The sequence below is a fragment of the Nicotiana tabacum genome, chromosome 18, assembly GCF_000715075.1.
Source record: "Nicotiana tabacum cultivar K326 chromosome 18, ASM71507v2, whole genome shotgun sequence".
Classification (NCBI taxonomy): Eukaryota; Viridiplantae; Streptophyta; class Magnoliopsida; order Solanales; family Solanaceae; genus Nicotiana; species Nicotiana tabacum.
Window position 1 is genome coordinate 66,755,993 of NC_134097.1, and position 72,089 is coordinate 66,828,081.

Genomic DNA, 72,089 nt, shown 5'->3' on the forward strand with positions numbered 1-72,089 from the left:
AAAAGAAAAAGAAAAAATTATTTAAACTTGAGATTAGAAAGTTCTTAAAGTTATGATAAGAACACTTAAAATATGAATATGATCACAAAATTGAAGTCTTGCTAGATAAAGAAAAATAAAAATTTCATACCAAATTAAATATTTAAACATATTAAATAAATATCTCATGTAGGTAATTTTATTAATAAAAATTAAAAGCTAAATTTGAATCTTGAAACTAAAAGAGAAAGCAAATTTAATTGCACGTAATATAAAAATAATTATAAGAAAATTCAATAGATTTGAAACATTATAAAGGAACTTATGTATTAATTTTTAGACTAATTCAAATTATTATTTTAAAATAAGACGTGATATTATTTTGAGTTTGAGTCAAATATTTGTGTAAAAGCTAATTAAAATTTCTTAGTAGGGAAGAGAATGTATAAAGAGGAAAATAGAGATAGTACAATGATACTTATATTGTAAGTTTGTTAAAAAATATATAAATTAAATTATTAAATAATGGTAAAAAAATATTATTGATAGATTTGAATGATGAAAGAGTTCTGAGTAAGAGGATGATAGTATAAATACATTAAATTTTAAGAATAAAAATTTACATTTATTGATGATTATTAATAGGGTAATAAGTAAGACATTAAGTTAATTTATAAGCTAATAAATATTTACATTACAGTATAACAATATTAAGTAATAAATATTGCAATAACTATAAGCAAAGAACAAAAAAAGAGAAAAATTATGTCTAAAAATGTAAAAGGATAAGACTTATTTGAATTTGAGATGAAAAATAAAGTGGTAGTAAGAATTTTCCCAAAATACTATTATTTAATATGCTCAAACAAGATATATCACAATGTTATATGTTGAGTATTCTTTAATATTGACCGTAAAATAAAATACAAGTACCGACATTAAGGGGTTAGGTTATTACAGTATAAAAAAAAAAAAGAAAACAAGTTATCCACTATGAGATTTGAGAAATGGTTTCATGTCCTGCTTCTTAATTAATATCTAATAATTATTTATAATTTTCATATAGAAGGTTTAATTTTAAGATTATTTGCACATAATTCAAATAATCCAAATCATAACTAGTAAAATAATAATTGAAAGAATGGACGAATGAAATTTGTTTCTTTTAGAACATCTGAACGAAAACCAGTTAAATTTTGTACAAAATCATTCCTGATATAACTGAGGGCTAAGTAAGACCCTGTTAGTTTATTAAAATCCAGGGATGTAAATCTGACCTCCTCCGTAAACAATCAATATTGACTACGATCATCTATATACAAATATAAAAGTGGGCAATAGGAAAAATATGTCTCTTAAGCCAAGAAACATATTTATCTTTTTTCTTCTTCTTTTGGGGTTTTCATCATTTTTTCCATTTACTTTATATTAAAAATTCTATCTTCATAACTCACACCTCTTTATCTTCATAACCTACATTTTTAATAATCTCAATAACTCTCATGTTTTACATATTCATAACCTCTAAATATTTAATTTGTAAGTTTATGACAATTTATTATATATTCCTCCGTATATACCTATATAAGGACTTCTATGTTATGAACAAATATGATTGTTACTAACTTTATATTCTACTTATAATGGTTTGAGCTATCTCTATGTCAAAGGCTATAGAGTGGAAAAGAAAAATTATACCAAGGTATGGTTTAAATTCTACTCTTTATTTTTTTATTTAAGGCAAATACACAAAGATATTCTATATACTTCAAATATTCGTTGTTTAGTTACAACAAATTGTCATCTCCCTTATTGTATCCCTCTGATCATTCCCCTTCGATTTGTGCAGCATTCCATCGTTTATAACCACATGAAAAGGGAATCCTCTTACACGAAAAATTGATCTTTCGCACAGATTTGGAGTTGGTTTTCCACGCAGGGAGGACTTTTTGATAGTGACTTTTCGACTATTAAACAATTGCGAATTACTCAAATACATAATAGTTTTGTAAACGATGTGACTTTTCAGCAGGAGAAGATATATGTTATTAAAAATATTTTAATGCAAGAAAAGGAGGAATTAGATAAATTATCATTCTAATTGAAAAGAAGTGCCACGTCCTTGGTCAATGGCCTTCCAACTTCTCCTCTTACACCATCTTCTTAGTTTTCTCCATCTCTCACTTTCCCTATTTTACTCATCAACAATCATGATCAAGTAATTCAAGCTCCTCACTGACAAAATATTATATATATAGATTCATCATTTTTAAAAACATATTTTTCTATATGTTCTTTTACTCATCAACACTCATGACCAGGTAATTCAAGCTCCTCACTGACAAAATTCAACTATGTATATAAGTAAATTCACACTCCTCTATTTTATTTTATTTTGTGCAGAAGATGTAGCATTTCCTAAAGAACAAACGGAAGACTGTGAATTCACACTCCTCTATTCCATACAGGTGTGAATCTAAAGAAGACTGTTTAAGAGGAAGTATCAAATGATGAGGCGAAAATTGAAGTAAAACCTATTTCACAATTCTCATTAATGGTCTTTGATCTTGTCAGCTTTAGGTGTATGTTGTATAAGTTGAAGTAGTGATTTTTCTTTTCAAATAAGACATAGAGATTTTGATATCTGTTTTTTTTTTGGTTGTACATATTTTATACTTTACAATTGTAATAACTTTTAGTCGTGATTTTCTCCTATGTCGAAGTGAGATTCTAATGTGCTTTTCTTTTCCAGTTATATATATATATATATATATATATATAGATTCATCATTTTTAAAAACATATTTTTCTATATGTTCTTTTACTCATCAACACTCATGACCATGTAATTCAAGCTCCTCACCGACAAAATTCAACTATGTATATAAGTAAATTCACACTCCTCTATTTTATTTTATTTTGTACAGAAGATGTAGCATTTCCTAAAGAACAAACGGAAGACTGTGAATTCACACTCCTCTATTCCATACAGGTGTGAATCTAAAGAAGACTGTTTAAGAGGAAGTATCAAATGATGAGGCGAAAATCGAAGTAAAGCTTATTTCACAATTCTCATTAATGGTCTTTGATCTTGTCATCTTTAGGTATATGTTGTATAAGTTGAAGTAGTGATTTTTTTTTCAAACAAGACATATAGATTTTGATATCTGTTTTTCTTGGTTGTATATATTTATACTTTACAATTGTAATAACTTTTAGTCGTGATTTTCTCCTATGTCGAAGTGAGATTTTAATGTGCTTTTCTTTTCCTGTTATATATATATATATTTAATCATCAACACTCATGACCATGCAATTCAAGCTCCTCACTGACAAAATTCAACTATGTATATAAGTAAATTCACACTCCTCTATTTTATTTTATTTTGTGCAGAAGATGTAGCATTTCCTAAAGAACAAACGGAAGACTGTGAATTCACACTCCTCTATTCCATACAGGTGTGAATCTAAAGAAGACTGTTTAAGAGGAAGTGTCAAATGATGAGGCGAAAATCGAAGTAAAGCCTATTTCACAATTCTCATTAATGGTCTTTGATCTTGTCATCTTTAGATGTATGTTGTATAAGTTGAAGTAGTGATTTTTTTTTTTCAAACAAGACTTATAGATTTTGAAATCTGTTTTTTTTTTGGTTGTATATATTTATACTTTACAATTGTAATAACTTTGAATCGTGATTTTCTCATATGTCGAAGTGAGATTCTAATGTGCTTTTCTTTTCCTGCTATATATATATATATATATATATATATATATATATATATATATATATATATATATTCATCATTTTTGAAAACATATTTTTCTATATGTTCTTTTACTCATCAACACTCATGACCATGTAATTCAAGCTCCTCACTGACAAAATTCAACTATGTATATAAGTAAATTCACACTACTCTAATTTATTTTATTTTGTGCAGAAGATGTAGCATTTACTAAAGAACAAACGGAAAACTGTGAATTCATACTCCTCTATTCCATACAGGTGTGAATCTAAAGAAGACTGTTTAAGAGGAAGTGTCAAATGATGAGGCGAAAATCGAAGTAAAGCCTATTTCACAATTCTCATTAATGGTCTTTGATCTTGTCATCTTTAGGAGTTTGTTGTATAAGTTGAAGTAGTGATTTTTTTTTTCAAACAAGACATATAGATTTTGATATCTGTTTTTTTTTTGTTGTATATATTTATACTTTACAATTGTAATAACTTTGAGTCGTGATTTTCTCCTATGTCGAAGTGAGATTCTAATGTGCTTTTCTTTTCTTGTTATATATATATATATATATATATAGATTAATCATTTTTAAAAACATATTTTTCTATATGTTCTTTTACTCATCAACACTCATGACCATGTAATTCAAGCTCCTCACTAACAAAATTCAACTATGTATATAAGTAAATTCACACTACTCTATTTTATTTTATTTTGTGTAGAAGATGTAGCATTTCCTAAAGAACAAACGGAAAATTGTGAATTCACACTCCTCTATTCCATACAGGTGTGAATCTTAAGAAGACTGTTTAAGAGAAAGTGTCAAATGATGAGGCGAAAATTGAAGTAAAACCTATTTCACAATTCTCATTAATGGTCTTTGATCTTGTCATCTTTAGGTGTATGTTGTACAAGTTGAAGTAGTGATTTTTTTTTCAAACAAGATATATAGATTTTGATATCTGTTTTTTTTTTGTTGTATATATTTATACTTTACAATTGTAATAATTTTTAGTCGTGATTTTCTCCTATGTCGAAGTGAGATTCTAATGTGCTTTTCTTTTCTTGTTATATATATATGTAGTTTCATCATTTTTAAATACATATTTTTCTATATGTTCTTTTACACATCAACACTCATGACCATGTAATTCAAGCTCCTCACTGACAAAATTCAACTATGTATATAAGTAAATTCACACTCCTCTATTTTATTTTATTTAGTGCAGAAGATGTAGCATTTCCTAAAGAACAAACGGAAGACTGTGAATTCACACTCCTCTATTCCATACAGGTGTGAATCTAAAGAAGACTGTTTAAGAGGAAGTGTCAAATGATGAGGCGAAAATCGAAGTAAAGCCTATTTCACAATTCTCATTAATGGTCTTTGATCTTGTCATCTTTAGGTGTATGTTGTATAAGTTGAAGTAGTGATTTTTCTTTTCAAATAAGACATAGAGATTTTGATATCTGTTTTTTTTTTGTTGTATATATTTATACTTTACAATTGTAATAACTTTGCGTCGTGATTTTCTCCTATGTCGAAGTGAGATTCTAATGTGCTTTTCTTTTCCTGCTATATATATATATATATATATAGATTCATCATTTTTGAAAACATATTTTTCTATATGTTCTTTTACTCATCAACACTCATGACCATGTAATTCAAGCTCCTCACTGACAAAATTCAACTATGTATATAAGTAAATTCACACTACTCTATTTTATTTTATTTTGTGCAGAAGATGTAGCATTTCCTAAAGCACAAACGGAAAACTATGAATTCACACTCCTCTATTCCATACAGGTGTGAATCTAAAGAAGACTGTTTAAGAGGAAGTGTCAAATGATGAGGCGAAAATCGAAGTAAAGCCTATTTCACAATTCTCATTAATGGTCTTTGATCTTGTCATCTTTAGGTGTTTGTTGTAAGTTGAAGTAGTGATTTTTTTTTTCAAACAAGACATATAGATTTTGATATCTGTTTTTTTTTGGTTGTATATATATATATATATATTCATCATTTTTAATAACATATTTTTTTATATGTTCTTTTACTCATCAACACTCATGACCATGTAATTCAAGCTCCTCACTGAAAAAATTCAACTATGTATATAAGTAAATTCACACTACTCTATTTTATTTTATTTTGTGTAGAAGATGTAGCATTTCCTAAAGAACAAACGGAAAACTGTGAATTCACACTCCTCTATTCCATACAGGTGTGAATCTAAAGATGACTGTTTAAGAGGAAGTGTCAAATGATGAGGCGGAAATCGAAGTAAAGCCTATTTCACAATTCTCATTAATGGTCTTTGATCTTGTCATCTTTAGGTGTATGTTGTATAAGTTCAAGTAGTGATTTTTTTTTTTCAAACAAGACATATAGATTTTGTTATCTGTTTTTTTTGGTTGTATATATTTATACTTTACAATTGTAATAACTTTTAGTCGTGATTTTCTCCTATGTCGAAGTGAGATTCTAATGTGCTTTTCTTTTCTTGTTATATATATATGTAGTTTCATCATTTTTAAATACAGATAGATAGATAGATAGATAGATAGATTCATCATTTTTAAAAACATATTTTTCTATATGTTCTTTTACTCATCAACACTCATGACCATGTAATTCAAGCTCCTCACTGACAAAATTCAACTATGTATATAAGTAAATTCACACTCCTCTATTTTATTTTATTTTGTGCAGAAGATGTAGCATTTCCTAAAGAACAAACGGAAGACTGTGAATTCACACTCCTCTATTCCATACAGGTGTGAATCTAAAGAAGACTGTTTAAGAGGAAGTGTCAAATGATGAGGCGAAAATCGAAGTAAAGCCTATTTCACAATTCTTATTAATGGTCTTTGATCTTGTCATCTTTAGGTGTATGTTGTATAAGTTGAAGTAGTGATTTTTTTTTCAAACAAGACATATAGATTTTGATATCTATTTTTTTTTTGGTTGTATATATTTATACTTTACAATTGTAATAACTTTGAGTCCTGATTTTCTTCTATGTCGAAGTGAGATTCTAATGTGCTTTTCTTTTCCTGCTATATATATATATATATATATATATATATATATATATATATATATATAGATTCATCATTTTTAAAAACATATTTTTCTATATGTTCTTTTACTCATCAACACTCATGACCATGTAATTCAAGCTCCTCACTGACATAATTCAACTATGTATATAAGTAAATTCACACTACTCTATTTTATTTTATTTTGTGCAGAAGATGTAGCATTTCCTAAAGAACAAACAGAAATATGTGAATTCACACTCCTCTATTCCATACAGGTGTGAATCTAAAGAAGACTGTTTAAGAGGAAGTGTCAAATGATGAGGCGAAAATCGAAGTAAAACCTATTTCACAATTCTCATTAATGGTCTTTGATCTTGTCATCTTTAGGTGTTTGTTGTATAAGTTGAAGTAGTGATTTTTTTTTCAAACAAGACATATAGATTTTGATATCTGTTTTTTTTTTTTGGTTTTATATATTTATACTTTACAATTGTAATAACTTTGAGTCGTGATTTTCTCCTATGTCGAAGTGAGATTCTAATGTGCTTTTCTTTTCCTGCTTGTATGTATGTATATATATATATATATATATATATATATATATATATATATATATATATATATATATAGATTCATCATTTTTAAAAACATATTTTTCTATATGTTCTTTTACTCATCAACACTCATGACCATGTAATTCAAGCTCCACACTGACAAAATTCAACTATGTATATAAGTAAATTCACACTCCTCTATTTTATTTTATTTTGTGCAGAAGATGTAGCATTTCCTAAAGAACAAACGGAAGACTGTGAATTCACACTCCTCTATTCCATACAGTGTGAATCTAAAAAAGACTGTTTAAGAGGAAGTGTCAAATGATGAGGCGAAAATCGAAGTAAAGCCTATTTCACAATTCTCATTAATGGTCTTTGATCTTGTCATCTTTAGGTGTATGTTGTATAAGTTAAAGTAGTGATTTTTTTTTTCAAACAAGACATAGAGATTTTGATATCTGTTTTTTGTTGTATATATTTATACTTTACAATTATAATAACTTTGAGTCGTGATTTTCTCCTATGTCGAAGTGAGATTCTAATGTGCTTTTCTTTTCAAGTTATACATAGATTCATCATTTTTAAAAACACATGTTTCTATATGTTCTTAATTCTTTTTGCCTCTATTTCTTTTCTTCAATGAACTCTTTTGAATTGTTTTTTGTTGTCTAAAGTTGTTTTTTTTCTTACACTAATAACTCCTTAAATTTTCTTCAAATAGATTTCGTAAATTTATAACTTGTTTACTCTAATGTTCTTTTTCAAAATTCTCAGTTTCTTTCCATGTTTTCGTAATACTCAAAGATTTATTTATTTTTGGTGTTCAAAAGAAAAAGAAAGAAACCAAAGCAAATAAGGATGAGATCAAAAGAAGAATGGCCCCACAAAGAAAATGTGGGGCGTTGTGAGTTGTGACCTTTCTTAAGGAACAAAGGTAATTCTACCACCATCATTGTGAAGCTTTACTTGTATTATGAGGGTTGTGCCAAAAAATTCAAACGTTTAATTCACTAGGCATTAATCTATGGCATTGACAATTTGTAGATAGGTGTAAGTTAACATATAATATAATATAATTAAATAAGAAAATCACATGTTATAATAGATTTTACCGATCAAATTTTTAACATTGTGAATGGGTAGGCTTTCAGTAGTTTAAAAATCACTAGACAACAAGTTAATAACTTTATGAATAAAATATTTTTGATTTTCGGATTATACTATAGATGATTGAAAACTTATTGAAGTTCATAATCAACTGTCAAACAATACTTATTATTCTAGTATTAAGATTTACACATAATTAGTTTTGTTTCTTATCTTATTAAGTGTTATTGAAAGTTTTTTTATTAAAAAAATTGAATGTTCTTGTGAATGCTTGGTGAATTTTATTTTTAAAGTGTGTCATTATCTCTAATTAATGTTGCAGTTACTAAATTAAATGTATCCCATAAAAGTATGCTTTAACTACCAAAATAATGCAATAAATTAATGAAATAAAAGTTTTAACATTTATGTTGCAAAGTAAGAGGATGAGGTCTTCCTAATGATCTTTTGTCAAAATATATGTCTTTTTTCTCATAGAAATTTTCAACTTCTCAATATACAAATGATAATAATTTAATTTATTTTATTTGGGTAGTTAGTAGTTTTAAGAATCTATGCAACTTTTATTTTAATTTTTTTATTTATTAGTCTTGGATTTTCTTAATTAGATAAAACTTAATTAATCTTCATTGGTAATATATAATTAATTGTACATTACATAGATTATTTGCTACAAATAAACAAAATTTATGAATTAAACCAAATGTATTTTATTTATTGGTGATTTTCTTTCTCATAAAAGGGGATAATATCTACATTTGTTATTAACTTGATAATTTTTTAAATTTTATTGATGTTTCTTAAACCCCGCACAAAGCGCGGGTAAATTTACTAGTTATTATATTAAAGTAAAATATTCAAAGTTAAGTCCAAGATGTTATATTTCTCAGTCATGGTATATCATCTTATATAAGATGAATTGCCCATCCTTTTTCTCAGTCATCTTATATAAGATGATTTGCCCATCCTTTTTGTTTAAGATTGGTTAATTCTTGATTACGCCTTTAACATTATAGTTCGTGCCAACTTGTTCAAATGGTCTGCAACTAAAGAGAACTACACTAGGTCTTGATGTACAGAATAGTTATATCAATTCAAAGAGAAGTGACTACTTGATTTCACACCAAGAACATATTATGGTCGTACTTGTGATTTTATTGCCTCAAAAGTTGAGAATAGAGAAATTTAAATTTTTAATCCAAAACGTTTACGTAATACATAGATGGAATAGTGAGACACCGACCATTAGACATCTTTACATACCTCATGTAAGACACTCTCTATATATATATATATGTGCGTGCGCCGTGTGTGTATGGATGCGCCCGCCCGCAATTTATCAACGTAAAGATGTTTTGATGAAGCTGTTGATTTAGGTGGTGTGTACATTTCTTTGAAAGAAGTAGAAATAACCCCAAAGGACGGACCACACAAATAACCTTGCATGCATTGATAGAATAAAGTTCGTTGAATCAATCATAGCTTCAAGTTGCACTTTTGCATTAGTTAATTAATACTCCACTACATTTGGTATATGTATGATGATGTGCTCATATTATTCTAAGTTTAGCATAACTCATATAATAGCAGTACCATGGATTCCAGCTTGTCATTGCTTCCTCTGATATCAGGCTTGTAGAAGATTTTTTTCCCTCAAAGAATCTCTTTGTTTCGTCATTATATGATTATTTTTTTATAATAAGAACTTTGTCGTAATAATTATATTGAAGACCTTATACACCACCGACGCTCTAATAATAACAATTTTTAGATCAATTTATCATAAGCTTTTCCATGAGTTATATGCATTGCTGTTAATAAATCTAACATCAATTAGTTATCTTTTAATTTAATGAGATGTCTTGAAGCGTTTATACAATAAATAATAGAGAGAAAACTCGCATGTGTAATTTCGTATGCTAGCACAAGTATTTCGAATATAAGAGGTAAAAATGTAGTAGTTCTCCTCAAAATTCAATGTAATGTTGCTACCAATTAAGATTTAGAACCTTTCAATATCGTAGTAATAAATGTTGTTTGAATGACACTACTTTGCGATATAGTATTACTTTGTCAATGCTGTTCATTAAATAAATCAATAGCTACTGCCTCCAAAGATAAACCTAGACACAAAAATGGGATGGATTGTATTTTACCCGATTTTCGCGTTTTAAAGAACCTTGTTCTTTAACCTAAGAATTCTAGATACAAACAGAAAGTGAAGTACGGAAATTAAATAACACAACAATTATTACATGAAAGATCTCCTTACTCAAGGTAGTAAAAACCACGACCTACTCTTGTAGAATTTGCCTAAAAACTACACTAATATCAAAGAGCAAATTTAGGTTACAACTCAATAACCAAAGGCATTAATTCTAGTACCTTACCATTATAATCAATCCAATCGTGCTACCATTTATCAAACTATAATCTCTAGCCTAGAAAGTTAAACAAGCTCTTCAGATTTATTTACTTATGATTATACTTCTCAATAGCAATATAGTTATAATTAAAGAATAATTGACTCAAACCTAAATAGTTAAAGAACATGAGCAGTTTCATCTTCAGGAACAGTTCTTTAGTTGAGCAACTTGAATCTCTCAAAACACCTTCTTGCTATGATTGCTATTCTCCAAGAGTAATTTTAGTGTTTGTATAAAATTACGGTAGCCTTCAATAGCAGTGATATGATGCCTTATATACAGTGAGATTGGCCGATTTTTTTTTTTCAATTTAACCAACACCTAAAATAATTCGATTATCCTTTAAGAAAAATAAATCCTAAAGGGATTTTATTTTATTTTATTGAAAGTTATTTCACATGTTTTCCTTTCCATGCAAGCATTTTAATACTTGATGACTCCTTGTTGACCACAAATTCCTCTAATTATTGCCATATTCTTCCAGCCCATAAAATAAATTCTTCAAGGAATTTGACTTTCAACAAAAAAATATTTTTTTAGCTTAAACCAACTTGCATTAGGAATAGCTTCCAGCTTCTAACTAACGGACTTAAAAATACCTGATTCTTTTATAGTTGTTTGTTAATCATCAAAATCAATATAAGCTCAGTGCAACAAATTCTTTTTTTTTAATGATGATAAACCCATGTCTAATATTCCGCATAAGAACCAATTTTATAGTCAGCATTTGTTCTTCAGGACGTCTATTTTGCATAAGCGTAGGGATTTACTCTCCATTCATTGCAACCCTATAGGTGGTTAGGCATAAGAACCAAGTTGGTTCATCACTTTTCATGCAAATAGGCAACTTGCGATCACTATTAACATATTTCAGTACATAGAGACTATTTGTTGATTAGTATATATGCACATCCTTATCTTCTCTCTTTTGGCTTTAACGAAAAACAAAATGAAATGTGAGAATTAGCAATATCAAACACATGGAAACTTGGGTGACCCTAACATGCACATAAATCACGAGCTCAAATATTTAATCTAAGGATATTATTCATTGTAAGAACTCATCGAACCAAAAGGGAACTTTCATTAATTTCTGTACTATTTAAGCTACAAAAGGCCTAAAGTGACAGAAAATTAGAAAACTCTACTAACATTGTCAAAAAGATTAAAAAAAAGAATAATAACCATATTGGTCTTGGAAGGGACTAAGTTTTGACTAGACCTGGGGGGTGACTAGGAACCAGGTCTTTTTAATAGGGGAGGGGACATGTGATACAAGCTGCAGTAATTCCTCAAGATGGGTAGTAGCAGCCCCCTGATCTTTCATTATCTTCTCTCAGTTGCATATTTTCCTCTTTCAAAGAGGCAATGTCCTCATTCAGCCACTTATTCTTCTCCTTGGCTTCCTACAAATTATTGATTAACTGGGAACAAATTGTTTCTTTTAGTACTTGGTTTTTTTGTCAAGAAGGTCACACTCCAGCAATGTAGCTGTAAAGACTTGGCCGATTGTTTTGTGTATCTGATTCCTGTTCTCCTATTTTATGCTCCTCATATGTGTTTTTATTATTATGTGACATGCGGAGATGATTAGTTTGGTTTCGGGGAAGTTTTGAATTGAATTGGAATATTTAGTTTCTAGCTTGGAAACTTAAATTAGAAGTATTGACTAACTTTGAATTTTGTATATTTGAATTAGGATTGGGTTTTTGATGGTTCTGTTAAGCCCGGATGGTGATTTTATACTTAGGCGTATGTCCGAATTCGGATTCATAGGTTCCTGGGTTAATTTAGTTCTAATTGGCAAAAGTTGGATTGAAGGTTTGGAAGTTCATACGTTTGACCCATAGTTGGCCTTATGATTATTTGTACCGACCCAACCGGTCATTTTGAGCATTTACACTTTGTTCGATGGTTTGAGGGCATGAGTAGCTCCGTATGATGTATTATGAATTATGTGAATCGTCGGTTTTATTTTCCAGGTTACTTAGAATTGATTTGGAAGAATGATTTTCAACTAGGAAGCTTTAAATTGGAAGAGTTAACCAAGTTTGACTTTTTAGTATTTGACCTCGGATTGGAGTTATGATGGTTTTGTTTGCTCCGTTAGCTCCGTTGGGTGATTTTGGACTTAGGAGCATGTCCGGATTGTGATTTGGAGGCCCGTAGTTAAATTTGGCTTGAAATAGCGAAAGTTGGATTTTTGGAAAGCTTGACCGGGAGTGAACTTTTTGATATTGATTTGGGTTGTGGTTCAGGGAATTAAAATAACTTTGTAATATCATTTGGCACTTGTGTGCAAAATTTGGGTTCATTCCGGATTGGTTTACTATGTTTCGGCACGAGTTATGGAAGTTGAAAAGTTCAATGTTCATCAAGATTGAATTGAGGTGTGATTCGTCGTTTCGACATTGTTATGTGTGATTTGAGGCCATCCGCATTATATTACGGGACTTGTTGGTACATTCGGACGAGGTTCCGAGTAGCTCGGGTGTTTTTGAGTGAGTTTGGGCATTTCAGCACTCTGATGATGTTCTAGAGCTTTTGGGAGTGCAGGGCACATTTTGGAGTGCAGATGTGCGGCCCCAAACTCTCGAAGCGCGGAGGCAGTGGTAATTGTGCGGAGCGCAGTTGAAAATGTGCGGATCGCAGTTGAAATTGTGTGGTCCGCAGAATTCTTCTCGCAGCCGCAGAAAGGGGATTATGCATATTCGATGGTCTGACTTCGGAAGCTTATATCTTTTGATCTATAAGGAATTTGGAGATGATCTAAAAATGAAAGTCGTAGCCCTTTAAATCTTTTTAGAAAATTAAATAATTATTTATTTGGACATTTGTACCGAAAGTTATGGCCAATTTACTAAAGCCTGGTAGTGCAGTCGATATGGCAGTGGGACCGCACAATTTGGACTTGCTGCCGTGGGACCTGGGATGTGTGGCCGCACATAAGAATGTGCGGTCAGCACAATGGGAGGTCATATTTGGTACTACATAAATGAAGGTTAGAGTATTATTTCATATTTGGAATTTTGGGAGCTCGGTTTATGGCGATTTTTCTTGGGTTTTTCAAAAAATTCATCAGGATAAGTGATTTTAACTCTTTGGTTAATATACATAAATATATCATTGTTTTCATCATTTAATTAGTATTTTGAGATGAAAATTGGGGATTTTTGCCTAAAGTTTTATAATGTGAATTTTTGAGTTTTGAACATCGATTCAGAGTCGGATTTGAGTGAAACTAGTATGATTGGATTCATCACTGAATGGGTTATCAAATATTGTAAGTTTTATCGGGTTCTGAGGCGCGGGCCCGGGTTAGAATTTTTGGTCAATTTTTGGACTTTTGATTAACAATTCGACATTGACAGTAAGTTTGTTAGAACATCAAAACATAAGGCAAATACATTGAAACCCCCTCAATTTCCCCCTTTTTGATGATAACAAATTTAGACATTGATAACATGTATTTAGAGCAGAAAATAACAAGATGAAGTAATAGGAACTTCACAAGTTCCCCCTGACTTTATGCTTCCCCCTTAATCAGATTCCTGTTTCAATTATCCTTCCCCCTTTTGGCATCATTAAAAATACACAAGCAAGCAAGCAGCATAAAGAAGTCTAGCCTAGATAACTCATGTCACATATGTGCACACAACATGATAGAGAAGAGAAATAGAGAATACAAGCATTGAGATAACAAAAGAGGATAGTTTTTTTTATATAAAACATATGCCTTTGCTTAAAAAGCAAAGGCAGAATTGGACTGTTGAAAACGGGAGCAGTACTGATACATCCAAACCACATCAAAACAAAAGAAACAAAAACTTATGCCAAGTCACTAAAAAAATAGACAATCAAGAAACTGGTCACTGAAAGGGTTACTTAAGGGGCACTAGGAGTAGAGGGCTTGGAAGCTGCAGCAAGAGTTTGGAGAACTAGGTCTATTCGAGCATTGTCGGACTTTTGCTCATTGAGCAATTTCGCTTTCAGGTTATCCACTTGTGCCATGAGATTAACATTTTCTTTTGTCAGACAAACCACTTCCTCATTTGACTCCAGGGCCCCTTGGGCCTGCTGACCTTCCAGGATAGCATTCCTAGCCTTCAACCTTCAAATCTCCTCAGTTGCACTATTTTGAGCATTAATGAGTTGTGAGATTGTTGATGTACTTCCTAACCCCCCCCCCCCCCCAATTTTTCTCGATGCACTCACATTCTTCCAAAGTTGTTTGAGAGAAGGTCTGCTTCTTGGTTCCTACCTTGCTTTACCCTAGTGGCACCTTGAAAAACTTAAACACTTGCGTAAACAAAAACCCATATGGGAGACCATGATTGCCATCCTTGAAGGTTGCTACTTTTTGCATGTGTTTGATCATAATAGCAGGCAAGTTGATAGGGTTAAATCCATCCAGTTGCTCCATTAGAAACATGTCAGACTTAGAGGTCATGGACCTCCTCTCAGCACGAGGCAACAAAACTTTGTTCACCAACTCGAAGAGTAACTAATAAACAGGGAGTAATGTCTTCTTGTGAATCTGGTCCCCCTTTTGGTTCACATTATCCTTTTACCACAACATTCTGGAAGTTAGACCCGCACGCATCTTTCACACTAGATACACCAACTGTAGGGACTTTAAGAATATCCCCAAGCAGACTCATATCAAACACAATGTCCACCTCATTCACCAAGGCACAAATGTGGTCGGTATCAACAGGAAAAAGGCTTGCATAAAAGCTTTGAACCTCATCCTCATACGCTTTAGGTGCATCTATTTGGAATAAATGCCCCCACCATTAAAACTCAACCATTGCAAGGACTTGTCTCAAACCATCCATATCTGAAATTGTTGGGTCAAAAGTGCGACCCAATAGAACTTTTTGGTGCCTTAATAATTGTGAAGCAGAACTGCTTTCACTTCTCATCTTAACAAGTTCCTTAACATGTTCCAGCTTTCTCTTGCCAGACTTCACACCACTTGATTTTGCTTTTCTCTTAGACTTGACCAACACATCCTCATCAGAAACTGAGGGCTCACTCACAACATCTTTTAATTTTGAACTGGGGGTTGTAACATTCTCTACTAAAGCAGATTGCTTCTTCTTCTAGTACCTTCTCACTAAGGAACTAGGATCATCTGTTGTTTCCTCCTCAACATCTACCACTGGGACAACCTTATCACACACTATTACATTGTCTTTCACCAGTCTCATATTTTTCTTCTTACTGCTCTTTCTGCTCTTTTGAAGGGCAGAGTCATAAGCTACCTTTGCTTGCAACCTAGTAGTAGGCCGATTAGTAGAAGAATCAGGAGTGGAAACTACCTTTCGCTTGACTATGAATGCATCAAGAGGAATGTTGTCTTGATCCTCCTTATCACTAGACCTCATCTCAGGGACTAGAATGTCCAAAGGCTCAACAGTAAATGGAGGGGGAGATGCAGGAGTAGAATAGGCCTGAGAGTGAGTTCCTTGACCTGTTTCCTCCGAAGAGGGGTTAGGTTCCTCACGAGAGGGCCCAGTAGTTTCTGCTGCTGCATAGCCTTCAACAACCACCATGGCTCCTTCTCTTCCCAGACCCTATGTCTCATTCCACTAAGACATGGAAGCACCAGAAACTATCTCATATAAGATGTCATCAGCAGATACCACAAAGATGGTCGTGATATTTTCTTCCTCAATAGGCTTCATGACCACCACAGAATATGAAGCAACAATGGTGGAAACCTCTGTGACCTCAGGACTTTTACCATGTTCTCCACTTTTCCCTTGATCAACGAGAAACTTAGAAGATAGAGAAGAAGGATCAACAATTTAAAGGATTTCTGAGATAGTCGTCTTAGAACTGGAGGGAGACGAGAAATTTGGGTTCGGGGTGATTTCAGTGATAAGGATAGGAATGGTTATAGAAGACTCATTGGGGACGGAGGATTCAATGGGTTTTTAGTGTTAGAGACGACTGAGGTAGAAATTTCGGAGGTTGTGTCAATCATTGAAGATATAGAGAGAAAGTTCTTTGGAGAAGTTCTAATGGAGGACTATGGTCTTATGAAGAAAAGAGAGGGTTTTTAATGAAAGAGGATAATTATGAAGAGAGAGATAGGAACTGGTTCTGAAATGGTGGTTGTGCTTGGAGAGTTGCAACGTTTTAGAGAGAGATGGAACGATTTAAAGTGAAAAGATGTGACAAAAGGGTCTGAAAAGGTGGATGACATGGCAGTTGATATTTGTACCTTTTTAAGACGTGTATTAAAGAATGCACAGAACTACTAACCTTTGGTACAAGAACCAGGTTCTTGATCTGTCATTGAAACTTTCAATCCCCTTTTATCACCTATACAATGCATCTACAACTTCTATAATCATCATACGTGTTTACCTATAACAGTATTGAAGTGAGTTAGACTTGGCCAGAAAACACTTTAACTAATTTTACCTGAAGGTGATTTCATAGCCAACTGATGGGGAATCAGGTTCTTAATTAGGCTTCAATAGCCCCAGATTCACCCTATTTCTTTCAAAATGTTCCCTACTCAATGCTTTGGTGAAGATATCTGCAATTTGGTCTTCTGTGCTGCAGAACTTCATACAGATCAACCTTTTCTCCACATTGTCCCTCAGAAAATGATGACTCACATCAATGTGCTTGGTTCTTTTGTGTTGAACTGGATTCTTAGCCATGTTGAGTGCACTGGTGTTATCACATAGAAGAGGCACACAATCAGTAAATACCCCAAAATCCTCCAGATGTTACTTTATCCATAGGAGTTGAGGATAGCAAGAGGCTGCAACTATATATTCTGCTTCAGCTGTTGAAAGAGCCACCGAGTTTTGCTTCCTTGTGCCCCAAGAGATGAGACATGATCCTAGAAAGTGAGCCATTCCAGAAGTGCTTTTCCTGTCCACAAGATAATCTGCATAGTCAGCATCAGCATACCCAATAAGATTACAACTATCACTTGAGGGGTAATACAGGACCAGGTCATGTGTTCCCTTAAGGTATCTCAAAATTCTTTTGGTAGCCTTCAAATGAGATTCCTTGGGATTTGATTAAAACCTTACACATATCCCCACACTAAAGAGAATATCGGGTCTGCTGGTAGTGAGATAGAGAAGAGACCCAATAATGCCTCTATACATTATTTGATTCGCAAGAGTTCCAGTTTCATCCATGTCCAGTCGAGTAGCCGTTGCAATGGGAGTGTCTATCACTTTTAATGCTTCCATATCAACTCTCTTCAAGAGCTCCTTGATGTATTTCTGCTGACAAATGAATGTACCCTTTGTGGACTGCTTCACTTAAAGACCTAAGAAGAAATTCAGCTCCCTCATCATGCTCATTTCAAACTCATTTCTTATGAGTTTTGCAAATTTTTCAAACAGAGAATCAGTTGTTGCCCCAAAAATGATATCATCAACATAGACCTGAACAATGAGCAGGTTCCTTCCCCGTTTCTTCAGGAACAAGGTGTTGTCAATTTTCCCTCTCATAAAACCATTTTCTAAGAGGAACTTTGACAACCTTTCATATCACGCTCGAGGAGCCTGCTTCAACCCATACAATGCTTTGTCCAGTTTGAACACATATTCAGGGTGTTCATGACATTCAAACCCTGGAGGTTGCTTTACATAGACTTTTTCCTTAAGAAGTCCATTTAGAAATGCATTTTGACATCTATTTGGAATAGAGTGAATTCCATATGAGATACAAAAGCGATTAGGATTCTAATAGCTTCCATGCGAGCAACCGGAGCAAATGTCTCATCATAATCAATCCCATTCTCCTGATTATAACCTTGAACCACTAGCCTAGCCTTGTTCTTTGTAGTGTTTCCATGTTCATCAAGCTTATTCCTGAATACCCACCTGGTTTCTATAATGGTTTAATCTAAGAGTCTGGGTACCAGGTGCCATACATTGTTCCTTTCAAACTGATGCAGCTCATCTTGCATGGTTGTGATCCAATCTGCATCTTTCAAGGCTTCCTTGATATTTTTGGGTTCTATTTGGGAAAGAAAGGCTGAGAAGGCAAGTGAATTTCTAGCTTTTGATCTGGTTTGCACTCCAGAATCTATAGGGGTAATTATATTGTCAAGAGGATGGGAGCTTTTGTATTTCCAGTTGGGAATTTGACGTTCATTTAGAGAGGAACTGTGTATATCTGACTGGTTCCCTTGTGTTCTTCTCTCATGTACTTGTAGAGTACCCTACACTGCATCAACCACTCTTTCTTCAGCTTTAGTTGTTGTAATTGAGGCACCTGGTTCCCTTGAGGAAGAGGCAGCATTGTCTCCACTTGGCTCCTTCACTTGGCTCATCATATCTGCCTTTCCATTTGTCATGTCAATGACTTCACCATGAACCAATAAGGGCTCTCCATCTTGATCATCCTTGGCACTTTTCTTACATGAGGGATATGACTCATCGGAAGATAACGTGAACACTTTTCTCAACACACTGAGTCAGCTTGTTGTATACCTTGTAAGCTTTGCTTTGAGAAAAATAACCCAGAAAGATTCCTTCATCACTCTTGGCATCAAATTTACCAAGTTGATCCTTTCCATTGTTGAGAACATAGCATTTGCACCCAAATGTTCTTATGTGAGTCATCTTGGGTTTCCTTCCATTCAGCAACTCATAGGGGGTTTTGTTCAGGAGAGATCTGATCATGCACCTGTTCACCAATTAGCAGGCAGTGTTGATAGCTTCAGCCCAGAAGTTCTTTGCAATCCCACCGTCGATCACCATTATTCTTGCCATTTCTTCAAGAGTTTTATTCTTCCTTTACACAACTCCATTTTGCTAGGGAGTTCTTGGAGCTGAGAAAATGTGAGTAATGCCATTTTCATTGTAGAACTCATCAAATTTGGCATTGTCAAATTCTGTTCCATGATCTGATCTAATACATGCGACTCTAGACTCCATCCTCACCTGTATTTTCTTCACAAAAGCCACAAATACCTCAAAGGTTTCATCTTTTGTTCTAAGAAACAAAGTCCATATGAATCTGGAGTAGTCATCCACTATCACAAAAATGTATCTTTTTCTTCCCCTGCTTTGCACCCTCATAGGCCGACATAAATCCATATGCAAAAGATCGAGTGGCTTTGAGGTGCTGACATCCTTTTTAGACTTAAAAGAGGACTTCACATGCTTTCCTCTAGCACAGGCATCACACACTTTCTATACTTTGAACTTTGACATGGGCAAACCACGGACCAGGTCCTTCTGAATTTGTTTATTCAGAAGAGAGAAACTTGCGTGCCCTAATCTTCTATGCCAGAGTTCAGCATCATCATCAACAACTTTCAGACAACTCAGATCACCACTTTGTATAGACTCGAAATCAGCAACATAGATGTTCTTATATCTCTTGACTTCAAGTACCACTTCACCAGTTACCAGATTAGTAACTGTACATATCTTGGACAAAAACTCCACCTTGTTTTCTTTATCACAGATCTGAGAGACACTTAAGAGACTGTACTTGAGACCATTGACATAGTACACATTCTCAATAGAGTGAGTGAGTGATTTCCCAACTTTTTCAAATCCAAGAATGTACCCCTTCTTCCCATTGCCAAAGGATAAACTCCCTCCTTGTAGGACTTTTAGTGAAAGGAAGTCCATGGTGTTCCCGATCATGTGCTTTGAACATCCACTATCCATTAACCATTGCTGACTGCTTCCTTTCACTGTTCCCTACACAAGGAAATCAAGAGATAGTTTTAGGAACCCAAACTAGTTTGGGTCCCTTGTAATAGGTAAGAGGATGAATAAGAGCTCTATTAGTCTATGTAGGTAATATGCGTTTTTTTGGGTGGCACCTGGTCCCTTTTTAGTAGTTACATTTTCAGCAAACGCTTCATTTTTTTTTAATAGACTGGACCCTAGCTTGGCAATTTTCCTTGAAATGCCCATTGTTACCACAGTGGGTACACAGCCAGTTATTTGGTACAGTAACATACTTGTTATGGGGGTTGTAAGGGGTTTTCTCCCTTTGGAACCCTATTCCCTGCCTGTTTCCACCATTATTAACATACATGGCAGTGATAGCTTCTGAGGACCAGGTCCACTTTAGGGACTTTTCAAGATCATTTTTTACTCTTTCCAGTTCAGTTTGGAGATGTTTGTTTTATCAGTTTCAACATACAGGCTAGTTCTCACAGCCTTCAACTCATTTTCAAGCCTAATGTGTGCCTCACTGGCTACATCTTTTCCCTTTCCAGAATTTCCAAGTTTAGACTCAGTCTCTAGTCCCTCTATTGTTTCCCTCAGGTCTGCTATCACTACCAAGAGATCATCTTCCTCAATCTCAGTCAATCTCTTCACTAAGGCCTCTTTTTCTTTACTGAAGTTCTCAATAGTTTCCTTATGGTAAACAACTACCACCACTAATTCATCTCTTCCATGTTCTATGTTAGCAATTTTTTCAGTTAAAATAGATTTTTCTTTCTCCAACTCATAAATGGTTTCCTTCATATCAACTACACACACCACCAGATCATCTCTAGTTTGTTCAGCTTCTCCTAGCTCTAAGGTCAAGGCATCCTTATCCTCCACAAGACTATGATAGGCATCAATCAGTACACTAGCTAAATACATGAGTTTCTAAAGAGAGTAGGATTATAGATTTCTCTTAATATCCCTAAAATTTACCCCATTGTTTTCATCGCCTTCATCATTATCTGATTGGGCGATCAAAGCAAATATTGAATTATATTCATTTTTCTCACTTTCAACTGCCATCATGGAGTTGTCACCTGCATCAGTTTCATCTTCAGATTCACTAGAGGAGTCTCTCCATGCTGCAAGAGCTTGTTTCACCATATTGTCAGTAGATCTCTTCCTTTTAAAGTGCTTGTCTAGAATCGGGTTCCTCTTGGCTGCTTTCTCAGGGTTGTATTTGGAATGTTCTTGCTTCAGGAGAGGACAATATTTGATGAAGTGCCTTGGCTTTCCACATTTGTGGCAGAGATCATAGTTCTTTAGTTTGCTGGAGTTGCCACTTTTCAGTATTCCTCCATTTCTTCTGACCATCTTCTGAAACCTTTTGGTTATGTAAGCCATGTCACTGCCCTCCTCACTCGAGTCATTGTTTTCAGCTTTGAGTACCAGGTTCTTTTCTTTCTTTGATTCTCTTCTTTCACTATCTATCTTCCTCTTCATCTTATAGGTCTTCAGATTTCCAACCAGCTCATCTATGGTTAGCTCCTGCAGGTCCTTTACTTTAGTAATAGCATTCACCTTGCTTTCCCAAGAACTGGGCAGGATACTGAGAATTTTCCTCACTAGCTTGTTCCTAGGAATGATTTTACCAAGTGAGTGTAACTCATTTAGGATAGAGGTGAATCTTGTGTGCATATCTTGAATAGATTCATTGTCCTTCATCCTAAAGAGTTCATACTCGGTGGTGAGCATATCAATCTTAGATTGCTTTACTTGAGTGGTTCCCTCATGTGTTGTTTGTAGAGCTTCCCATATCTCCTTGGCGATTTCACAAGCAGAGATTCTATTGTATTCATCAGGTCCTATTCCACACACCAAAATTTTCTTGGCACGAAAATTTTTCTCCACAACTTTCATGTCTGTGTCAGTCTATTCTTTTCTGGGTTTTGGCATTGTCAATGGTGTAGACATGTGATTTTTTACCTTACCCAAGATTTTTATATTTTAGCATGTAAATATTTAATGTAGGCCTGATATAGCTATTTCAACTATTTTTGACTTCTTTACTTTATTTTCGTCATAAAAATGAAAGATTACAAAAAAATATTTTAGCTTACATATCTTTCATAAATTTAAATAAAAATATACAAAAATAGTACCTTATTTTTTATCTTTACATAATCTTGAAAATACAAAAAATATGTTGCATTCGCATCTAGGATTTAATTTTTGAATTTTTAAATCAGTTAGTAATTTATCTGCTTTACAAAATTGAAAAAAATCACAAAAAAATGTATTTTGCATTTTTATTGTTTAATTTTGAATTTTTGTAATTTTATTTTAATTTGGTATTTAATTAGGTGTGGTAATTATTATTCAGAGATAATTAAGTTAATTTGGTAGAATGATTTAGTTTAAGGGTTGTTCAATAAGGGTAATGTTTACCTAACTTTAGGAAGCTTCTACAATGGTAGGTTCTAGGAAATGCACTACTAAATTAAATAAAAGCACTAAGCTAGTGTAGATAATTGAAAAATGGGAATGGGTAATGGAAATGACACTAACTTAATGCCAATTTAAGGGCTGAAAATCATGGTCAGAGGGGGAGAACATTCAAAGAGGGTAGAAGGCTAGGAAATTTGGAGAGGAAAAAAAAGAAGGGGGCGAAGAGAGCGGTATACACTCGATATATACTCTGTATACACTGGATATACAGGGGCAGAGAGCTAATAAAACTTGGAAGGGATTCTAAGAGAGATATAGGAAGAGAGATACACAGAAATAGATACAGAAAAAAAAATCAAAAACGATTGCAGAATTTCAGAAAAATACACTATTTCATTGAGTCATTTGGTATTTTCTGAAGTTTTCTTCTAGTATGGAAGCAATTCCTGGTTAACTGATAATAAAAAGGGTTTAAGTCGAGTCTGGTTTGGGGTTTGCTGATTCACTAAGACTGAAATTAGGGTCTGACTATCGTATCACATCCCTTGGTTTCAAAATTAGTCTGTTGGTTCATTTTCTGGTGTTGAATACTACTGCTGCTGTTGGTTACTATTGATACCTCATTTTTCTGCTTCCTTCTTTCATTTCCAGGTGCACACTTGAACTCAATTGATGTAGCTTTGATATGAACATGAAATGAAAGTACTCAGACATTTGTTTACTGGATGATGCATGTTTGGACGACTATACATCTGTAGTTTAGTATATATTAATGATATGTAACTGTGTAGTGTAGTCTAATTGGATTTATATTCACATGAAACTCGGACTGCATAATTTGTACCTAATTGGACTGTTTGGGACTGTTAATTTGTGGTTATCCAGTTGTAGCCTTAGTATAGCTTAGAACTTACTTTAGTTTAACGGTTTTGTTTTAAAAAAAAATCAGAAATAGTTTGGATGTTGCAATTGATTTTGAGATCAGCGTATGATATCCACATTAATTTTAATTTCAAGATGAAGAGACGTCTCAAACAACTTTGTATTGCAGTAGCTAAGATCAGTAGATTAGTTACTCATATCAACATCTGCGTTTCATTAAGTAGTTTAGTTTAGCTGTATGATGATTAGATGTGAATAAAGTGTGAAGTTAGGCTATTAACCTGATCGTGTTAGTGTAAGTAAAATCTCGTAATTAAGTTGCTTAGCCTGCTCATCTGAGGTTTATATTCATGACTATTTTTGTTAAAATTCAATTCACGTTTCCCAGTTTGTTTTGCCTTTAGTAATATCCAAAAGTTCACTAGTAGGTAAATAGATAAGAAAAATCTGAATTTTAGAATATAAATCCAATCCAGTCGGTTTAGACGTCTAGCTGTTTTGAATTTTATTGAGATGAGCATATGAGTATGTCAAGTGTTGATTTGAATAAATGTGAAATAGCTCCATCATTTGCAAGTTAATAAGCCTGAATGTCAAGGTTGGGCCTGAATGAAGTCTGTCCGAAGCCCAACTTGAGTTTTGACTGTGTCTTATTCTTACTGGGCTGAGCTTGAAGCCCAAGGGAATTACTAAAATTTTGAATAAAAGTCAAGGACGTAAGTGTATTAGTTATTGAACAATACTAATTAATTAGGGCTTTTTCTTTAATTATTAGAGACAAACTAAGTAGAAAATTGTAGTTTGCTTTAGGTTGGCCTTTAAATAATAAATGAGGCGAGCCCTGCTAAACAAAATGCATAAATTGCGGGGTCCTCTTAAATGTCTATAATAAAATACTTAGAATTTAAGATGGGCCGTTTAGCGAATTTCACAGCCCTCCCAAAAGATAATAACGCATTAGTCACTTTAGGTGCACTTTTAATAATTTACCTTCTTAAACTCGGGTGTGCATTTCATGTGACCCAAATCAAATCCCAAAAACGTTGAATAAAATGTGTTCAGGATTGCGGGTGCATTTCATGTGACGCGATCCAAAGACGCGTTTTAAATGACGTTCAACTTTCTCTAAAAATAATTGAATAAAAGCGGTTGAAAGCTAAAATTGGCACATAGGTTCAACATGTATTAAAATCAGATAAATAAGCTGAATATGATAGTTGAGCGACTGTGCTAGAACCACGGAATCCGGGAATGCCTAACACCTTCTCCCGGGTTAACAGAATTCCTTACTCGGATTTCTGGTCCGCGGACTGTTAAACAGAGTCATATTTTCCTCGATTCGGGATTCAATCGGTGACTTGGGACACCATAAATCTCCCAAGTGGTGACTCTGAATTTCTTAAAATAAATCCCATTTCGATTGTCCTTTAATTAGAAAAACTCCCTTTACATATACCCTTTTCCGGGGTGTAGGTGAAAACGGAGGTGTGACAAATGGAAGGTCTCCAACTACCTTTGTTGGGATGTAAGGACCATCACATATGATATCCCACAACTCAGAATCTTCAGCCACGATAAAATCATGTATTCTTCTCTTCCACCATCCATAGTATTGCCCATTGAACCCGGATGGTTTGTACGTAGATTGACTTTCTTCAAAATTTGGTGGAGCAGCCATACGGATCCTTCCTAGGTGTTAGCCTGATAGGAGGAACCCGCTCTGATACCAATTGTTAGTTTATATGAGTCCACCAAACTATAGAGTACCAGGTCTTCTATGAGTTTCTATTGAGAATACTAATAAAACAGTAAGTAAATAAGACAGGGAGTTTTACGTGGAAAAATTCCTGCTCAAAGGGATAAAAACCCACGACCTACACTAGTAGGATTTTAACTTTACTATGAACAACTTTTAGATTACAGCCTATGCAATCTAGGAATTAAACTTTTAATCCCTCACTAACTCGTAATATACCTATTACAAGCCACTTTGCAATACACCAATTACAAAGACTTCAACTCATGACTAACTCTAGTCATGACACAAACTCATAGGGTTTATTGTTTTACAAAGGGGTTCCTAAGTAACGCTTCTAGCTAAGCAATTTAGGAATTACATTAAGAACAATAACAAAGTTACAACTCAACTAAGGACAACAAAATACTAGATTTAGGAACTAGTTTGTAGTAGCGTTTAACTTTGTTTTTCAGGCTCTTGAGAATTAAGTTCATTGTTTGCAGAAAGCTTGAATGCTTGGAGTTGGTTCTCAAGTCTTCAAGTGATGTTTTGTTATAATGCTCTTGTTAATACACCTTTGATGACATCACTTGAATGATGTAAGCACTTGGTTGGTCAAAGGACAAGTGACTACAAAACTGCTACATTGTGTGCACTGTTTCTGGGGCAGTCACTTTCCAGCTATGCACAATTCACTTACGTACTGCTACCAGGGAAACATAAGGGATCACGTCCTTTGTCTTGTTTCTTTATTTTCTACACTTGCAGCAGGTCACATTAGCTGGAGTCCTGGCTGGAATCCGTTAATTAACAATGTGTACCAAGTGTGTCAGGTTCCCTATCTGGTTCTTGACAGTAAGTTTGTTAGATCATCAAAACATAAGGCAAAGACATTGAAAACTCATCACGATCCTTCCACGCATTCATAATGCATTCAACTTGCAAGTATAATCTATTTTTTGAAAAGTTCAACCAAGCAAATGCGTGAACTTATCACAGATTTCAAAATGAAACATACGTCTCTGCTTGAGTGTTTTAGGTTTACAACGGCTATATCTGGATCATTTAAATAGGTGAAAAATAAGAATGCTTCTAGTCCATCAATTATTCTAAAAAATTCCAGTTTAGTTCTCCTAATTAACAAAGTTAACGTGAATACACTTCTTATGCCAAGTGTAGGTTATATATTGATACTTCTACTCTACTTAGCTTAACACATGGATAGTCACGAGATTCAACGGTTAAAGATCACTAAGTTTGTGTTCGTGATCAGTGAGATCAAAGCATACATTTCTATCAGTTGAGAGTTAATTTTGTCTAGTCAATTCATTAACAAACTGAGCTTAGCCAAACATCACAAAGATCATGTATACGGTAGAAATCGGGGCTAACCAATTTCATTCTTTGACGAGGTAGGAATGTCACGTCAAAGAGCTAGGACGTCGAGTCCGGACCAAGGTCGACATCAGTTACGGCTAGAAAAAAAACAGACTTCGAGTGGTATTGGTATAGCTTGATAACGGAAAAGGCGAGCTATCCGCGATTGGTCAAGGATCATGGTGTGAATCTCGGAACAGATCAATCTGCAGTGGTTAATCAGATGTTAATATAGTTTCCTACTATAATTAGAAGTGTACCTTATTTAGGACTCCTCTATTATATAAAGAGGGATCTCATTCATTTGTAAGGATGATTATTATTCGTTAACAAGAATATATACACTCATTACTTTCATGCTATTTCACTTATTATTCATCAGAGTTACTTTATCATTTACTATTCTTACTATCCCACCTCGAGACTACCCCAAGTCGAGGTCGAGACTTAGCTAGCATAGTGGTTTGATTTATTTTATTCTCTAACTTATTCATTTATTTTCTTGCTTATCAATTGGTATTGGATGAAATCACATATCCTTAAAACTATAATATAAGTTTAATTGTTATCCGAATTTGAGGGTAAACAGTTTAGCGCCCACTATGGGGCTAAGTATAATAGTGATTGTTCGGTTTTGATTCTGATAACACACATTATTTTACGCTTGTTCTTGTCAAGTATCTTTGCTCTCACGTTAAAATATGTCAAATCACAAAACGCACCCACATATGTTGAAGATGGTCTCGGGTTTCATGGGGAAAATGACAATGTAATTCCTTCAGGAGCCGAGGTGCTGCAGACAAATCTTGGGGGAGCACCGGTTTCCAATCCATTTGATGTTAGTTCGCACGTTACTTTAAATGCGGACATAGGCGCGGACCCTGAAGGGCGTGTATGCAAAGAAGGCCAATTTGGTGGCCAAAGTACACAAGGCAAATGAGACGAAGGAGTTAGTCTATAGGTGATATTCGAGATGCTACATGCTCAACAGGCTGCTATTGCTCAGTTACAAAATCAACATAGAACTCCGAGTTGGGTCGAGCCAGAAATCACTCGTCGTACTGAGCCAGTGCTAGAAAGGTCGAATGGTAATGAATCGAGGACTGATCCTGCCATAATGAAAATGCTCGAGGAGATCACCAAAAGAATTGAGTCACGAGAGAAGAAAATCGAAGCTAATGATAAAAAGTGGAAACATACAACTCCCGAGTTGATCCGATACCGGGGGCACTACCAATCTTGAAAGGGATGGACTCGAAATTTTTTTTACAAAAGTCTTTCCCTTCGAGTGTGGCTCTGAAACCCATTCCAAAGAAGTTTTGTATGCAGAACATACCTAAATACAATGGGACAGCTGATCCCAATGAGCATGTCACCTCCTACACATGCGCCATTAAGGGTAACAATTTGGAAGATGATGAGATCGAATATGTTTTATTGAAGAAGTTCGGGAAAACCCTATCGAAGGGAGCAATGATTTGGTACCACAATCTACCACCAAATTCCATCGACTCATTTGCCATGTTGGCAGACTCTTTCGTAAAGGCACATGCCGGAGCCATAAAGGTTGCAATAATGAAATCAAACCTTTTCAAAGTAAGACAGAGGGATAATGAAAAGTTGATGGAGTTTGTATCCTGATTTCAAATGGAACACATGGAGTTGGCACCGGTCACAGATGATTGGGCCATTCAATCTTTCACTCAAGGATTGAATGAACAAAGTTCGATAGCATCGCATCAACTGAAGAAAAATCTGATCGAATATCGGGCTGTAACTTGGGCAGATGTACAAAATCGGTACCAATTGAAGATCAGGTTCGAGGATGACCAATTAGGAGCTCCTTCCAGTTTAGTGCACCCGAATAGATCAGCTGCCAAAAATCAGAGGGACATCGATAGAGAGCCAAGATCGAACAAAGACCGATATCAATCGTACACCTCAGATCACAGGAACAGTGGTCCAGGACGCAATCACGCTCGAAACGGTCGGAGAAGTGATCGAGGATAGAATTCTTGGGGAATCATGAGCAAAAATGGTTTTGACAAGTACGTCGACCCTACAGAGGCACCTCAATTATCGGAGTATAATTTTAGTTTTGATGCGACAGGTATTGTACTAGCAATTGGAAGAATCAAAGACACCAGATGGCCTAGGCCCATACAAACCAATCCTTCCCAAACAAAACCCAATCTAATATATAAATATCATGGCACGCATTGTCACAGAACTGAGGATTATAGGAAATTGAGAGAGGGGGTAGCATGTTTATTCAATGAGGGCCACCTTCGAGAATTCCTAAGTGATCGAGCCAAGAATCATTTCAGGGAAAGGGACGCCAACAAGAAAATTGAACAGGAAGAGCCACAGTGTGTAATTTATATAATCGTCGAAGGGGTCGATATTCCACACTAAGGCATCAATTACTAGGGAGAAACGGACCCAAGACTATGTGCTAGAAGGCACCGTATCATTCAACGACGAGGAGGCAGAAGGAATTTCTTAGGCTCACAACGACACTCTTGTAATCTCTATCTTATTAAATAAAGTTCAAGTTAAGTGTGTTTTAGTAGATCCAGGTAGCTCAGCAAATATCATCCGATTGAGGGTCGTGGAGAAACTCGGCCTACAAGATCAGATCGTGCCCGCAGCTCGGGTCTTGAACAGTTTCAATATGGCTAGTAAAATAACTAAATGAGAGATTATCCTACCAGTGAACGTGGCTAGAACTATCTAAGATACCAAGTTTCACATGATCGAGGGCGACATGAGGTACAACGCCCTACTCAAGAAGCCTTGGATCCATAACATGAGGGTAGCCCCTTTGACTCTGCACCAAATGATGAAATTCCTGATGTCGTACGGGGTAAAAATAATCTACGGAGAGCAGCATGCTGCAAAAGAAATGTTCGCGGTCGATGAGGTAATACCGATTTCGGTGCTATGAACATTAGAATGATTGGGCATCAAGGGTAAACATGAAGCCGAATAGCAATCACCGCCGCCAACCTCGACCGAATCAGAGAAGCAGGAAATGAGAGAGGAAGAGGAAGATTTTTTGACCCCTCAAACCTTTGTTGTTCTCGAAGATTCCTATTACATCTTGCATTTTTGTATGTTAAGGTTTCGTTTTCAGCTAACTGATGTGGACTCGGGGATGAGATTATCTTAAGTTTAACGTATTTACGCTATTTATAACAAGAGATAAATAAGTGTCATGAAGGATTAAGGATACACGAATTAAAGAAAACGAGTTTCGTTGAAGGTGACTGATTTGGGATAAAATACGGGTCGAGCGATAATACCTGATAATTATGGACTAGTACAATGCAAGGTACCATATGTCCATGGTAGTACGATGTATAAAGTATATTAAAAATAAATAGAATTTTAAGTAATTTGAGATAATTCTTAATTGTACGGGTAATTGGTTAATTACCGGGTAACGGGATATTACCTAGTTAATTAATAAAATAAGTGGATAAGATTAACCCCTTATTCCCTTCCAAAAAACGTGGCACAAGGCCACCAGTCAAGAAGATGACTCATAGCAATTTATGAGTAGGTGTCTACCTAAGGATTAAAAGAAATTTTAACCAAGATAAGACTTTATTACAAGTCTTATCTCATTTTGGATCAGAACACCCCATGAACCATTATTGATATATCAATCTTAGATCCAAAGAAACATTAGAAGCAGAAGAAAATTGTCGTTCCAAAAGAACTTCATAGAATTAAAAGCTAATTTCGTCAAAAATTTCAAAAAGCATAAGCTTAATCCGATTTTTGGGGTTCTAAGTTCAATCCATGAAGGTTTCCAAAGGAATATTATACGGAGTTTTCCCTACTCCAGGTATGTTAAGGTCATCCCTTCTTTCTTTTGGCATGGTCCAAGTTATGCAGAAGAAACGAGCAAATGCATAGTTTTCATAAATTACTATATTCATAGAAATACTAGGGATGTCTGTATTCTTGGTTCCCCATGAGAATTATTATTATCTTCTGTTCATGGGTATCAGAATAATACGCAGTTGAAAAAGGTTATCCGGAAGGAATATTGAGATTATTACGTATTTTTCATGATTTCACCCATTTATACATGTGCATTGACCCATGACCAGATGGCATTATATACGTGTATATATATAAATATATATATGGGATATGGGAAAAGGATATGGTATGTACGCACCACCACCTAATCAGTTGGTAGATGTTGATGATGTTGCCCACAGTGGCCAAGATGATATGATGGGATGCCCTCAGTGGCTTGATGATATTATGTGCACCCATACCTATACACGGCATGACATTTATACGCATGTGCATGACATTATAAATGTTTCAGAATTTACAAAGTTATTCAGATTTAAAGATGTGTTTCTTTATTCCATGTTTCATCTATGTCTTTTACGTACTAATTTTCATGCCTTACATACTCAGTACATTTTTCGTATTGACGCCCTATTTCACGGGGCATGCGTTTCATGCCCGCAGGTACAGGTAGGCAAGCTGACAATCCCCCTTCTTAGGATCCCTGATCAGCGAGAGTTGGCGTGCTCCACTTGATCCGGAGTTGCCTTTAATTTGGTATGATATGTTTGTATATATATATGGGTATGATGTGGCTCAGTCTCGTCTTTGTACAGTTATATTTCTATTAGAGGTCTGTAGACAGTATGTCTAGTTGGGTGGTATGTGGACTTGTCGGCTTTCAGTTTTGGATGTATAGTTGTTAATAGCAGCCTTGCCGTCTTGCCCACTGTATTTTGCATGTATACGTACATATACCTTGTTAGCAGGTTTCCTTCATGTATGTTATTTTCGTAATTCAGCAGATGTTATTCAGGTTCATATCTTAGATGCATGCTTAGGGGTGTTTGACAGGTAGGACTCAGGCACCCATCGCGGCCCGTCGGTTTGGGTCGTGACAAAAGTGGTATCAGAGTAGTTCTATCCTAGGGTTGTCTACAGACCATGTTTGGTAGAGTCTTGTTTATGGGTGTGTTGTGCACCACACTTATAGATAGGAGGCTACAGGACATATAGATCGTGTGATACAAGAATTCATGTTCCTAACAATATGTTATATTTTTAGCGATGCCTCCAAAGAGTATGCCACCCAGAAGGGAAAGTCCGTCACTGGTGAGACTACTTGTCGAGCGCCACGAGTTACCATAGCTCGGGGAGAGTCTCATGGTAAGGTTCCATCTCAGACTTCACATAACCAACCCTTTCTAGAAGAGCTTTGAGGGGCACCAGCCCCAGTGCCTGCCCTTGTACATTCAGCACCTCAGCCAGATACACCGGGTCAAGAGATGAGAGATTCTATTAAGCTATTAACCCGATTAGTAGCCACGCAGGCTCGGCATTAGGAAATAGGTATTGGTCATGCAGATAGGTCCGTCAGTGCGAGGGTTTGTGACTTTATTAATTTATACCCTCAGATATTCACTAGGGCAGATCTGAACGAGGTCCGTCAGGTATTTATTTATAGAGTGCAGAGGACGTTACGAGTAATGAAGGCCACTGCGACTGAGTCAATTGAGCTAGCTTCCTATAGACTCCGAGATGTTGCAGTTAATTGGTATGAGTCTTGGGAATTGTCCAAAGGTGAGGATGCCCCTCCAGTAGTGTGGCATGAGTTTATAGAGGCTTTTCTTCGTCATTATCTGCCACCAGAGATTAGACGAGCCAGAGTTGATAGGTTCTTGACCCTTCGACAGGGCAACATGAGTGTTCAAGAGTACAGTCTTCATTTTAATTCATTGGCCAGGTATGCTCTCACTATTGTATCTAAGATGGAGGATCGGGTTCACCAGTTCATGATGGGATTAGATCTTCACTTGCTTAACGATTGTATGTCGGTCTCACTTCAGCCAGACATGGATATTTCTCATATTCAGGCATACGCTCAGGGTGTAGAGGAGCATAAACAGAAATAGAGGGCCGATCATGAGCATGATAGGGCCCAGAATAAGAGAGCGAGGTCTTCGGGTCCTTTTGGTGAGTTACGAGGTGGTTAGAGGCAACAGTACCCGAGGTATCTAGCCCAGCCATCGGCTAGCACGCCCCCTCAGTTTGGTGGTAAGAGATTTGATCGTTCCTCAAATTCAGGGTTTGGTTAGAATTTTAGGGCCTCAGGTTCTCAGTATATGGGTGAGTCAAATCAGATGAGGACGCCCTTGCCACGATGTGATCAATATGGTAAGCAGCATACCGGGCAGTATGGGATTTGGTATTTGTTATACTTGTGGTTATCCGGGCCACGTTATGAGGGATTGTCAGATGAGAGGTGATGCAAGCATAGCTCAGCCAGCGGGATCTGTAGCTGCTTCGTCATCATCACTACCTCTCTCCCCCCCGGGCAAGGTCCAAAAGCACCAATGAGTCATGGTAGAGGCAGAGGCGGAGCATCTAGCTCGAGCAGTCCTTAGAACCGCATTTATGCATTGGCAGGATGACAGGATCAGGAGTCATCACCTGATGTTGTTATAGGTATATTATCAGCCTCCTCATATGATATATATGCACTGATTTACCCAGGTTCCACCTTATCATACGTTACTTCGTTGGTTGCTAGTAAGTTTGAAATAAAACCTGAACTGGTTTAATCTTTTGAGGTGTCTACACCTGTTGGGGACTCGGTGATAGCTAAGCAAGTATATAGGGGTTGGATAATAGTAGTTCATGGTTGATCTACTGTAGCAGACTTAATCGAGTTAGATATGGTAGAATTTGATATTATAATGGGTATGGATTGGTTGGCTTCTTGTCATGCCAATGTTGATTGTAGATCAAAATAGTCCGATTTCAATTTCCAGGGGAGCCTATTTTTTAGTGGAAAGGTAATACGACATCGTTGAGAGGAAGATTCATTTCCTATATCAAGGCAAGGAAGATGATCAGAAAGGGCTATATTTATCACTTAGTTCGGGTTCAGGATGTGGAAGTAGAGTCACTAACCATTCAGTCCATCCCTGTGGTTAATGAGTTTCCCGATGTTTTTCCCGATGAGCTTTCAGGTCTCCTGCCAGAGCGAGTAATTGAGTTTGCTATTTACCTACTACCAGATACTTACCCAATATTTATTCCTCCTTATAAAATGGCTTTTGCAGAGCTGAAAGAGTTGAAAGAACAACTAAAGGACTTGCTTGAAAAGGGCTTTATCAGACCTAGCACATCACCATGGGGAGCACCTGTGTTATTTTTTAGAAAGAAAGATGGTTCCTTACGAATGTGTATTTATTATAGACAGCTAAATAAGGTGACGATCAAGAATAAGAACCCGCTCCCAAGAATTGATGATTTATTTGATTAGTTGCTAGGTGCCAAGTGTTTTTCAAAGATAGGTCTGGGTACCATCAGGTAAGGGTTAAGGATGAAGATATTCCGAAGACAGCATGCAGGACTAGATATGGGCACTTTGAGTTTCAGGTTATGTCGTTCGGTTTGACTAATACCCCAGCAGTATTCATGGATTTGATGAACTATGTGTTCGGACCCTTTTTAGATCTGTTCGTAATTGTATTTATCGAAGATATATTGGTGTATTCTTGTTCAGAGGCTGAACATGCAGATTATTTGCGTATTATGCTCAGAACTCTACAAAAAGGGAAGTTGTATGCAAAATTCTCTAAATGTGAATTCTGGTTAAACTCTGTAGCTTTCCTTGGTCATATCATTTCAGGTGAAGGCATTCGGGTGGATACACAGAAGATTGAGGCAGTAAAGACTTGGCCTAGGCCTACGATTTAGAGTTAGCTGCGGTGATTCATGCCCTAAAGATGTGGAGACACTACTTGTATGGCATTTATATTGATATTCATACGGATAATAAGAGCCTCCGGTACATATTCAAGCAAAAGGAATTGAATCTATGTCAAAGGAGATAGTTGGAGCTACTTAAAGACTATGACGTTGATATTTTATACCATTCGGGGAAGGGGAACGTAGTAGCCGATGCCCTCAACCATAGATATATGGGTAGCCTGTCGTATTTATAGCCAGAAAAGAGGGGAATAGCCCATGAGGTTCATCAGCTAGCTAGTCTTGGAGTTCGATTACTGGACTCAGGTGATATTGGAATTACTATTCAAAATACGGCAACATCCTCTTTACTAACTGAACTAAAGGAACGCCAGTACAAGGATCATGTGTTAGTTCATTATAGGGATACCACCCTTTAGAAGGAGAAGATATCGTTTGAAATTACAGAAGATGGCGTCCTCAAATATCGAGGATGATTATGTGTCCCTAATATTGTAGGTCTACATCGGCAGCTTATGGCAAAAACTCACTATTCTCTTTATTTTATCCATCCAGGAGCAACAAAGATGTATCATGATCTCAGGGAAGTATATTGGTGGGACGTAATGAAAAAAGATATAGCGAAGTTTGTTGCTTAGTGTCTTATCTATCAGCATGTTAAGATTGAGCATCAGAAACCTGGTAGGTTATTGCCGGCTATGGAGATTCCGACATGGAAATGGGAAGTAATCAATATGGATTTCATCGTAGACTTACCTCGTACCTAGCATAAGCTCGATTCGATATGGGTGATTATTGATAGGCTTACAAAGTTATCCCATTTTCTGCCCGTTAGAACTACATATTCCTCAGAGGATTATACAAGGCTTTATATTATAGTACGACTGCATGATGTCCCTGTATCTATTATCTCGGATAGAGGAGCTCAATTTACAGCTAACTTCTGGAGGTCCTTCCAAAAAGGATTGGGGACTTAAGTAAGTCTTAGTACAACATTTCATCCCTAGACAGATGGACAGGCTTAGCGTACTATTCAGATACTGGAGGAGATGTTACGAGCTTGTGTAATAGACTGCAAAGGTAGCTGGGATGATCATCTGCCGCTTATTGAGTTCGCATATAATAATAGTTATCATTCCAGTATTCAGATAGCTCCATACGAAGCTCTTTACGGATGGAAGTGTAGGTCGCCTATAGGGTGGTTCGATGTTGGAGAATATGGATTACATGGGCCAGACCTGGTTCAGCAAGCCATAGAAAAAGTAAAGCTTATCCAGGATTGACAGCTCAGAGTCGTCAAAAGTCATATTCTAGCGTGCGGCATCGAGATTTAGAGTTTGGGGTTGATGACTGGGTATTCTTAAAGGTATCACCTATGAAGGTTGTGATGAGATTTGTAAATAAAGGTAAACTTATCCCACGGTATATTGGGCCTTATAGGATCATTCAGAGAGTGGGACAAGTAGCTTATGAGTTAGAATTGCCCTCGGAATTGGAGTCTGTCTATCCGATTTTTCACGTATCTATGTTACGGAAGTACATTGGTGATCCTACCCGAGTGGTGACTACGGATAATGTACAGATTACAGAGGATTTTTCATACGAGGAAATTCGGTTTCCATCCTAGACCAACAAATCCACAAGCTACGGAATAAGAAGGTAGCCTCCGTGAAAGTACTTTGAAGGAACAACAATGTGGAAGAAATAACTTGGGAGGCCGAGGAAGACATGAAGTCTACATATCCCTACTTATTTCCTCCTCCAGAGAAGAGTCCGACTGAGACGTCATAACCATAAGGTACTGTAAGCACGTGATTTTTGCTTCACGGACAATCGCTCCAAAAGAAAATAAAAATAGTGACAAATGGCTTCGCTGTACAATTTTTCGATCTTTCCGTGACATGTGTTGTTAGTCGTTTGTGAGTCTGTCCATTTTGCATCTAGTCATTATCAAACAAAAATACAAAAAATATATGTGTCGTTAAAAGAAAATTCAAAAATATAAGTATATGTGCGTCATTCGTTCTAGGTTGTGATTTAACTTACTTAAATATTTTCGTGATAATTGTGTGGGAATGTTACATTATTGTTGATGTTAATTTCATTATTTCATTTTGTTTAAAAGAAAAAAAAAGCAAAAGAGTGAGGGATTAAAATCGATTTGGGCCCAGAAATTGAAACAAAAAAAAGGCCCAAAAACGGCACTCAGACCCAGTCCAAATCCGGCCTGCCCAAACGTCGATTCAAACGACGCCGTATCAGCAGCCTTATTAGAGTCGTTGATCGGATTCAAACAAACGGTCTTGATCAAGCCACTCATTCAACCCCAAACGACGTCGTCTTAGGCGTTTGATCTGAGCCGTTCAACCCCTTGATCCAACGGACCCCGGCTTTCCCCCTAAACCCGTCCAGTTTTGACCCGATCCAGCCTTACCCGGCCTCACCCACTACCAAAACCCAAACGACACCGTCTTCCCTAAGTGGATAGATCCTGGCCATAGACCTCATTTGATCCGACGGCCAGGATCTAAATCCCTAGACCATATATAAACTCAACCCTTCACCCCACGCCCCCTATCCGAACCCCCCCTTCAGTCATCTCCTTCCCCGAACCCTGAAACCCCCAAACCCTAACGCCGCCCTAGTTTCCCTTTCACCTAAAGCCGGCGGCACGAACGCCGGTGACCACCCCCTTCACACCCCTAAAGCATCCAACCACCCTGAACACGAATCCACTAACCACGAACCTCGAATCACCTCCTATCGTCTCGAATCTGGATTTGAAGATTCGAGACAAAACTCGATCTATACCAAACCTCACCATCTTTGTATCAGACACTCCCCTGACCTTCCTCGCGACCAAACCAAGCTTGGTTTGGTCCGAATCTACCCACAACTCCCTAAAAATCAGATCTGGAGATCCAAAACCTAGAACACTAATAGCCTTGGAATCCGGCCGGTCTTAACAAGGGTTTGAGGTCTAATAGACCTTAATCAAGGTGTTCTCATGTGAGAACACCCTGATTAAAGTTTGTTCGGCCTCAAGAGTTCGAAGTTGAGTCAGATTTGGGTCATTTTGATTTCAAACTCTTTTGGTAAGTTTTCCTTTCTTTTGTTTTAGTTCTAATTAAGTTGTCAGCATGTTTCGTTGTGTTTGTTTGTTATTTTGTTATTTTTCATTCGGATTTCTTCCATCTCTGTTAAAGGCCTTTTTATTTGGTCAATTGTCTTCTGTTTGTGTTCTGAATATACCCTGTGATATACATGCTCATCAATTAGATTAGTCGTCAAACGAGTTTAATTCATATAAGTTCCCAGTGTTTGAACAAATTTGTCTGAAGTCATTCGGGACTCTATACGTGTTGTTTATATGAACGATTGATTGTTATGTGTTACGATTAATATAGTCGAGTCGATATAGGTCGTCAATTAGTTTCAATCGTTAATGGTAACAACTTGATTCGTATTGCTTATTTCTGCTGTGATCGTATTTGAGTCCCATTAGGAACTGAATTGTATTGCCTATTGATTTTGTTCAAATTGAATTAAAGAACATCTAGGGGAAAGGTTATAATGGCAGATTCAGACTTTGATTTTAAAACACGATGCCATTTGGTTTAGACCGTGGGCAGCATGTGTATGGTTAGCTTTAAGGAATTAAAATAATTGGACAGCATGTGCTGTCAGATTATATTCCTACTGCCCATACTTTGGTTAAATAAACAAGTGATTAGTACATTTTAACAACAAAAGAGAGAGGGGCTGTCAGGGATTTGATGGGAGTTTTGTTTATTTAAAAGAAGTGAGTGGAAAAACAACGAGGGGGGCAATTTTGAGTTGTAAAACAGACTGTAAAGTGTTAAGGTTAGGCTATAAAAGAGGCAGACCTTCCATTAGAACAGAGGTTGATTTTTTTTGAGTCCGGAGAGATCTTGGGAGTAAGAAAAACTGAAAAGGAAAAACACAAATAAATTTCAGAACATTGTGAATGAGTATTGTCTAGAAGAAACTGTGCAAGAGTCCAGTTTGATCAGGTTTTCTGTGGGGTTTTGCTTTTCCTGTTGTCTGCCAAGCTTTCTTGTGGTCATTAGATTTCTGTTGCTGTTACATTCATCATTCTGGGCTGTTGTTTCCTACTCTGTTCTTTTTCTGGGATTGTTCATTTGTTGCTCGACTCCTTGCTGAGCTTCATCATTATTGGCTGGTTGTTTGTTGCTGTGTTGTTGCTGTGAATCTGTTGCTGCTGTGTTTGTTGCATACTACTCAACTGATTACTCTCTTTCTTTCTTTCCTCTCTATACCAGGTACACAACCAATGCACTGTCAAAAATGTAATTGGAAAAAATGAGCATGAATACAAATGAAAGATCCTGAAGAATGTCTCTTATACATAGATTGTCACATTAAATATTCATGCAATGTGTAATAGTTTTACATTTTTGTTCTGGGTACTAGAGGTAGTCTTCATGCCTATAAATGTCAATGCATGGTAGTTGAATGCTAGAATGTGTATATAGGTTGGTGATGAGAGTATGCCCAAGGCAGTAGGTTGTATCTCATATTTAGTTCAATGGTGTAGCATAAGCCTGTAATGTATGCCAAGCATGAAATTCGTACACTGTAAATAAGTTCTTTCCTTTCCAATGAATTGCTATATATAACTCTTAAAACCATGTTTTAAGATCAAGAACACACATTCAGGGCCTCAACCTCATGAAGGTCGAGCCCCGGTCAAAAACAGCCCAGGCAGGCCCGCATCGAACGAGCAGTGGCCCAGGTCTGGCCTATTGCGCATGGGCTAGATTTGGGCCCGTGATTATTTATTCAATTGACTGTGCACGCAGCCTCGTTCCTGATTTTTTAAGCATTTCCGAATCCCGCTATAAGTAACCTGCAAATATGTAACTAAGTAGGATCATTGCTTTCATTAGTAGAGACAAACGTAATAGAAAAATGTAGTTACTATAGGTCTATCCTTTAAAAATAAAAATGAGACGAGCCTCGCCAAAATAAATCATACATCGCCGAGGCCCTCAATAAAATACATAACCATTGACTAGACTTTGGATTGGGCCATTTAATGAACCTTCACGGCCTCTTCCTAAAATAACAACACGTTAGTCTTTTTAGGATACGTCTTAATAAACCTTACCTTCTTAAATTCGGGTGCACATTTATGTGACCCAAATCCAAATCTTGACGGATTCGAAATGTATTTCTAATCACGGGTACATTGATTGTGACGTGGTCCGAGAGGCATATCCATGACGTCGCGAATTCCTTTTAAAAGTAGAACGAGACGAGCCTCGTCAAACAAAAATGTACACAGCTGCGGGGCCCTCTAACTATATATATATTAAAACACTTAGAATTCGGGACAGGCCGTTTAGCGAATTTTTCGGCCTTACCCAAAACAACAATACGCTAGTTGCTTTAGGCACGTCTTAATAATTTATTCTCCTTAACTCGGGTGCACATTTATGTGACCCAAATCCAAATCTCAACCGAGTCGAAATATGTCAACAATCACGGGTGCATTGATGCAACGTGGCTCGAGATATGTTTTCACAACGTTGCAAGTCTTATAAAATAACAGTAAATGATAAAAGCGGTTTAAAAATTAAAATTTGCACATAATTTCATATTGTATTTAAAATCAGATAAATAAGCCAAATATAACAGTTAAGCGACCGTGCTAGAACCACGGAACTCGGGAATGCCTAACACCTTCTCCCGGGTTAACAGAATTCCTTATCCGGATTTCTGGTACGCAGACTGTAATATAGAGTCATTCTTTTCCTCGATTCGGGATTAAAATTGGTGACTTGGGACACCTTAAATCTCCCAAGTGGCGACTCTGAAATAAACAAATAAATCCCTTTTCGATTTTCCTTTAATTGGAATAAACTCCCTCGCACCCCTCAGGTGCGGAAAAAGGAGGTGTGACAGCTCTGGCGACTCCGCTGGGGAACGGCTTTCCCAGAACCACTGGTTCAGGGTTCAAGAATTCGAGCTTAGAATAATTGTTATATTTGGCTTTATTATCTGATCTTTATTACATGTTTTTGCATAACGTGCTAAATGTTGTCTTTTACCGCTTTGATATTATCTGAACTGTATATAAACTGTGCCGAAACCCTTCTCTTCTTACCTCCGGGGAGAAGCTCGCTGGTCGAGACTCCCTATTCTGTTAGTGTCAATACCTGAAATAAGAAAGAGGTCGGACAAGTTACAAAGCCGGACGATCTCGCGGGTCCCCGGTACGTAGCCCCCTCCTCGACTCGAGTTGTCCACTCGGGTACACAGTCTAGAACAAATACCCAGGTTACGAACCTAAAATAACTTAACTTCATGCCGGATCCCTAGTAGGAACGCTTATTTGCATCATGTTGCATTTGACTTAGGGGACTCAACACAGGGGTTGGGTCCGTCTAGGACAGGCAGCCTGAAACGAAAAAGACCACCCTGCTGCATCCTGTTTGTGTTGTGCATTTATTTGCTTCGGTTCCGCATGTCGACCGGTTCCTAAAAAAGGGGAAAATAGCAGCGTAGGGGAGATAATTACTATTTTTGGAAAATAAAACCAATGTCCAAGTAGTGTCAAAACCTCGGCGAAATTTTTCTAAAAAAAAAAACTTGTCTTTTATTGAGAGTTATTTAAAAAAATAATAAAAAAAAAATATTTTTCTTTTATCACTTTAAAAATAAAAAAAAAGATATTTATTTTAAAAGTAAAAAATGGAAAATCCATAATTCAAAAAATGTGTTGTTTCTTTTGTAGTACCCCTTTTATAAATTCAGACTAATGGTCCAAATATTAAAAAAAAAATATTTTTCTTTAGTCTTTATCTTTTTTCAAAATAATACTTATTCCTGATTTCTAGGTTTTCTCTATTCATGATATGCCCGAACTACGCCGGTTTGATTCTCACCGGATGTGAGATACGTAGGCAACCCTCGTCGGGTTCAACCCCCATTTTTGCTAAAATAGCCAAAATTAATGAAAAAATGCGTTTCAAATAGCCACAATAATAAATCGGGTGACGCTGTTTTGTCATAAATAGCCGAATGTTCCCGAAAGGGACGCCGGAAGGCTGACTTTGCATAAATAGCCACCATTGGGTCTTGTTTAGCATCTTGTCCAGTAGACCCACACAGCCTTAAGATCTTCGTCCCCGAAATGTTTAAAGGCCGTGTTCAAAACTTGATCCCTTCTGTAAAATATTTTGGGTCAAGTCATTTTTGTTAAAATCACCTTAATAAATGTGCAGGATGAGCACGATGCAAAATGAACATTTTTCAATAATGACCAAAATCCCTGCCAAGTTACGGCTATGGTGGAATGATCTAGGTGTTGAAGGACAAAATGAGGTTAAGAAATATCTGAAAGGTCTTGTGGGTCTGTTGGAAATCCAGCCTCGGGGAGATATCATAAGAGCTTTTGTTACCTATTGGGACCCGGCGCACAATGTTTTCCATTTCTCTGATTTTGAGCTCACCCCGACTTTGGAAGAAATGGCCGGATACATCGGGAATACTGAACTTCCCTTGAGGGAAAAATACTTGGTCGCCCCAAGAGTCGTCATGGTACATCGGTTCCTAGATTCATTGAAAATACCTAGAACAGTCCACAACCCGGATCTGGCAGCCGGATTTTGTACTCCATGCTTCATATATGATAGGTACGGTCACGAGGGGGGATTCAATAATCCAGTCAACAAACTGTGCAGCAAAGGAGTTCGTCAGAAGTGGGACAAGCACAGACGGGTAGCGTTCATGATGATGTTCCTGGGCCTTCTGGTATTTCCAAGGAAAGACGGAAACATTGATTTGAAGATATCCGGGGTCGTCAGCACTTTACTCACGCAAAGTGACAGTACTCTCGCGCCTATGGTGGTGTCCAACATCTTTCGAGCTCTTACAGCTTGTAAAGCTGGGGGAGATTTCTTCGAAGGTTGTAACTTGCTCCTACAGATATGGATGTCCGAGCACCTCTGCCATCATTCCGAGATTTTGAGCCATGGTTCCCCGGAAAAGACCTGCATAGAAGAATCTTACACGAGAACCAAAGAGATCAGCTTGCCCAAAGGAGTCCTGGCATGGACCTCGTTCTTTCAAGCTCTTACTGCCAGCCAAATACAATGGACGTTGGGATGGTTGCCTGTTGATGAGATCCTGTATATGTCTGCAGCTAAAACTCATTTCTTACTAATGGGGCTTAAGAGCATTCAACCTTACGCACCATGCCGAGTTTTGAGACAGTTTGGAAGATGCCAGACAGTACCTCATGAGGAAGATCTTAGCACTCAAGCACTTGAGATAAGTCCTGACGGACAGTTTCCAGAAGCGAAAATTCGCCAAGTCTGGAGTGAGTGTCAATATTTGAAATCAGACACTTGCGTACGGGATCGAGCCAAAGGTGAGACGGCACCAGGTTACCTCGCGTGGTATAGAAGGGAACTTGAGCATGAAAGGCCGGCTAAGAGACCCCACATCTTGAATTTCGCTGAAATATCGCAAAAACAATGGGATTGGCTAGCAAAAGAAAGAGGCTATTGCGCCGAAATCAGCAGGTTGAAACAACAAGTGGAAAGCTTGAAATATGAGCACAATGTGCAGGCTGCTGCCAATCTGGGAGAGCGGAGCAGGTTAATTCAGGAAAACAAAATGCTCAGATCCCAGATCCAACAGATAAGGATGAATGCGGATGAACAGCCAAGGCGTCGATCAGACGAGCAACTGATAAAAAGGCTAAAAGGTGAAATCAGGGAATGGCAAGATGGTTTGGAGAAATCCGAAAACGTCATAGCAGAGCTCAGGGCACAGTGGGATACACGAGTAGATAAGCATCGCCGATGCTTGAACCAATTGAAACATGACCACGAGAAGACTGTTGCCAAAATAAAGAGAGAGATGGCTACACTTAAGTTTAAAGCAGTTAAGCGGGCCAGGGATTTCCAATTGGAGAGTAGATATTGTTACGACCTGTTGGCCCAAATGAAGACAGAAGTACGGCAGCTGAAGAATCAGCATATACAAGACTCATAGGTATTCAAGACGTGCAGTGATCAGATAAGACACCTACTCATAGAGAAGAAACAAACCAGAGATAAGATCAGGGCCATTGCCCATGCCATCATCAGACGGTGTCGGCGGTGCGAAAACATGACCTGCGTTACTGTTCTCCCAGCAGTGATGGGTTATGTCAAACAGACCATGCACGAGTTGGAGCAGCTCGAAAGGGATCTCGCACCTAGAACCGCGAAAAGGCCGAATGATGCCGCGCGGGTCCCTAAGTTGGAAAATTAACCTCTGGTCGGGTCTTGTTTTAATTGAGCTTTGATGCTTTCCCATATGTTGTTTTCTATTTTTCTTTCAATCAAATAGGGTCAAAGAACCGTGGAGTCTGTACTGTTGCTATTTTGTTTGAAGCAATGTGTAATAGCAAATTTTGATAAATTAAGTGACTCCGGAAGAATTTCCATGTGTCTTTATTTTGAGGCAGAACTACGCCTGGTCTGATTCACGCGGGGACGTGATACGTAGGCAATCCCCATAAGATTCGAGCGCTTTTAATAAAGAAAGAAAATAAAGTACATAATAAAATAAAACACAGAGTTCCCAAAATACTTTAAAAGGACGAACGAGCAAACCGGGATGACGCATGTTGTTTGAAGCAAAGCATGTAGGAACGGTTAACTGCATAGGTGCATTGCATCCTCTATGTGTTATGGTCAAATCTGTTAAACTCTAACGCTAACGAAGTTTGTTATTGTCTGATTTAGACAAGTTAGTTGTTAAAGAACTCTGGCAACACACTCCTACCAAACCAGATCCAAAGGACCGGTAGCAACAAGCATGACTACTTCAGAGAATAGTAATGAGGAAGAAAGGCCAATGAGCCAGTTGCTAAAAGAAGCGATGGAAAAGATTGAAAGGATGGGACTAGAGATGAATGCAATGCAGCTAGCCCTAGCCAAAACACAAAAGAGCCCTGAGACACTGGGACACATGCCGGAATACCCTCACTCTGGCCCTTCCACAAGTCTTCCAAATCCCCTTTATCATCAAGAAAGAAGCCCTCATGATTCCCAAGCTCCACCACCCCATCAACCTCTCCCAACACCCAATATTCCCATTTTTGTGGGACCAACATCGGCCCCTTTGCAAAGGACGACCAGTGAGCCATTGTTTCAGGCTCACGATACACAATACTATCCCCCTGAGCCTACATTTCATGCACCCGAGCCTCAAGCTTACAATCCACATGTGGAAGTGCCGGTAGAGATTGAAAAGCCGGCTAAGGCCCCTGAACAGGATGAAGTGCTGAGAAAGTTCAAAAGCCTGGAGCAGTCCTTCAGGAACTTGCACGGGCTAGGCAATCAAGTCAGCGTAGCATACAAAGATCTGTGCCCTTTCACAGACGTCCAACTCCCGGCTGGGTTCAAAATGCCTAAGTTTGATTTATATGAAGGGCACGGTGATCCCATGGCGCATTTGCGGGGATTCTGTAGCAAGATGAGAGGGGCAGGCGGCAAGGATGAGCTGTTGATAGCTTATTTCGGCCAAAGTTTGAGCGGATCTGCACTAGAATGGTATACCAGGCAGGATTCCAGCAAGTGGTACACGTGGGATGATCTGGCGCAGGCTTTTGCAGGTCATTTCCAGTACAATCTCGAGATAGTCCCTGACCGTCTCACATTATTGAGAACTGGGAAGAAACCCGGGGAAAGTTTTCGTGAGTTCGGGTTCCGCTGGAGAGAACAAGCAGCTAGAGTTGATCCTCCCATGAGAGAGGGAGAGATGGTGGACTATTTTTTGCAGACACTAGATCCAACCTACTTTGGTCACTTGGTGACAACGGTTGGAAAATCTTTCAACGAGGTGGTCAAGATAGGGGTCATGATAGAAGAGGGTTTGAGGTCTGACAAGATCTTGAACTATTCGGCACTCAAGGCCACAACCCAGGCCATTCAAAACGGCAGGGGAGGTGCGTTGAAAAGAAAGAAAGAAGAGGTTGCCACGATTGAGGCAGGCAGTTGGTCCAGGGCTGGCAGGCCACACTACAACCAACCCAGACCTCACAGGTCAGAATACCCATACAGAGCACCACAAAATTTCTATCCACCTCGAGAACCACATTGTTCCGTACACCAAGCCCAGGCATACACTCAGCCTCCGGTTCGCCCACAATGGCGCGCACCGGCCCCCCCACAACACATACCCAGCTCCACACAATAACTACCCACCGTAAAACACCTACCCTCCACCAAGGGCATATAGAAACCCTTCAGGGATAGGCTTTCGGGGAAATCCAGATGCTAGGAATGACAGGTTGCGGAAGCAGAGAACCTTCACGGAGCTGGGAGAAACCTACACCGCTTTGTTCCACAAGCTGCGGCAATTGGGTTTGGTTAGTCCTGTCCAGACTCGAGAACCAAATCCCCCACCTCAGAATTTGGATCGATCAATCAGTTGTGAATACTGTTCAGGGATGCTCGGGCATGATACCGAGAAGTGCTGGAAATTAAGGCATGCCATACAAGATCTTATTGACACCAATAAGATCGAGGTCCAGACACCAGAAGCTCCTAACATCAACCAGAACCCACTGCCAGCGCACCACAAAACTCACATGATTGAGTTGGTGTGTGAAGGAGGAGAATTGAGAAAACCTTCACAAACAGTGATGATGATCCAAGCCGCCCCGAAAGAAGTCTCAACCAGTGGAGGAACGAGTGTACAGTCGCAGGGAGAAGGCATTAAGCCAGTAGTGATATTAGGAAAGAGCCCGTCCGCCATAACAAGCAAACCCGAGCCAAGCAAGTTGGTAGTACCAGGGATCCCGCCCACACCGGCGGTCGTGTTGAAAGGGGTATGTAGAGAACGGGTGACCATAAAGCCTGTGGTCCAGCTGCCGATGATTGACAGCCGGGCTGTGCCTTGGAAATATGAAAAGGCGGTGGTGTTGTACAAAGGAAAACAGGTGGAAGAAGTCAGTTGTGAAGCGCAAGGGCTGACTCGATCAGGTCGATGTTTTGCTCTGGTGGAGCTAAGAAGGACCAACCCAGTTGCAACCAAGAAACCTGTGTCCGAAGAAGAGGCTGAAGAGTTCTTGAGGAAGATGAAAGTACATGACTATTCTGTGGTCGAACAGCTGAGAAAAACACCGGCCCAGATCTCATTGTTGTCGTTACTGATCCATTCTGAGGAGCATCGTCGGGCCCTGTTGAAGATATTGAACGAGGCTCATGTACCCAGTGAGATTTTTGTAAACCACCTGGAAACCATTGCCAGCAAAATTTTCGAGGTGAACAGGGTAACATTCTCAGATGATGACCTGCCAGTGGAAGGTACGGAGCACAATAAAGCTCTATACCTAGCCGTCAAATGTGAAGACTCAGTGGTAACTCGAGTATTGGTGGATAACGGCTCAAGCACCAACATTTGTCTATTATCCACTCTGGACCAGTTAAAGATCGACCGCGGAAGAATCCGCAAGAATAGCATCTGTGTCCGAGGGTTTGACGGAAACGGAACAGCCACTGTAGGGGATGTTGTACTGGAACTGACCATTGGTCCAGTCTTGTTTACCATGGAATTCCAGGTGTTAGATGCCACAGTTTCTTATAACCTGCTGTTAGGACGACCCTGGATTCATGCAGCCAAAGCGGTGCCTTCCACTCTACATCAGACGGTGAAGTTCGAGTGGGAAAGACAAGAGGTCGTGATACACGGCGAGGACACAACGTGCACCCCGGGTGGAGCAATTGTGCCTTTCATAGAGACTGCTGATGACAAAGGTCCTTGGGTCTACCAGATTTTCGATACAGGGTCGGCCAGCAAAATTTCTGAAGGAGAAATCATCCCGCACCCTAGGGTAGCTGCCGCGACAGTCATGATGGTCTCGGAAATGCTGGGTAACGGATTTGTGCCAGGAAAAGGCCTGGGAGTCGAGCTTCAAGGGATTGTCCAACCTGTCTCCCTTCCTAAAAATCTGGAAACTTTCGGATTGGGGTTCAAACCAACCGCAGCAGATAGGAAGCAAGCGCGAAAAATGAAGAAAAGGGTTTGGTCTCTGCCTAAACCAGTGCCACGCCTCGCAAAGTCTTTTGTCAGAGCAAGCGCCAAGGGGTCGCCAGTCCCAAAGATTCGAGGGCCTTTGATCGGTATAAATGAAGACCTGAATCAGAGTTTTGAGAGACTATTCGCGGATGTCAGTATGGTGGAAGCTGGAGAAAGTTCTAGCAGAGCAGAGATACAGTTTGTGGGGCCTGAGGCCAAGACCAACAATTGGACGGTTACTCCTCTTCCTGTCCGAGGGGAGTCTTGGTAGTAGGCTTTGATTTATGTTTTGTTGTTTTGTCCGGATTATTCAAGGGTGTAATCCAAATTTTTACTTTCGTTTTTGTAAAAGTGTGAACCCTTTTATCCCGCAATGTTTAATAAAGTTCTTCTCTTTTGTTCCATTTTAATTTTGTTTTGTTCTTTTTCTTTCTGAACAGTTCTCTTTTTACTGGTCCTAATGACATGGCATGCACAGCGGATCTTCGACCTAGTCTAATAAATCAATCTGAATCTGACTCAATGATGCAAGAGGTCGTTTGTGATGATGAATCTGAATGTGACGAAGGGGAAGCCTTCGAAGAGATAAACCGAGAACTGTGCCAATTTGAAGAGAAACCCAAGCCTAACCTAAATGACACTGAGGCTGTGAATCTAGAAGACGCTGATAACGTCAAAGAGACCAAAATTAGCATCCACATTGAGCCGAATGTTAGAGAAGAATTGATCAAAACCCTCATGGAATTCAAAGATGTTTTTGCATGGTCCTATGACGATATGCCTGGATTAAGCACCAATTTAGTGGTTCACAAATTGCCCACTGACCCGGCATACCCTCCGGTCAAGCAAAAACTAAGGAAATTTAAAACAGAAATGAGTGTAAAAATCAAAGAAGAGGTGATTAAGCAGTTGCAGGCAAAGGTCATTCGGGTCACTCGATATCCCGAGTGGTTGGCCAATGTGGTACTAGTCCCAAAAAAGGATGGAAAAATCAGGGTATGCGTCGACTACCTCAACCTCAACAAAGCAAGTCCCAAGGACAATTTTCCGCTACCCAACATTCATATCCTGATCGACAATTGCGCTGGGCGCGAGATCGGATCCTTTGTGGATTGCTATGCGGGTTATCATCAGATCCTAATGGACGAAGAGGATGCTGAGAAGACAGCGTTTATTACGCCATGGGGAACCTACTGCTATCGGGTAATGCCGTTCGGGTTAAAGAACGCCGGGGCAATGTACATGCGAGCAATGACTGCTGTGTTTCATAACATGATACACAAGGAAATCGAAGTGTACGTCGATGATGTGATCATCAAATCTTGGCGTCAGGAGGACCATGTAGCAGACCTAAGGAGATTTTTCCAAAGACTCCGGAGGTATGATATCAAGCTTAACCCGGCCAAATGCGCATTCGAGGTCCCATCAGGAAAGTTGCTAGGATTCATCGTTAGTCGACGAGGGATCGAGCTAGACCCATCCAAAATTGAATCCATCCGAGATTTGCCGCCGCCAAGGAACAAAACAGAGGTAATGAGTTTGCTGGGTAGACTCAATTACATCAGCCGGTTCATCGCTCAACTCACAGCAACTTGTGAGCCCATATTTCGGCTGCTGAGAAAGGATGCAGCGGTGGGTTGGACGGCAGAGTGTCAGGAGGCTTTCGACCAAATCAAAGGGTATCTGTCTAATCCACCCGTATTGGTCCCGCCTAAGCCCGGGAAGCCCTTAATTCTTTACCTGACGGTCTTGGAAAATTCATTTGGTTGTGTACTGGGGCAACATGATGACACGGGAAGGAAGGAGCAGGCCATCTACTATCTTAGCAAGAAATTCACAGTACATGAGGTCAAGTACACCCAACTCGAGAAAACATGTTGCGCCCTAACTTGGGTAGCTCAGAAGTTGAAGCACTACCTGTCTTCATACACTACTTATCTCATATCCCGCTTGGACCCATTGAAGTATATCTTTCAGAAACCTATGCCCACGGGAAGATTGGCAAAGTGGCAAATTCTGCTCACAGAGTTTGATATCATCTACGTAACGAGGACGGCCATGAAAGCCCAGGCACTGGCAGACCATTTGGCAGAGAATCCCGTTGATGAAAAATACGAGCCCTTAAGAACGTATTTTCCTGACGAAGAGGTGATGCATACGAATAATTTGGAATTACCTGAGGAACCAGGTTGGAAGCTTTTCTTCGATGGAGCTGCAAACGCAAAAGGGGTTGGAATAGGAGCAGTACTCATTTCTGAAACAGGACGGCATTCTCCTGTTACGGCTCAACTACGCTTCTATTGCACCAACAATATGGCCGGGTATGAGGCTTGCATTCTGGGTCTACGCCTGGCTGCTGACATGGATGTCCAAGACGTCTTGGTCTTGGGAGACTCGGACCTATTGATACATCAAATTCAGGGAGAATGGGAAACACGAGATCTAAAACTCGTACCATACCGACAATGCTTGCATGATCTGAGCAAGCAATTTCGATCGGTGAAGTTCAAACACATCCCTAGAGTTCACAACGAGGTTGCGGATGCTTTGGCCACCTTAGCATCAATGATGCACCATCCTGACAAAATGTATGTTGATCCTCTACACATCCAGGTCCGTGATCAGCACGCCTACTGCAATGCCGTAGAAGAAGAAGCAGATGGCAAACCTTGGTTTCATGATATCAAGGAATACCTCAAAACGGGGATATATCCAGAACATGCCTCTGGAGACCAAAAAAGAGCCCTTCGGCGTTTGTCGAACGGTTTCTTCCTCAGTGGAGGAGTATTGTACAAAAGAACCCCGGATTTGGGATTGTTGAGATGCATAGATGCCAGTCAAGCAACGTCGGTTATGGCAGAGGTACATGCTGGAGTTTGTGGGCCACACATGAGCGGATATGTATTGGCAAGAAAGATCCTTCGAACAGGGTGTTATTGGCTCACCATGGAACTTGATTGCATCACTTTTGTGAGGAAATGCCATCAATGCCAGATACATGGAGATTTGATTCATTCTCCGCCAACAGAGTTACATACGATGTCAGCACCCTGGCCGTTTGTGGCATGGGGCATGGATGTCATTGGGCCCATCGAGCCGGCAGCATCCAACGGTCATAGGTTCATTCTCGTGACCATTGATTACTTCACCAAATGGGTTGAGGCTAAAACCTTCAAATCAGTAACCAAGAAGGTGGTGGTGGACTTTGTTCACTCCCATATCATCTGCAGATTTGGGATCCCAAAAGTGATCATCACGGATAACGGTGCAAATCTTAATAGCAGCTTGATGAGAGAGGTATGCCAACAATTCAAGATTACACACCGCAATTCCACCCCATATCGTCCCAAGGCGAATGGAGCAGTCGAAGCAGCCAATAAGAATATCAAGAAGATACTGCGAAAAATGGTGGAAGGGTCCAGACAATGGCACGAGAAATTACCCTTTGCTTTGTTGGGTTACCGCACTACCGTCCGAACTTCCACAGGCGCAACTCCTTATTTGTTGGTGTATGGAACTGAGGCCGTAATACCAGCGGAGGTCGAAATTCCGTCCCTCCGAATTGTCGCCGAAGCCGGGATTAATGATGATGAATGGGTCAAAGCTCGATTGGAACAGTTGAGCCTGATAGATGAGAAAAGATTGGCAGCAGTGTGCCATGGTCAACTGTACCAGAAGAGAATGGCAAGAACATATAATAAGAAGGTGCGCCCCAGGAAGTTTGAAGTAGGGCAGCAGGTGTTGAAGAAGATCCTCCCACATCAGGTCGAGGCAAAAGGCAAATTCGCCCCAAATTGGCAAGGGCCTTATATCGTGACCAGAGTATTGTCCAACGGTGCTTTGTGTTTGACAGATGTCGAAGGTAGATGTGTCGACATGGCTATCAATTCAGATGCAGTCAAGCGATATTATGCGTGATTTATTTAATTATGGCAATTTTTGGTTTATTTGTTTGTATTTGGCATTTATTGGATAATGAGATGACGGAGGCAATTCTTTCTTCTATCCAAACACTTTTTAACCCTTGTTTCCCCCTTTGAGCCTTAAGTTATTCTTTCATACCCCTCTTTTGGAATCACTAATGGAAAAGAAAGGAAAGAAAAATAAAGGAATATAAAACCGTGGGAACTACGTTTGACCTGATTCCTCAAAGAGGATACGTAGGCGCCTCACGGCTCGGTCATGGTATGCATCATAGTGGATAATAGGATGCATAAGGTACATAGTGTGCATAATAGGCACAGCGTGCGTAACGCACATAGCGCAACATGAGTGTAAAAAATAAATTCCCCAAGCAAGAAAACTGGGGCAGAGGTTATGTTTTAAGTTCTAACAAAGGTTTGATTCCAAAAGTTGTAGCACATCACCCCTCAAATTATTCATAGCCTTTCTTTAACTCCACACCAAAACCAACGTCAACGTCCAAAAGACCTCCCGATCAATGTTCAAGAGATGTCGAGTCAGGCAAATAAGACCGAGAATAATACACCGATCCCCAGCAAAGAAAAGGATCGTAATACTGGGAATGAATTGATAGTCAAAGGAATCTCCAGAAGAGAGGGTCGTATCTACAACGCCCCGATTCCTCGAAAGAAATAAAATGAGAGGGTCTTATCGGTGAAAACCTTCGCAGGCACCGAGAGGCAATGTAAGATGAGGGATATAAAATGAGAGAGTCTTGTTGGTGAAAACCTTCACAGGCACCATAAGGCGCAGGGAGATGAGAGAAAAGAGAGAGTCTCATTAGTGAAAACCCCTCGAAGGGCACTATGAGGCGACAAGACAAATAAGCAAAAGCTACCACATTTGCAACAAAATGGACAGTCATTTATCATCCCCAGCAAGTCAGACCATATGGCAAATCGATTGATACAAATAGACTGGGTCGGGAATCTATGGTGCACGTCATGATCACGGGGACCAGTCATGTCCTCCAGATAAGTTCTTTTGAGTTTCTTCTCCCCACCAAATATGGGTTCAGAAAGATTTTTTCACTCTAGATTTTATTCTCTTCCTAAAATTTGTCTTGAAAAGAATTTTTCAAAGCTTACTACCAGAAACCGGAGGGGAATTCACCCAATGCAGGGATCATGCCCGGCAATTTTGGAGGAAGTGAGCTCCTAAAGGGAGTGGTTTCGGGAGTTAAAAGCAGACTCCCACAGAATATGCTTAAAGAGAAAGCAGAAAAGGGGATTAAATGAGAGCCAATCCCCAGCAGGCTAGAGGCCCCCAACAGGCAACTTTGCCCACTAATCAATTGGGACGTGGAGCAAGAAAAGAGAAGAAAGGAAAATCATCCGCCAGAAAGGCACCCTCTACCACCACGATAAAAACTAATTAAATCCCTTTGTCTGCTGCAGGAAAACAAAGGATTAATGATGGCAGCGAGATGCAACGCTAGGGAAGTCACCAAAAACCGGGGCAAAAAATTTTCTGCCGATTGTCGAAAATTTTCTCGGAAGAACGGGGAAGCAATTTTTATACTTTTAAGTTCTAGGTCGCCCACCAGTATAATGCGGGAATACATTTAAGTTCTAGGTCACCCACCAGTATAATGCAGGAATATATTTAAGTTCTAGGTCGCCCACCAGTATAATGCGGGAATACATTTAAGTTCTAGGTCGCCCACCAGTATAATGCGGGAATATATTTAAGTTCTAGGTCGCCCACCAGTATAATGCGGGAATACTTTTAAGTTCTAGGTCGCCCACCAGTATAATACGGGAATACATTTAAGTTCTAGGTCGCCCACCAGTATAATGCGGGAATACATTTAAGTTCTAGGTCGCCCACCAGTATAATGCGGGAATATATTTAAGTTCTAGGTCGCCCACCAGTATAATGCGGGAATACTTTTAAGTTCTAGGTCGCCCACCAGTATAATGCGGGAATACTTTTAAGTTCTAGGTCGCCCACCAGTATAATGCGGGAATACTTTTAAGTTCTAGGTCGCCCACCAGTATAATGCGGGAATACTTTTAAGTTCTAGGTCGCCCACCAGTATAATGCGGGAATACTTTTAAGTTCTAGGTCGCCCACCAGTATAATGCGAGAATACATTTAAGTTCTAGGTCGCCCACCAGTATAATGCGGGAATACTTTTAAGTTCTAGGTCGCCCACCAGTATAATGCGGGAATTACATTTAAGTTCTAGGTCGCCCACCAGTATAATGCGGGAATACTTTTAAGTTCTAGGTCGCCCACCAGTATAATGCGGGAATACATTTAAGTTCTAGGTCGCCCACCAGTATAATGCGGGAATACTTTTAAGTTCTAGGTCGCCCACCAGTATAATGCGGGAATACATTTAAGTTCTAGGTCGCCCACCAGTATAATGCGGGAATACATTTAAGTTCTAGGTCGCCCACTAGTATAATGCGGGAATACATTTAAGTTCTAGGTCGCCCACCAGTATAATGCGGGAATACTTTTAAGTTCTAGGTCGCCCACCAGTATAATGCGGGAATACATTTAAGTTCTAGGTCGTCCACCAGTATAATGCGGGAATACATTTAAGTTCTAGGTCGCCCACCAGTATAATGCGGGAATACATTTAAGTTCTAGGTCGCCCACCAGTATAATGCGGGAATACATTTAAGTTCTAGGTCGCCCACCAGTATAATGCGGGAATACATTTAAGTTCTAGGTCGCCCACCAGTATAATGCGGGAATACTTTTAAGTTCTAGGTCGCCCACCAGTATAATGCGGGAATACTTTTAAGTTCTAGGTCGCCCACCAGTATAATGCGGGAATACTTTTAAGTTCTAGGTCGCCCACCAGTATAATGCGGGAATACTTTTAGCTCTAGATTTTGGAATCAGTCACCCCACTTGAAGACGGAAAGGTACAACAGAGATCCCCAAACAGGAAACAATAAAATCCCCAGCGCCAAGAAGCAGAAGTCTGCCAAAGCAGCGCATATTCAAAAGGAAGAAGGAACTCGTCTCAGAAGAAGCAGTTCGGAACGTTATAGCATGCCCAACATAACAATTTTGATGAAAAGCCATACCACCAAAGAAACAATTGAAAGGCTTAAAGAAGAGGGCATGTTCCCAGCGGATCAAGCAAAGTGATGAAAACTGGCATTCAAACGTCAGCAAAGGACCAGCATCATCTCCCAAAGTCACAAGATAAAGGCATCGGAGGAAAGCGTTAGCCGACAAGAAAGCAAGGCAACAAGAACAAGTTGAAGACGGATAAGATTTCATGATCCTCAGTCTAGCTTAGCTTCTTGTTTTTCCTTTTAGAGCAATGTAACAGGGAGATCGGTTGAGCAGTAGCATCCTACAGCAGCATACAACAGCGCACAACAACAGCAAGCACTACGGTTACACGGTAGTCCCAGCTACCAAAATTTCCCGAACTACATTGACCTGATTCCTGTTCAGCCCAGGATATGTAGGAAACCTCTGAAGTAAAGGTTCGGTCAAATCTTTTTCAAAAAATGCTTCACACGGAGTATTCGGACGGGCAAAAATCGCTCGCTTTATCTTTGCGCGAAAACCCTTCGTGTCTTCGTGCAAAGAGGGGCAGCTGTAAGCACGTGATTTTTGCTTCACGGACAATCGCTCCAAAAGAAAATAAAAATAGTGACAAATGGCTTCGCTGTACAATTTTTCGATCTTTCCGTGACATGTGTTGTTAGTCGTTTGTGAGTCTGTCCATTTTGCATCTAGTCATTATCAAACAAAAATACAAAAAATATATGTGTCGTTAAAAGAAAATTCAAAAATATAAATATATGTGCGTCATTCGTTCTAGGTTGTGATTTAACTTACTTAAATATTTTCGTGATAATTGTGTGGGAATGTTACATTATTGTTGATGTTAATTTCATTATTTTATTTTGTTTAAAAGAAAAAAAAAAGAAGAAAGCAAAAGAGTAAGGGATTAAAATCAATTTGGGCCCAGAAATTGAAACAAAAAAAGGCCCAAAAACGGCACTCAGACCCAGTCCAAATCCGGCCTGCCCAAACGTCGATTCAAACGACGCCGTATCAGCAGCCTTATTAGAGTCGTTGATCGGATTCAAACAAACGGTCTTGATCAAGCCACTCATTCAACCCCAAACGACGTCGTCTTAGGCGTTTGATCTGAGCCGTTCAACCCCTTGATCCAACGGACCCCGGCTTTCCCCCTAAACCCGTCCAGTTTTGACCCGATCCAGCCTTACCCGGCCTCACCCACTACCAAAACCCAAACGACACCGTCTTCCCTAAGTGGATAGATCCTGGCCATAGACCTCATTTGATCCGACGGCCAGGATCTAAATCCCTAGACCATATATAAACTCAACCCTTCACCCCACGCCCCCTATCCGAACCCCCCCTTCCGAACCCCCCCTTCAGTCATCTCCTTCCCCGAACCCTGAAACCCCCAAACCCTAACGCCGCCCTAGTTTCCCTTTCACCTAAAGCCGGCGGCACGAACGCCGGTGACCACCCCCTTCACACCCCTAAAGCATCCAACCACCCTGAACACGAATCCACTAACCACGAACCTCGAATCACCTCCTATCGTCTCGAATCTGGATTTGAAGATTCGAGACAAAAGTTGATCTATACCAAACCTCACCATCTTTGTATCAGACACTCCCCTGACCTTCCTCGCGACCAAACCAAGCTTGGTTTGGTCCGAATCTACCCACAACTCCCTAAAAATCAGATCTGGAGATCCAAAACCTAGAACACTAATAGCCTTGGAATCCGGCCGGTCTTAACAAGGGTTTGAGGTCTAATAGACCTTAATAAAGGTGTTCTCATGTGAGAACACCCTGATTAAAGTTTGTTCGGCCTCAAGAGTTCGAAGTTGAGTCAGATTTGGGGCATTTTGATTTCAAACTCTTTTGGTAAGTTTTCCTTTCTTTTGGTTCTAATTAAGTTGTCAGCATGTTTCGTTGTGTTTGTTTGTTATTTTGTTATTTTTCATTCGGATTTCTTCCATCTCTGTTAAAGGCCTTTTTATTTGGTCAATTGTCTTCTGTTTGTGTTCTGAATATACCCTGTGATATACATGCTCATCAATTAGATTAGTCGTCAAACAAGTTTAATTCATATAAGTTCCTAGTGTTTGAACAAATTTGTCTGAAGTCATTCGGGACTCTATACGTGTTGTTTATATGAACGATTGATTGTTATGTGTTACGATTAATATAGTCGAGTCGATATAGGTCGTCAATTAGTTTCAATCGTTAATGGTAACAACTTGATTCGTATTGCTTATTTCTGCTGTGATCGTATTTGAGTCCCATTAGGAACTGAATTGTATTGCCTATTGATTTTGTTCAAATTGAATTAAAGAACATCTAGGGGAAAGGTTATAATGGCAGATTCAGACTTTGATTTTAAAATACGATGCCATTTGGTTTAGACCGTGGGCAGCATGTGTATGGTTAGCTTTAAGAAATTAAAATAATTGGACAGCATGTGCTGTCATATTATATTCCTACTGCCCATACTTTGGTTAAATAAACAAGTGATTAGTACATTTTAACAACAAAAGAGAGAGGGGCTGTCAGGGATTTGATAGGAGTTTTGTTTATTTAAAAGAAGTGAGTGGAAAAACAACGAGGGGGGGCAATTTTGAGTTGTAAAACAGACTGTAAAGTGTTAAGGTTAGGCTATAAAAGAGGCAGACCTTCCATTAGAACAGAGGTTGATTTTTTTTGAGTCTGGAGAGATCTTGGGAGTAAGAAAAACTGAAAAGGAAAAACAGAAATAAATTTCAGAACATTGTGAATGAGTATTGTCTAGAAGAAACTGTGCAAGAGTCCAGTTTGATCAGGTTTTCTGTGGGGTTTTGCTTTTCCTGTTGTCTGCCAAGCTTTCTTGTGGTCATTAGATTTCTGTTGCTGTTACATTCATCATTCTGGGCTGTTGTTTCCTACTCTGTTCTTTTTCTGGGATTGTTCATTTGTTGCTCGACTCCTTGCTGAGCTTCATCATTATTGGCTGGTTGTTTGTTGTTGTGTTGTTGCTGTGAATCTGTTGCTGCTGTGTTTGTTGCATACTACTCAACTGATTACTCTCTTTCTTTCTTTCCTCTCTATACCAGGTACACAACCAATGCACTGTCAAAAATGTAATTGGAAAAAATGAGCATGAATACAAATGAAAGATCCTGAAGAATGTCTCTTATACATAGATTGTCACATTAAATATTCATGCAATGTGTAATAGTTTTACATTTTTGTTCTGGGTACTAGAGGTAGTCTTCATGCCTATAAATGTCAATGCATGGTAGTTGAATGCTAGAATGTGTATATAGGTTGGTGATGAGAGTATGCCCAAGGCAGTAGGTTGTATCTCATATTTAGTTCAATGGTGTAGCATAAGCCTGTAATGTATGCCAAGCATGAAATTCGTACACTGTAAATAAGTTCTTTCCTTTCCAATGAATTGTTATATATAACTCTTAAAACCATGTTTTAAGATCAAGAACACACATTCAGGGCCTCAACCTCATGAAGGTCGAGCCCCAGTCAAAAACAGCCCAGGCAGGCCCGCATCGAACGAGCAGTGGCCCAGGTCTGGCCTATTGCGCATGGGCTAGATTTGGGCCCGTGATTATTTATTCAATTGACTGTGCACGCAGCCTCGTTCCTGATTTTTTAAGCATTTCCGAATCCCGCTATAAGTAACCTGCAAACATGTAACTAAGTAGGATCATTGCTTTCATTAGTAGAGACAAACGTAATAGAAAAATGTAGTTACTATAGGTCTATCCTTTAAAAAAAAATGAGACGAGCCTCGCCAAAATAAATCATACATCGACAGGGCCCTCAATAAAATACATAACCATTGACTAGACTTTGGATTGGGCCGTTTAATGAACCTTCACGGCCTCTTCCTAAAATAACAACACGTTAGTCTTTTTAGGATACGTCTTAATAAACCTTACCTTCTTAAATTCGGGTGCACATTTATGTGACCCAAATCCAAATCTTGACGGATTCGAAATGTATTTCTAATCACGGGTACATTGATTGTGACGTGGTCCGAGAGGCATATCCATGACGTCGCGAATTCCTTTTAAAAGTAGAACGAGACGAGCCTCATCAAACAAAAATGTACACAGCTGCGGGGCCCTCTAACTATATATATATTAAAACACTTAGAATTCGGGACAGGCCGTTTAGCGAATTTTTCGGCCTTACCCAAAACAACAATACGCTAGTTGCTTTAGGCACGTCTTAATAATTTATTCTCCTTAACTCGGGTGCACATTTATGTGACCCAAATCCAAATCTCAACCGAGTCGAAATATGTCAACAATCACGGGTGCATTGATGCAACGTGGCTCGAGATATGTTTTCACAACGTTGCAAGTCTTATAAAATAACAGTAAATGATAAAAGCGGTTTAAAAATTAAAATTTGCACATAATTTCATATTGTATTTAAAATCAGATAAATAAGCCAAATATAACAGTTAAGCGACCGTGCTAGAACCACGGAACTCGGGAATGCCTAACACCTTCTCCCGGGTTAACAGAATTCCTTATCCGGATTTCTGGTACGCAGACTGTAATATAGAGTCATTCTTTTCCTCGATTCGGGATTAAAATTGGTGACTTGGGACACCCTAAATCTCCCAAGTGACGACTTTGAAATAAACAAATAAATCCCTTTTCGATTGTCCTTTAATTGGAAAAAACTCCCTCGCACCCCTCAGGTGCGGAAAAAGGAGGTGTGACAGGTACGTGTATAAATTCTTGTGTTGGTTTTTGTCGTTGGTCATGTGAGCCCATTGGCGTTATTCATAATTATGGTCTTGTGAGGCGTTGGGTTATTAAGCTTCTACGGGGAGAGTTGGTAGTGGTGTTGTTGCAGAGGCAACCCTGCCAAAGTTATATAGATCACGGGGAGTTGAACATTCGAGGACGAATGTTTCTAAGGGGGGAAGGATGTTACATCTCGCATTTTCGTAGGTTAAGGTTTCGTTTTCAATTAACTGACGTGGACTCGGGGATGAGACTATCTTGAGGTTAATGTATTTATGCTATTTATAACAAATGATAAATAAGTATCATGAAGGATAAAGGATACATAAATTAAAGAAATCGAGTTTCGTTGAAGGTGGCCGATTTGTAATAAAATACGGGTCGAGCGATAATACCTGATAATTATGGACTAGTACCATGCAAGGTACCATATGACCATGGTAGTACGATGTATAAAGTATATTAAAAATAAATAGAATTTTAAGTAATTTGAGATAATTCTTAATTATACGGGTAATTGGTTAATTACCGGATAACGGGACATTACCTAGTTAACTAATAAAATAAGTGATAAGATTAACCCCTTCTTCCCTTTCAAAAACATGGCAGAAGGCCACTAATCAAGAAGATGACTCGTAGCAATTTATGGTAGGTATCTACCTAAGGATTAAAAGAACATTTAACCAAGATAAGACTTTATTACAAGTCTTATCTCTTTTTGGATCAGAACACCCCATGAACCATTATTGATATATCAATCTTAGAGAAGCAGAAGCAAATTGTCGTTCCAAAAAATCTTCATAGAATCAAAAGCTAATTTCGTCAAAATTTTCAAAAAGCAGAAGCTTAATCCGATTTTTGGGGTTCTAAGTTCAATCCACGAAGGTTTCCAACGAAATATTATACGGATTTTTCCCTACTCCAGGTATGTTAAGGCCATCCCTTCTTTCTTTTGGCAAGGTCCAAGTTATACAGAAGAAATAAGCAAACGCATAGTTTTCATTAATTAATATATTCATAGAAATACTAGGGGTGTATATATTCTTGATTCCCCATGAGAATTATTATTATCTTCTGTTCATGGGTCTCACAATAATACGTTGTTGAAAAAGGTTATCCGGAAGGAATATTGAGATTATTACGTATTTTTCATGCATTCCACCCATTTATACATGTGCATTGACCCATGACCAGATGGCATTATATATGTGTATATATGTATATGGGATATGGGAAAAGGATACGACGTTATATACGCACCACCACCTGATCAGTTGGTATATATTGATGATGTTGCCCACAGTGGCCGAGACAATATGATGGGATGCCCTCAGTGGCTTGATGATATTCTGCACACCCATACCTATACATGGCACGACATTTATACTCATGTGCATGACATTATATATGTTTCAGAATTTATAAAGTTATTCAGATTTAAAGATGTGTTTCTTTATTTCATGTTTCATCTATGTCTTTTACGTACTAATTTTCATGCCATACATACTCAGTACATTTTTCGTACTGATGCCCTATTTCATGGGGCCTGCATTTCATGCCCGCAGGTGTAGGTAGGCAAGCTGACGGTCCCCCTTCTTAGGATCCCTGATCAGCGAGAGTTGGCGTGCTCCACTTGATCTGGAGTTGCCTTTAATTTGTTATGATACGTTTGTATATATATATGGGTATGACGTGGCTCAGTCTCGTCTTTGTACATTTATATTTCTATTAGAGGTCTGTAGACAGTATGTCTAGTTGGGTTGTATATGGCCTTGTCGGCTTTCGATTTTGGATGTATAGTTGTCTATAGCAGCCTTGCTGGCTCGCCTACTATATGCTGCATGTATACGTACATATGCCTTATTAGCAAATTTCCTTCATGTATGTTATTTTCGTAATTCAGCAGATGTTATTCAAGTTCATATCTTAGACGCATGCTTAGGGGTGTTTGACAGGTAGGACTCGGGCACCCGTCACAGTCCACCGGTTTGGGTCGTGACAATTCCGACGCACCCAAATTAACGATCGAAGAGCTGGAATAGGTTATATTGGTCGAGAAGCTACCCGAGCGAAAGGTGTACCTAGGAACGGGGTTAACCCCCGAACTCAAGAATAAACTTATTCATTTTCTTATTGATAACATAGATTGTTTTGCTTGGTCCCACTTAGACATGACAGGGATCTCGCCGGAAGTAACAATGCATCGACGAAGCCTGGAACCAAAGTTCAGACCAGTGAAACAAAAGAGAAGGCCCCATTCTAAGGTAAAGCATGCATTCGTAAAAGACGAGGTAACTAAACTTCTCAAAATAGGGTCCATTCGGGAAGTAAAGTACCCCGAATTGTTAGTTAATGTAGTCGTAGTTCCTAAAAAAGGAACAAACTTAGGATGTGTGTGGATTATAAGGATTTAAACAAGGCATGTCCCAAAGATTCTTTTCTACTACCTAACATCGATATCATGATCGACGCCATGGAAGGCCACGAGATCCTTAGTTTTCTCGATGCCTATTCCGAGTACAATCAAATACAAATGAACCTGGAAGACCAAGAAAAGACTTCATTCATCACCAAGTATGGAACATATTGTTATAATGTAATGCCCTTCGAGCTAAAAAAACGTAGGAGTTACATACCAACGCCTAGTAAATAAAATGTTCGAAGAACAGATAGGTAAATCAATGGAAGTATATATTGATGACATGCTATTTAAATCTCTGGGCGTAGAGGACCATTTGCAGGAAACATTCAAGATACTGAGAAAATACAACATGAAGCTCAACCCCGAGAAAAGCATTTCCAGGGTCGGTTCGGGCAAGTTCCTTGGCTTCATGGTGTCAAATCGGGGAATCGAGATCAACCCCTATTGCGCCCCCCTTTTTTCTCGCAAAAATCGGGTTTAGTACATTTGGGAGACAACTTGTTCCCTTTCGGAAATTGGGTTTGAATTGAATATTCGCCACCTAATGATTTAAGTGCATTAGGATACTAAGAAAGGTTTGATTTGAATAACCAGAGATTGGGTAAGGGCTTGACATTATCCCAAGGGAAAGGTGTTAGTCATACCTTAGGATCCACTAGTGTGGTTCCCGGCCAAGCTATTGTTGTGACTTAAGTGAAAATAACACATACGCAAATAAAGACTTAAAATAAGAGGGGATTTTCACGTAATGGTTTCAAATAAACAAAAGTAAGAAAAAAGAACTAAAAGGAGTTGATTTTCTTAAAAGAAATGGTTTTAAAAGATTTAAAAGAAACAAAGAAAACAAAGGGAAGGGGGGTCCTAGGTTTATTAATAATATGGATCACCCCACACAACATCCGGTAATCACTCCTTAATGAGGGGCTACACGAGATGTTATCGCGTGGTCATCATATCCATATCTACCCTTTCCCACCCCGTTGAGGTATTAAAGCGCGGAATGTTCTCGTTTACTTATTGCATGCTATTACTCGTCCCCATCTTATCAGCCCTGGAGGCACTTGGGACTACTAATCCTACAGGGAGGAGGTATTGGGCTTATTTGTGGTTTCAAAAGGTAAAATACTAAGGCGACAATCAAAAAACATATGGCAAGTATGGGGAAGCATATAAACAAATGAAAAGGCTCAAACAGACCTCCTTTAAGTAGAGAAAAGCAAGTAGTTAGCATGACTTACACATACTGTTTAGGGTCTGATTAAAGTTAAATGATCGAGGCAGTCTGTTTTATTACATAGTTCAGATAAGAAACCCGAGTCAGGCCTGCCTGCTGGTTGTTGCATATAAAATCTAATTCAGTTTATAAACTTTCACCCTATGGCTTGCCTAAGTGTTAGACAAAGACCCCTATAGGCATGATATATACTAATTCCAGAAACAATGAAACAATCAAGAATACATACTGATTTAAGAAAATCGTCTGTTATTAAAGAAAGGCGAGTTTTAGCACTTATAGGGAGGATATCTACATGATGTGCAGAAATTCAAAAATTCCTATAGGCAGGATATCTATATGCTATGTAGAAGTTCAGAAATAACCTATAGGCACGGTACCTATATGAGAATGCAAGATTCCTATAGACATGGTATCTATACATGAAAATGCAGAAATTCCTATAGACATGGTATCTAGACGCAAATGCAAGATTCCTACAGACATGGTATCTATATGAGAATGCAGAAATTCATAAACTCTTATAGGCAGGTTATCTACCCCTTTTGCATACATAGTTGCCCTCCCTCTTCACTGACCATCCCCGAGAGTTTTATTACAAAATTATTACAACCCAGAAAAAGTAAAGGAAATGAAAAATACATCAGAAATTAAAAGTACAACCAAGGAGAGCCTGATTCAGACTTCCTGTCTGAAGTATGAACTAAATCAACTCCAAGAGATCATATTTCAAAGCCTTTCTCCTATTTGGGGTGTGTCAGAGTTCCCTAAGAGTCTCATATGAACTCCGGGCAGTGCTTACACCCGAATGTATCACGGATTAAGCCATAGTTCAGTGTGGAAGGACCAGCCCTCAAGTGTCCAAGTTCAGAGGGAGCTTGAGGTCCCAAGGCAAGGCTCACAAGAAGTGGGCAGAACTTAGGGACTAAGAAAGAGTGCAAGTGCAAAAGTAGGATTCTGAAAAGGGAAAAGGGAAAAGGGAAGCACCTCAAATCATTACACATAAGTTTATAGGGGAAGTTGCAAGAGGCAACAGAAAAGCAGGCTGAAGGGCATACCTAGCAATTCATGGACAACAACTTACATTTCCATGCCTCAAGTCACCACTCAAAACACATAAGGGTGATAGAGGAATGGGGGTTCATAACAAAACACACATAAGGAAATCAGCATGCTAATTTAAGTGCTGAGATATACAGAAATAGCATATGGACATGGATACAAAAGCAGTAACTACACATTGTTGTGGTGCTAAGAATTAAATCAGGACATACTAGTTTTCAGGGAAACAAGTAAAGGAAAGCAGTAAGTCTTGTAAAACAGGCCACAGTGTAGTCAAGAAGAGAATATTATTATGAGAGAGTATGAGTTTAGAAGGATTCTGATGTTGTAGTGTGTGAAGAGGGTCATGCCTTTTATAGTGTAAAAATCAGGCAGAAATAAGGCAAGAAAAACAGTTAAGGAACAGATTGTTAATCAATTACATAAGGTTTCCCTTAATTAAGGGATTCTGCTTCAAACGGGTGAAAACCATTTAAGGAAAGAAATTGAGTAAGAACTTTGTGCACAGCATGCAATCAGGGGCAAATACATAAAAAGTTATTTAAGGACAAGGTTTTGAAATACACGGTTTGTGCAAATAAGGTAAGCAAATCAATTAACAAACAGTAAATCAAAAGATTCTGAGATTTTGCATGAATGAACCGAGTCAGAAAAGATGAAGAAGGGTTTTAACTTAGGTCGAGTAACAGGGAGAATCAACAAACAATGGAAAGAAATCAATCAAGCCATATTTAGAAGGAAGTTTGAACTAATTGCAAATTTGAAAACCATTTTAGAGGAAAATTCATCATATATAAGGAGCATGCGAACATGTTAAGCATAAAAAAGACTATGGTGTCATTGCAAAATCAATAGAAAGATCTAGTGAAGAAAGAGTTTTAGAAGAGTTTAGCTAAAGGTCAGAATCATACACAAACACGGATGTCCAAACTTGATTCAAAGACTCGAAGTTGGTCTGAAAGAGTTAGGGGTTCTGAAATAAAACTCTAGTTCAATTAAATCACATAATCAAACTTGGCAGAACCCTCGAATTCTAGGGTTTCCACCTTGAATCAAGTACAGAGATGAGAAGGCAAGTAATCGAAACAGGCTCAAAGGTTTTAGTTCTATGAAACCTCTTGCATGTTTCTTTCAGCCGCAAAAACTCATGAGAAAACAATGATAGCAAGTAACACGCAAAACATAGTAGCAGAATTCAAAAAAAATAGAGTAGCATAAGTGAATACAAAACATAATAGAGAAAACTGATAAGAACAATAGAAGAAGCATGCTAAGAAATTTTAGATGAAACTTTAAACAGAGCTCAGTAAAAGGAACTTAATAAGGAAACTTAAGAACTTAGTAAGAAAATATAGTAGGAGAAACATGTCAAAACACAGTAGAGAAAGCATACAGTAGAGAAGCATACGAGAACACAGTATAGGAAAATACAGCAGAAGAAGCACGTAAGAACACGGTAGAAGAAAATACAAAAACCCAGTAGAAGCAAATACACATAAAAGGAAAAAGAAAGTCAGAAAACACTTAAATACTTTCAGAAAACCCTAGATCGGAAAAGAAAGATTTTGAAAGTAGTTTTTGAAAAAAAAAAGTCAGGAAAACGTTTAAGACCTTAAGGAAAGCGTGGATACGCAACAGATCTAAAGGAATCGGAGAAAACCTCGAAGGGTTAGGGTTTCAGAAGAACCCTAGAAATGAGAAAGGCTTTGAAAAGTCACCGATCTAAGTCGGAGAGGTCAGAATCAGGCTCAAATAACCATGGTACGCCGGAGCAAGGCCGGAGATGACCGTTGAACCTCGAATTGACAAAGGTCTGGTACAAACCTTCAAGGTCAGGCCTTGAATCTTCAGAGATCAGGTGTGTAAGAGCAATAGGAGGTAGGTATAAGACTCCCATAGCCCTGGAAGCCATGGATTCTGGTGGCTTTCAGGGTGGAAGCGGTGAGAGGAAGTTAGGGTTCTGAGAAGACTCGAGAGAATTTTAAGAGAGAGGAGGGTTTCAGAGGCGGCTGGGGTTGTGAAATGGTTAGGGCGTAGGTCGGGATTAAAAAAGAAAAGGGTATTTGGTGGCCGTTGATCAAAATGATCAACGGCCTGGATTAATTGAGTAGGTGGAGCGGTTTAACAGGGTTGGGTTTGGGTCGGTTCAAACAGGGATTGGGTCAGGGTAATTGTGTTTAAAATTGGGTTCAATGGGAGGTTCAAATAAGGCTAAAATTGAAATAAACGGGGCTAACATTTAAATAGCCATATTTCCTTTATTTATTATATAAAAATAGTAAATTAATTTTTGGAAATAAATTAAAGGTACTAAAATGATTAATAATACATAATAATCAAATTAAAAATATTGAGTCAATTTTATAATTATGAAAACAATTAAATCTTAAAATAGGCTAATATCGTAATTATACGCAATTTAGCTTTAAAAATACTAAATAAATTTGTAAAAATATGCCAAAATTATGCCAGCTGTATTTTAATATAAATATGAGAATCCAATAAGTGAATCACCCAAAATAATAATTTTGGGGATAATTATTGGGTTTTTCTTGATAAAATAGGGTAATAAATAGATTTAAAAATCTATAAAAATTAAGAGAAAGAATAGTAAAACCTTGGGACATACTTATATATGCATATACATGCTATTTTGAAAGTATTTTGCATATAAAATATACAGGAAAAAATTGGGTATCAACAACTGCCCCTTTTTACCCGGGAAAGATGAAAGAGTTATCAGGTAAAGATATGATGGCCAATTTTGACCGAACGGAATGGTTTGAAGAATTTGACCGAGCTCTGGCTCCTGAGCTGCCTACATATCCCTGGTCTTACAGGAATCAGACCATATGTAGTTTAGGATCCGTCGGGGGCATATGCCGATGGAGATTTTCCAAGATGAATGCGATATTTGGGTTAGGATGGATGGTTAAAGTCTAATAGGGCTGCGGGAACTGGAGCGGGATTGCTCCTGCTGAGATGGTCATTGCTCGCCGGTTTACCTGCAATGAACAATATGTTGTGCGAAAATTTAAATATGATGCAAGTTCCCGTCGGACCATGAAATGTTGTCTTTGGACAGTTAGGATGACGTCCTGGGCCATGAAGCGTATAATAAGGATTTGCAGGCCATGAAATGGTGCTCTCGGGCTATGAGAATGATGCCTCCGAAGTATGACGCCTTTGAATAATGATATGCAAAAGATAAAAGGGGTCCTCGGGCCATGGCATGGCGTTCTCGGGCTATAAAAATGGTGCCTCCGAACAATGACGTGTTTGGATGATTTGGCGATCTTTCAGCCCATGAGATGCAGTAGGTGGCGATCTTTTAGCCATGCAAGATGTAAATAAGGTGGCGATCTTTCAGCTATGCAAGAGGTAAATAAAGTAGCGATCTTTCAGCCGATGCAAGATGTAAATGAAGTGGCAATCTTTCAGCCAGTGCAAGATGTAAATGAAGTGGCGATCTTTCAGCCATGCAAGATGTAAGTAAAGTGGCAATCTTTCAGCCATGCAAGATGGAGGTAGAGCTTAACCTCGGAAGGCAGAATGGTAGCCTTATGCAATGCAGAGAATGCAGATAGAGACAGAGCTTAGTCTCGAAAGGCAGAATGGTAGCCTTATGCAATGCAGAGAATGCAGATGGAGACAGAGCTTAGTCTCATAAGGCAGAATGGTAGCCTTATGCAATGCAGAGAATGCAGATGGAGGTAGAGCTTAACCTCGGAAGGCATAATGGTAGCCTTATGCAATGCAGAGAATGCAGATGGAGACAGAGCTTAGTCTTGGAAGGCAGAATGGTAGCCTTATGCAATGCAGAGAATGCAGATGGAGGTAGAGCTTAACCTCGGAAGGCAGAATGGTAGCCTTATGCAATGCAGAGAATGTAGATGGAGGTAGAGCTTAACCTCGGAAGGCAGAATGGTAGCCTTATGCAGGAAGTAAAAATGGCAATAGAGTTTTCTTAGCTGATAGCGGATTGCGGTATCGTGATTGCTGGGGATATTGTGCTTGCTGGAGACACTGTTGTGCGGATAGCAGTTGTGAGCAGGTGCAACGGTTTGGAGAGTTGTATTCCTAAACTTTGTGAGTGAGCGTATAGTATATTTGATGATTTTGCAACTCAAGTGCCTGCATCCAAAGAAAAATTGTGAGTTTGTAAAGGGGGAAAAGTTAGTTCGTATCCCCGCTGGCTTTGCTTGACCTGCTCGGCTTTGCTTGACCTCCTCAAAATTCTGCCTCAGTTTACTAGGCTGCTGCTCCTGATGGTTGTTAATGATAAATTGCTGGAATCGCCTTTAGAATTTTGAGGGTCCTCCTCAAAATTCTACCTCAGTTTCCAATAGCGGGGGAAATGGAAATTTTATTGAATTGTGACCGAACCCATAGGGCTTCCTACGTATCCCCTCTTAAACAGGAATCAGGTCAGGCGTAGTTCAAATTACATCATAAAAAAAGCATAAAGGTCACACATAGTATTGTTTGACTATGTCTGAATTGATTGGCTTTAGCCAAACTTCCCCGTCCATTTCGGCAAGTATGAGGGCTCCTCCTGTTAGAACCCGGTGAACCATATACGGACCCTTCCAGTTGGGAGAGAATTTCCCTTTGGCTTCATCTTGATGCGGAAAAACTTTCTTTAACACCAGCTGCCCTAGTGTGAATTGTCTCGGCTTGACTCTTTTGTTAAAGGCTCTGGACATTCTATTCTGATAGAGCTGATTGTGGCAAACTGCATTCATTCTCTTTCCATCTATAAGAGCTAGTTGCTCGTAACGACTCTTCACCCATTCTGCATCGTCGAGCTCTGCTTCCTATATAATCCTTAAGGAAGAAATTTCCACCTCGGCGGGAATGACTGCCTCTGTACCGTAAACCAGCATATAGAGGGTTGCTCCTATCAATGTGCGGAATATGGTGTGGTATACCAATAAAGCAAATGAGAGCTTCTCGTGCCACTGCTTATGTTTCTCTATCATTTTCCTTAGTATCTTCTTGATATTCTTGTTGGCGGCCTCTACGGCTCCGTTCATCTGAGGTCTGTAAGCTGTAGAATTCTTGTGTATGATCTTGAAGGTTTCACACATGGATTTCATCAGATCACTGTTAAGGCTGGAGCCATTATCAGTAATGATTGACTCTGGAATTCCAAACCGACACATGATACGGTCGCGGACGAAACCCACCACAACTTTCTTAGTCACTGCCCTATAAGATGCTTCTTCAACCCATTTGGTGAAATAATCAATTGCTACTAGGATAAACATGTGCCCGTTTGATGCAGCAGGTTCAATTGTTCGATAACATCCATTTCCCAGGCGGTGAACGGCCACGACGAGCTTGTTGCATTAAGCTTATTTGGAGGCACCTTTATCATGTCTGCATGTATCTGGCAGCGGTGGCACTTTTGGACATACTGGATGCAGTCTGTTTCTATAGTCATCCAAAAGTAACCAGCTCGGAGTATTTTCTTTGCTAAAACAAAGCCATTCATATGTGGACCGCAGGTCCCTGCATGAATTTCCTCTAATAGCCTGGATGCTTCCTTTGCGTCGACACACCTTAATAATCCCAAATCAGGAGTCCTCCTGTACAGGATTCCTCCGTTGTGAAAGAAATTGTTGGATAACCTCGGAAGCATGCGCTTCTGAATAGCGTTTGCGAGCTTTGGATATTCTCCTTTTGCCAAGTATTCCTTGATATCATGAAACCAAGGCTTTCCGTCTACTTCTTCTTCGACATGAGCATAGTAAGCGGGCTGATCATGGATCTTTACCGGAATGGGATCAATGAAATTCTTGTTTGGATGTTGTATCATGGATGATAGGGTAGCCAGTGCATCGGCGAATTCATTCTGGACCCTGGGAACATGCTGGAATTCTGTCTTTGTGAACCTCTTTCTCAACTCCTGCACATGATACAGATAAGGGAGTATCTTGGAGTTCTTGGTCGCCCATTCTTCTCGGACCTGATGTATAAGCAAGTCTGAATCCCCAATTACTAGCAACTCTTGGATGTTCATGTCAATGGCCATCTTGAGCCCTAAGATGCAGGATTCATACTCGGCCATATTGTTGGTGCAGGGGAACCTATGTTTGGCGGACACTGGATAATGCTGACCGGTTTCTGATACTAGGACCGCTCCTACGCCAACTCCTTTGGAATTTGCTGCTCCATTGAAAAACATTCTCCAAACGTCATAGGATTCTGCAATGTCTTCTCTTATGAATGATACCTCTTCATCAAGAAAATATGTTTTCAGGGGTTCGTATTCTCCGTCCACGGGATTTTCAGCAAGGTGATCTGCTAGTGCTATCCTTTGATTGCTTTCTGAGTCACGTAGACAATGTCAAATTCATTCAACAGGATTTTCCACTTGGCCAGCTTGCCAGTGGGCATGGGTTTCTAAAAGATGCACTTCAATGGATCCATCCCCGATATGAGATATGTAGTATAGGCACAGAAGTAGTGCCTCAACTTCTGAGCTACCCAAGTCAAAGCACAACAGGTGTGCTCTAACAGAGAATACCGGGCCTCGTACGGGGTGAACTTCTTATTGAGGTAATAGATGGCCTGCTCCTTCCACCCTGTTTCATCATGATGCCCTAGAACACAACCGAACAATCCATACAATACTGCAAGATAGAGTAATAAAGGTCTACCTGGCTCAGGCAGAACTAAGACTGGTAGTGTTGATAGGTATTCCTTGATTCTGTCAAAAGCTTTTTGGCAATCATCAGTCCATTTGATAGCGGCGTCCTTCTTCAACATCTTAAAAATCGGCTCACAGATGACCGTAAATTGTGCTAGGAATCGGCTGATGTAGTTAAGTCTCCCCAGGAAGCTCATTATGTCCTTCTTGTTCTTTGGTAGTGGCAGTTCTTGAATAGCTTTGACCTTAAATGGATCCATTTCTATCCCTAGGCAACTCACAATGGACCTAAGTAGCTTTTCGGCAGGAACCCCAAATGCACATTTCGCAGGATTCAGTTTCAGGCTGTATCTTCTCAGTCTGTTGAAGAACTTCCTCAAATCTTCCATGTAGTCAGTGGCTTTCTTGGACTTTATGATGACATCATCAACATACACCTCAATCTCCTTGTGTATCATATCATGGAAGATAGTAATCATGGCCCTCATGTAGGTGGCCCCTGCATTCTTTAACCCGAATAGCATCATCTTGTAGTAGTAAATCTCCCACAGCGTAATGAAAGCCGTTTTCTCAGCATCTTCTTCGTCCATCCAGATCTGATGATATCCAGCAAAACAATCTACAAATGATTGCAACTCATGCTTGGCGCAATTGTCGATCAGGATTTGTATGTTCGGCAAGGGGAAGTCGTCCTTTGGACTGGCCCAGTTGAGATCTCGGTAGTCGACACAGACTCTGAACCTCCCGTCCTTTTATGGTATTGGCACAATGTTGGCTAACCATGTTGGGTATTCTACTACCCTGAGGACCTTGGCTTTGACTTGCTTAGCGACTTCCTCCTTGATTTTTAGACTCATGTCAGGCTTAAACTTTCTGAGCTTTTACCGGCGGCCATGCTGGATCGGTTGGTAGTTTGTGAGCCACAATGGATGTACTCAGACCAGTCATGTCATCATACGACCAGGCGAATATGTCTTCATATTCCCTTAGAAATTCTGTGTACTCTTCCTTTACTGACGGTGACAAATGAACATTGATTCGTGTTTCTTTGACGTTTTCTGCATCTCCCAGGTTAACAATCTCAGTCTCATCCAGGTTGGACTTAGGTCTGTTCTCAAAATTCTTGACTTCTATAACAATCTCTTCCGGTATGTCATCTTCCTCTGAATTTGTATCCGTTTGTTGCATTGTCTT